The following is a 70,223-nucleotide window of genomic DNA, read 5'->3' as shown; positions in this document are numbered from 1 at the left end:
ACTATAGAGACTAAAATGACATTTAACTCTATGTTTAGAAACTCAACACTCTTCAGTCTCACTCACTTAGTCACTTTGCTTTCGGCTCCCAAAGAAGCATAAAACCACATAAAGCACTTCTTCACACAGTTCGCCACTATAATCTTTACCTTTTGCTTTATCAAAGCAACTTTCATTCAAACAAAAATAAACATTTTAAAAACCTCACGACGTCGTTTTTACCATTTATATGTTACCACCCCAGATGCTTTTTTTCGACTTTGATCAAATGAAGCAATGGTACCAGATAACGGGCCCCGATGTGATTCCAATTCCCTCCAAACTTTCTCTTTTCTTGGAACAATCAACACTCACTTTTCACCCACTCACTCTCAATTCCACACAAGAACAACAGCTTTTTTGTTTTATTTCTTTGTTTTTTCCATAATAATAAACCCCACGAGAAAAAGATTCAATCTTGTTTCACTTTTTTATTTATTTATTGTAGTCTTTTGTTGATTACAATGGGTTTTCAACCAGTCTTCCATCTGGGTTTCTTGTAATTTGTTTATTTTCACTTGGGTTTTGGTTAATTTGAAGTGGGTCTGTTGGTAAAAATTAAAAAAAAAAATAAAAAAAGATTCAATCTTGTTTCACATTTTGTTGATTACAATGGGTTTTCAAGCAATCTTCCATCTGGGTTTCTTGTAATTTGTTTGGTTTCACTTGGGTTTTGGTTAATTTGAAGTGGGTCTGTTGGTAAAAAAAAAAAGATTCAGTCTTGTTTCATATATTTTGTTTATTGCAGTCTTTTGTTGGTTGCATTGGGTTTTCAACCAGTCTTTCATCTGGGTTTCTTGAATTCTTGTAAGTTTAGGTAAATTTAAAGTGGGTCTGTTTGTAAAATTAAAAAAAAAAAGATTTTGGTTGGAAAAAATGGAGGAAAACCGAAAAAGGTTCAGTCTTTTGTTGATTACATTGAGTTTTCAACCAGTTTTCCATGTGGGTTTCTTGTAATTTGTTTAATCTCAGTTGGGTTTTGGTGAATTCGAAGTGGGTCTTTTTGTATTAAAAAAAAAAAAGAAAAAAGATTTTGGTTGGAGAAAATGGAGGAAGAAGGTTCAGCAGTGAGGTTAGTTCGTTGTCCTAAATGTGAGAATCTGCTTCCTGAGCTTCCTGAGTACTCTGTTTACCAGTGTGGAGGTTGTGGTGCTGTTCTTAGAGGTACTTTCTCTTTTAATTTCCAGTTTTTTTTTTTTTTTTTTTTTTTTTTTTTTTTTTTTTTTTTGGGGGGGGGGGGGGGGAGTTAAAATGTGTAAGAATTGTGTTGGTTGTTGAAAGAAAGTTGGAAGTTGCATATAAATGAGGATTTTGAGTTGGGAAAGTAGCACATTTGACTTGTGCAAAGTCAAAGGTGAAATTTGTTAGCACATGGATATGATTTAGATGTATGTTTATGATTTATCACTGTGCAAAATCACCCCTTGCTTGTTTTGGCTGTTTGTGTGTGTATAGTTTTATTTTGGTTCTTGCATTATTTACTGCTGATCATGGATTTGGTGATGTTACCTTGTTTTTTTCGATTATATGATCTATACGCGCTTTTAAAGACTGTTTATATCGTACATTACGGCTTAACGTACTTCACGTACGACAACGTGCGTGATTTGTTCTATAACATGCGTGATTAATGTTTTCAATATGCGTGATTATTGTGTTTCAACTTGCGTGATTTTGGATTTTTGAGTTATAACGTTCGTGATTTTAAAATGAACGTGCGTAATTACCTGGCGTACGTGATGTACGTTAACCTTCCTCTATAAATATATTTGTGATGATGCATGTTACGTTTTTTTAATATAATTCAGGAAAACAATCCACTCCAGCCAGTGAAAAAACACAATTAGATAGCGAGAATGGTACAAGGGTAGAACCGTCCACGAAAATAAAGGTTAGTTTAGAGTCTAGTTCTCTAGCCGAGAGAGAAACTGACGAATTCGAGGTTGGTAGCAGGCAGGGTAGAATCGTCCACGAAAAAGTTCCAAACGTAACCCCTAATTCCTCTGCAAGAAAAGAGAAACGTGGGATCGTAACGGATTCTGATCAAAGTAGGAGAAGAAGACTCGACTACAAATACGGCATGTCAAGTGAGTCTCAAGAACTTAGACAACCGTTTGGGCCTATTAGATCGCGGCCCGTTGGATTTCATAGGAATGCTAGTACAGTCGAAAAGGGTAGATTTGGTAATTTACCATATTCAAACGAAGCCCCTTCGAGTTCTCACTCAAGTAGTTTTAACAGTTTCGGTGACCACATTACTAACCATGGTAGCGGTTTACATGAACTCTCACGGGTTCAAGACTTAGAGAACGATAGAGCCGAACTTCTTAAGAAACTCGATGATTTACGCACCCAACTTAGCAGATCATGCAATGTAGCCGAAAACCCAAACGGAAGGTTAAACGGTCCGTATCCTTGGACACGTCAGCCTCCACCACCGCCACATCAGCCGCCACATCATCATTACCTACCTCCAACATACCATGACCCGTTTCTCGGTTACAGTCAACACGACACGCTTCTTCACCGCCCCTCGTGTTCTTGTTCACAATGTTACAACATGAATTGGCAGCCGATTCCTCCAAAGATCCGTCCTTTTTCGTCTTTTACCGGCCGAGAAACCAGCTACCAGTTACCCGAACCTCTAAGTTACGGTCCATGTCAGCTGCCACGTCACCATACAGGTTCTTTTGATTTCGGAAACGATGGTTTTGGTGCACGATATCCGAGAAGACGGATTATTCTAAGTCATGGCGGCGAACGCGTATCTCGGCCTGTATCAGGTGGGGCCCCGTTTATAAGCTGCTGTAACTGCTTCGAGTTGCTGAAAATTCCGAAAAAGGTTACACTGGTGGAAAAGAATAATCACGCAACGATAAAATGCGCAGTTTGTTCCGCTTTAATATCGTTGAGACTCGAGGATAACAAAATCGTTGCTTCGGCTGTCTCGCCTATCACACAACAAAAAGTCAACAAAAGAAAGTCAAACATAAGCTCTCAGAACTCGCTTGATTACGATAAATGCGATTATAATTTTCAGTTGACAGATACCGAACCGAATGTATCAACCAGTGGAGCTGAAAAGAGCGAAGATCAAAGCCCTGATAGCGTAATCCATAACCCATCGTCTCCCGTTCCAGTTTTAGAAAGTCGAAACGATGAGTTGACCAAAAGTCAAAGAGCCCATCAGGAAAAAGTGAGTGTTGATCACAAGAAGTCTTTAAAAGATGCATTGGTTGCAACTGAGATAGACGTGCCTTTAACCGAGTATTTAAATTGTGATGTTGTTAGTAAAGACGACGATCAGTTAAAGAATAGGAGAGTGGGGAACGAATCGTTTTTTGGCGGTCTGATAAAAAAGAGACTTAAAGATTTTTCGAGATCGAGTAGCGGTGTAGAAAAGGGACGATCGGATGTTTCCGTTAATGGTAAAGTTCTAACCGATCGTGCGGTTAAAAAGGCTGAGAAGTTAGCAGGGCCTATTCATCCTGGAGACTACTGGTTAGTATATACATTTTTGTATGACATATTTACTTTGACTTTTATGGTCAAACATAGGGGTGAAACGAGCCGAGCTACTCGTGAGCTACTCGAGCTCGGCTCGAAAAAAAGCTCGAACGAACCAAGCTTAAACGAGCTCGAGCTCGAGTCCAAGCCTAAAAACAAGCTCGTTTAGTAAACGAGCCCAAGCCCGAGCTTCACTTATCGAGCTCGAGCCGGCTCGCGAGCCTTAACGAGCTTTCTTTTTATATATTTTTTATTAATATATTAAACATATATTTAAATAATAATATTTACCATTTATATAAATCTAAAAAAATAACTAAATTATATGTATAACAATCATTATAATTAGTAAAAATTAATTAATAAATACTAAACGAGTCGAGCCCGAGCCGAGCTCGAGCTTGAAAAATTAACTTCAAGCCGAGCTCGAGCTCGAGCTTTCATATGTAAAACGAGCTCGAGCTCGAGCCTGGTCGAGCTCGGGCTCGGCTCGGCTCGTTTGCACCCCTAGTCAAACATGTTCCCTTTTCAGAATTAAATTCGGTAAGGATTTTCTTAATAAACTAACACCATCATTCTTTTGTTCTAGTTTATATGTTATAAAACGTATCTGACCTCGAAAGTCAAATTGAAACTCTTTGACTTTGAGTTCAAACCTGTTTTTTTTTTTTTTTTTTTTGTAATATTTACACCGCCGTTGTTCTGTTCAAAATAACATAATGTGTAGACGGTTACATTTTTTTGACCTTACACGAGATTGTCAGATTTTATACGAAAAAACCTGCCCTTTTGACCATAAAAGTCAAACCATAATGTTCTTCTTCAACCAGGTATGATTCGTTAGCTGGTTTCTGGGGTGTGATGAACCAGCCGTGCCTTGGCATTATCCCGGTAAGATCAGTGTAATCTTGACCTTTTCGGTTCAAACTCGTTCCATTTGATCTGTTTGACCTGAAAAGTCAATCTGATTGTTACCATTTTGCAGCCATTTATAGAGGAATTTGACCATCCAATGCCGAAATCATGTGCTGCTGGAAACACTCGAGTTTTTGTTAACGGTAGAGAACTTAACCAAAAAGATTTAGATCTTCTCGCTGGCAGAGGTCTACCAACAACAAAAGATAGATCTTATATCATTGACATTTCCGGAAAAGTTGTGGATGAAGACACGGGGGAAGAACTAGATGCTCTCGGCAAGCTCGCTCCAACGTAAAGTTTGACTTTTTATCGGTTTTCGTTGACCGTTGACTTTTCTTTAGTTTAACATAGTTGTTGTTTTTTTTTTTTTTTTTTTTTTTTTTTTTCATATGAACAGGGTTGAAAGAGTAAAGCATGGATTTGGCATGAAAGTCCCAAAAGTTGTTGCTAAATGAATCAAGTTCTTGGTGTTGATGCGGTTTTCGGTTTCTTCGCAAGTATATGGAGGTACAAGTGAACAAATGTTAGTATGTATGGTTACTATTTTTATGATATAAACTTATGATATATATTTTACATAAATGTTTATGTCTTGGGCATGTTGTCATGTCTTTGTTTCTTTTAGATCCATAAATTGAAAAGAGTAAATTATGTTTTTGGCCCTTGAGGTTATATCACTTTTACTATATTAGCCCAAAATAAGAATTTTTAACATATGCCCCCATGGTCTCTATAAGACCATGTGTAGTGGTAAGTTGGTATAATGCCCCCACCATGGGGCATTATCCGACACGTGGCATCCTAGTCAGCGTTGAGGCATTATAGCAAAATTGGCGTAGTGGGGCATTATGCCAATACTTTAAATACTTCATTAAATTTTAAAAAAAAATTCAATACTAGAAATAAAAAAATTCAAAAGTTATCATTTCCCAATTATCATTTCACATAATTTCTTAAAAAAGAATTCAAAAGTCATCTCCATCTTTAAAAACATATCTAAATTACAGGGACCAAAGTTGTCAAAACCAAACCTTTTAAACCCTATCTTCTTCTTCCTTTGTAAACGGCTGGACCAAAGTTGCAGATTTTTCCGGCAACAATTTCCGGCTAACCACACAGCCATTTCCGGCACATTCATCTCCTTCCGGCACAATTTCCAGGTGTCTTCATCCGATTGGATGGTGAAATGGATGCCCAGCGTTATAAATAAAACGCCAAACTCATTTTTTTTCAAAAAAAAAGCCCCAAAACGCCTAGCGTAGTGGGGGGCCGGGCGTTTTCCGGCGTTTTCGGGCGGTATCAAGGGGGGAACACGCCCCAGTACGCTTGGTCTAAGGCCATGTGTAGTCATAAAGCCCTTTTGTGGGCGTTATGCGACACGTGTCGTGCCATGTCACACAAGGGCTTTATGGGGCGTTATGTCATTAGAGCCCGTAGTCATAAAGCCCCTACCTCATCATTACTCAATTAACTAATTTTCGTTTTTTAATTAATTTCTAACTTTATAAAATTAAAAACTATTTCATTAAATAAAAAAAATATTGCAATAAAATAAAAAAAAACGTTAAAATAAAATAAATAAAAAAACTTTACACTAAAATAAAATTAACTCAAATTATAATAACCTATAAACAAGCTTCTTGCCTCAATAAAACCACAAAACCTAGCCCAGCCCAAAGCCCATAAAACCAAAACCCTAAAATTTCTAAACCTCATTTTCATACAAAAAGAAAACCTCCTTTCTTTCCAGCCGTTTCCAGACCTTCAATCCCAGCTCATACATGGCGAGTCTCCTGTTACATGAATTCTTTCATGGGTTTTAATCTTTTTTTCTGAATTTCATCATATCAGTAAGAAATGTGCTCAATTTAGTTGTATTTTTCTCCATTTTTTGCTGAAAAGCTTCTCCTCCATGGCGCCACGATATGGATGGCGCTGCCATCTTCTTTTGGCCTGATACCGCCCCTCGTCCCGGTGTGGACGGCGCCATTGGGCGCTATAATTGGTTTTTTGGGGCATATAACGCCCCACTACGTTTAGTCTAACTAACCATTTTGGCCCCCATGATCTCTAGACTTAGGGGCCAAAATGGTCTCTAGACTTAGGGGCCAAAATGGTTAGTTATAGAGACCATGGGAACAGATATGTTAAAAATTCTTATTTTGAACTAATATAGTAAAAGTGATATAATCACATGGGCCAAAAACGTAATTTACTCTATTGAAAATATGGGGTTGTTGGTAGAGAAAATGAGATGTGAGAAAGGGACTTACCAATATTATTTATTCGCGGTTGTGATTCTTGTGAATATAATTAATTTATACCTACTACAATAAATGGAGCATGGGGGAGGAGATAGGGTTTGGGTTTTGGGTTTGTGTGTGAATTGATCAAAATAACCTTTCGTTAAATAACTAACGGAAAAAAACTAACAACGTTGGTTTAAAGGACTCAAAGTATAGCAAAAACAAACGATAAGGACGCAAGTGTCCATTTCTTTTAAAATAAGGGCGTAAGTTGACCCTACCACAAAACGACAGAGACGTAAATTGTGGTTTACTTGAAAAATGTTACATTTATAGGAATACAAGGCCTGCTTATTTAATACTTAAAGTTTAATAATTTAAAATTAAATTAAATAATATGTATTTAGTTTTAAAGAAAGATGATTGGAATATGTTATTGGATACCTCTAATCCCCCAAAAAAATGGGATACCCCTCAACTCCCTCTTCGTAGTGTAAAAATACCCTTCAACTTCGCCTACGTAGTGTAAAATTTTTATCTTTTTATACAAAGGATACCTCTAATCCCCCCAAAAAAAATGGGATACCCCTAAATTTTTGGGCTAGCTCCGCTAATGGTATTTACAATAAAGAAAAGTTTAAAAAAAAGTTTTATTTTATTTTTTCTAAATTTTAATTATAAAATAAGAAATTGAGTTTTCTATTAACCTTTTAGCAGTTTTCCGTAAACACTTCCATTTTTTTAACTATTTATTTTTAAATACTAATTATGTGAACTAATAATATTGTAAAAAATGCATAAAAAAGCCAGAAATCTTTCCAACAGTTCAATTATTAATACAGAAGGAATATTTGCATTGGATGTAGCAGAGTGGGTCAAGATTTAGTCAGAAGCATGTGCGTTTTCCATTTAATTAATAGTTATTGTTATAATATTATAATTTTATTGTTATAATGTTATAGTTTTGGGTTTTTTTCTTTTTTTTTTTTAATTTCTGCCTCGTGTTTTCTTTTAAATAAAACCGTGATTAACTATAAACATTCGACATATTTGTTTTTGAGACATACAATGAAAGAACAAAGCATCATTTGAACTTGAGTAATAACAATGTACAAAAAGAAACTTCATGAAAAATGAATATAGGTGGCATATGGATACGCTAGGCCTAGCTGTAGATTTTTTAGGTCTTCCGTTATACAGTTGGTATGCATCAGAAATTGTCAAAAAATGCAAGGGAGCGATGTATGCATGAGTCACACGACGCAAGCGTAAGCCGTTGCCAACGTTCACTTTGGTGTTCTGGTTTATGTTAAGATGTCATATAGCACGAGTGTGTGTGATCTCACTTAATTTTACTAATAAACATTTAATTTAAGGTAAAAACTAAAAAGCATCAATAGATGATAAAGCTTAATCAAGTCTTGAAACGCGATTATTGAACAAGTTTTTGTTTAAATCTTTTAGCGTCAGCAATTGTTGTTTTAAAACGCGATACACTTCTATACTGATAGTTTTATTAATGCGCATGACTTTTATATAAAAGCTATTCTAATTTATATGTTGATGTCACATCCAATGTGAACTTTTAAGAAATTATAGACATATGAAATATTTTATTACAATAGCTTTAAAACGGGCGTTAGATTATACACCAAAATACACAGGTTATTAGCTACTGTTTTATTCGAGAAAATAACATCATTAATTTATTTAAGTCTATATAAAATAATAAAAATAATAATTGAATGAATGATAGAAGCTCTGGTGGTTGTCAGGTCACTGACTTGTGAGTGGCGAGTGCCATAATCGACGTTAAATCTAAAACTATTATAATGTTCTGTCGTATTAGCATAAAGTAATATTTCTCGATCGGAAAGGGTTGAATTCATCATGCATAACTACAATAGTGTAAAAACTAGAACCCCTTAAAAATTATGCCCAATTATACCCGTTACTTGCATTGAATCCAAACATAATAATCTATAGGGTTGTTATCAAAAACTCTTAAAAACATTTAGGGTTGGGTGACGTAAAAACCGGGGCCAAAATTATGATCAAAGGAAAAATGAATTAAAAAAAAGGATCTTGGTGTTGGAGCCCGACCTTGAACGGCCTCTACATTATCTTGAGATAGTTTTTTCCACTTTACTACAACATTTTTATGTACGGTAAACGGATACTAAATATATAATTTAATATATATATAAGCTTATAAAAATCTTTCAGGCCCTTTGAAAATTTGGGCCTCGGACAGCAGCACAGGTTGACTGGGCAATAACTGGCCTTGAGAATATTTAAAGTTTGATAAGTGCCCTCTCGTCAAGCCTTTTCCAGGGCTGATATTCTGGTCAGAGAGAGAGAGTGTGTGTTTTTTTAATATTTTTTAGCCAATCACCACCTAACACACCATCCACATTTTTTATTTAATTTCTTTATTTAGTTTATTCAAGTTAAAGCACAACATTCTTGTAAAAACGTAGTTTAGTTAAAACCTCATTGTCTACGTGACAATGATATAACACTTTTACACTTTTTAGTTAACCCACAACACTTAACTCTTACAATCCTATATGCAACCCGGACTAACAAATCCTATCCCATTCTCATCCCCACTCCTTAAGTCATTAATAGGGCTGACATAGCAAGTCAACCCGATCTGTTAAGACACAAACACGATAAGACACGAACACGAAACACATAAACACGATATGAAATCTTATCGTGTCAGATTTTCAAAACACGAACACAAACATGTTAATAAACAGGTTACACGAAACAACTTGTTAAGACACAAAAAAATTATCAACGTATCATACGACCTGTTTAAGACACGAACACGACTTGTTTAAGATACGAACACGACCGAATTGGGGAAGCTGCGAACCGAATTGGGAATAATGGTGTTTGTGAGAGAGATTTAAAACTTAGGATTTGGATTGTTGAAAAAAAACCCGCGTGTGTTTGTGTATAATTCATCCTAGGTCCCACGACTGATCACCTCATGTCCACACCCACATATAATATTTTTAAATTTTTAATTATTAACATGTACTTAACGGGTCTTAACAGGTTAACGAGTTTTAACCTGTTTAGACACGAAACCTGTTAAGGTCTTATCGTGTCGACCTGTTTTAGACACGAAACCTGTTAATGTCAAACACGAAACACAAAACACGAAACATGATAACTTCGTATAGGTTCGTGTCGTGTTATCATAATCGTGTCAGAATTACAACCCTAGTCATTTATTACATCACATCCTAAATTATTCCCTAAGACCATGTGTAGTGGGGCGTTTTCTTTAAAAAAAATTCAAAAAAAACGCCCTATAACGCCCATAGCACCATTACACTAGGCGTTATTTTTTAAAAAAATTTCAAAAAATTGGTTCTGGCGTTATGAGGAAAACGCTGTGGGCACTTTGACTATCCAATGTTTGCAGGTTCCAAGTTTGACTATTGGCAGGTTGCTTTTTCCTTTTTTTTTTTTTTTTTTTAATAATTCAAAGGGGCATTATAGGGCATTATACCCACTACACCACTTTTGCTATAATGCCCTCACTGCTGACTAGGACGCCACATGGCGTAAAACGCCCCATGGTGGCGGCATTATAACCCACTACCACTACACATGGTCTAATGAGGAATCTTTACAACATTACAATAATCACCATTACAAAAACAACAAACCAATTAAAGCCCTAATAATCTTCTACACAACTCACAAACACCCACCCGGCCACCCCCCTTTTCTTTTCTTTTTCATTTTCTCAATAATTCACTCCGATCACCAAAACCCATCTCGTCATTTGTCGGTGTGCGTACCCACTCTCACATTCTGATCCATTTCATTAACTTTCAACCTCTCATTTACAACCAATAACAATCCTATCGATTGAGACTGTAACCTTACAAAAGATGAAGCAAAATTGGTGGAGATCAGCTTCTTATTACAAGCAGAATCACTTCGTTTTCAAGTTGGGTCTTTCGATTTTGCTCCTGGGGTTTGGGTTCAGGCTTCTGTTTTCACAATCTTCCAATGTTATCCCTAATGAAACAGATAATAATAATAATAATAATATTAATATTAATAATAATAATATTAATGATAATATTGATATTGATACCCCTGTTTTGGACAACGATGTGAAGCCGAAACCTTTGGATTTTGTTGAATCCCCAAAAGATATCAGTCAATTTCAACCTGAAGGTACTTTTTTTTAGTTGGGTTTTTTTTTTATATTATGAAATTGTGTTAATTTTGGTTATTGATCTGTATTTACCTGTGTTACAGTTTGATAATTGTGTAAATTGTTGTAATTTGTTGCACATTTGTTATTTTTACTGTAAAAAGAGTTGATTTTTATGCATCTGGTTCAAGATTTGATGCTTGTTTAGTTGGGATTTTTTTTTTTTTGTATATTTTAAAATTGTGTTAATTTTTGGTTATTAATATGTATTTAGTCTATTTACCTGTGTTAATTGTTGTAATTTGTTGCACATTTGTTATTGTTACTGTAAAAAGAGTTGCTTTTTGTGCATCTTGCACAAGATTTGATGCTTGTTGTTGATTATATATATTATATATAATATACAAAAGATATGAATCAATTTCAACCTAAAGGTACCTTTTTAGTTGGGTATTTTTTTATATAGAAAATTACGAAAATAGCCAAAGATCAGGGTTGACTTACGAAAATAGCCACCTCATGCGTCCTTGGAGTGGAGTGGCGCATCACGGATTTAAATGCGCGGGATGTGTCTAGAAACAATGGGATGCGTCTTTGGAGCGAAACCCAATAGAAAAAGGACACGTGGCGGCATACTCCTCCAAGGGGTAAGACAGACTCTTCCAAGGGGTCAGGCAGACTCCTCCAATGAGTCAGGCAGACCCCTCCGAGTGTGAGATCCAAGGCGTCAAGCTTGACCCCTTGGAAGAGTCTGCCTGACCTTTTGGAAGAGTCTACCTGACCCCTTGGAAGAGTCTGCCTGACCCCTTGGAGGAGTCTGCCGCCACGTGTCCTTTTTCTATTGGGTTTCGCTCCAAAGACGCATCCCATTGTTTCCAGACGCATCCCGCGCATTTGAATCCGTGATGCGCCACTCCAAGGACGCATGAGGTGGCTATTTTCGTAATTCAACCCTGGTCTTGGCTATTTTCGTAATTTTCTCTTTTTTATATCATGAAGTTGAATTATTTTCACTTATTGATATGTATTTATCTGTGTTACAGTTTCATAATTGAGTAAATTGTTGTACATTTGTTATTTTTACTGTAAAAAAATTGATTTTTAATATTTTTTATGCATCTGGTTCAAGATTTGATGCTTGTTGTTGGTTATATTATGTACTGAAACTGAATGTATAATTATGCAAATTGTTGTGAAGATAATGAGTCAGGAAAGTGTGATATCACTGATGGTGAATGGATACCGAGTTCGAGCAGTCCGGCTTACACAAATAGTACTTGTAGATGGATTGAAAGTCATCAAGACTGTATGGGAAACGGGAGGCCTGACGCCGGGTATATGTACTGGAAATGGAGTCCGAAAGGTTGTGAATTACCTCGTTTTGATGCGAAAAAGTTTCTTGAAACGATGAGGGATAAATCATGGGCATTTGTTGGTGATTCGATAACTAGAAATCATCTTCAATCGTTCCTTTGTCTTTTATCTCAGGTAATGTTGCCCGCTTTTATGTTTTTCTGTGGTACGTTTAGGGCTGCAAATGAATCGAACGGAAACGAACAAGACCTTGTTCGTGTCCGTTTGTTAAGGAAATATATGTGTTCATGAACTGTTAATGAATTCTTACCGAACGAGATTTTATGTTTGTGTTTGTTTCTTAAGCAAATTAATATGTTCGTGTTCGTTTGTCGATTTTTGGCAATGACGCAAACGAACGTTCATGAACACAAACTAATGTTAATGAACAGAAACGGAAACAAACGAAAACAAACAAGTGTTCATGAATAGAATATACAGAATATATAAGACACTGATACTTATTAAATATTTTATTTGTCGGAATTTTGAAGTATTTAAATAAAAGAGTAAACTGCCATTTTGGTCTCTGAGGTTTGGTCACTTTTGCCACTTTAGTCCAAAACTCAAACCTTTTGCATCTGGGTCCCTGTGGTTTCAGTTTTATTGCCATTTTGGTCCAAAAATGAAATCAAGTCATACTTGTCTTATAAAATCCTGCAATTTTGTCATTTTCCTCAGGGGCAAATCAGGTCATATTTGTCTTATAAAATATGGTATTTATTTATAAAAAAGAAATGATCATTTTGCCCTTGCAGAAAACGACAAAATAACAGGATTTTATAAGACAAATATGAGCTGATTTCATTTTTGGACCAAAATGGCAATAAAACTGAAACCACAGGGACCCAGATGCAAAAAGTTTGAGTTTTGGACTAAAGTGGCAAAATTGACCAAACCACAGGGACCAAAATGGCAGTTTACTCTAAATAAAATATAAAACTAAAAACACTAATGAACTATAGAACACAAATGAACGTAAACAAACACGTTACCGAACGTTCATAAACATAAATGAACGAACGCGGCCTCTGTTCATGTTCGTTCATTTGACTAAACGAAAGAAATTTCTTGTCAGTGTTCGTTCATTTATTAGACGAACGAACACAATCGAACTTCCCCCCGAACGGTTCACGAACAGTTTTCGAACTTCTCGCTGAACGGTTCACGAACAGTCTTTGAATGATAAATTTCAAAACTTTTAAGTTATTTTTCTTTTGTCTTCTTTAGGTAGAAGATGCGGTTGAACTTTACCATGATAAAGATTACAAGGACCGAAAATGGCATTTTCCGTCCTACAATCTTACAGTTTCGGTTATATGGTCACCTTTTCTCGCAAAAGCCGACATTTTCGAAGACATAGACGGCGTTTCATCTTCCGAGATTCAACTCCACATCGATATTCTCGACAAAACTTGGACCGAACTATTCGACACATGGGATTACGTCCTGTTTTCCTCTGGTAAATGGTTCATCAAATCAGCAATCTACTACGAAAACAATTCCGTTTTAGGATGTCACGGCTGCACCGGAAAGAACTACACCGATCTCGGTTTCAATTTCGCATACCGAAAAATCTTAAAGAATCTTTTCGACTTCATTTTAAAGTCCAACCGTAAAAGCATGGTCATCTACCGAACGTCAACCCCAGATCACTTCGAAAACGGAACATGGTCAACCGGCGGGAGTTGCGACAGAACGGTTCCCGCTAAAGAAGGCGACTTCGAGATGAGTGAGTTGAACAGACTTCTTAGAGAGATTGAGTTACCGGAAGTTTCAAAAGCCGAAGAGCGAGCTTCCGAAAAGGGGATGAAGTTGAAGCTTCTCGACGTGATGCCTCTCTCGTTGGTGAGACCAGACGGTCATCCGGGCCCGTATAGACATTTTTACCCTTTTGCGGAAGATAAGAACGCGAAAGTTCAGTATGATTGTTTGCATTGGTGTTTGCCTGGACCGATTGACAGCTGGAATGATATGCTGATGAACTTAGTGGTAAACGGTTGAGGCGATGGCTTGTGAATAGTGTTTTAAGAACTTCATTGGTATATATATATATGTCTCCTGAAAGCGTATGTATGTTGTTTCGACCATTGTTTAGGGTCTAGACGACGGACTAGACGTTTGTTTTCCGGGATGTGATATTGTGATGTTGTGAACTTTTTGTTGCTGGTTTTTGGTAGGGAAAGATCTAAGATCAGTTGGATCAAGTATTTGTAAGTTTTGTTTGTTTATTATGCTTTCGGCATCGGTTCGCTCAGGAGGAACAGTCTTGTTTATTATGTTTTCAGTTTTTCTTCTTTATGAGATGCAACAAGTGTTTTAACAGACACTTTTAGAGTGAAATTTTTTATATTTTTTTCTGGTGTATAAACAGAAATTTTTTATGTTTTTTCTGGCATATAAACAGAAATTTTATATGTTTTTTCTGGCATATAAACTTCATTTATGTCAGGAGTCAGGGCTAGAGGTGTACAAAAAAACTGGTTTTAGAACCGAAACCGGAAAAAAAACCGAAACCGGTTTTTTTTTAACCGGTTTTTTTATAACCGGTTTTTTTAACCGTCGGTTTTTATACCGGTTACTATTCTTGACTTAAAAAACTGGTTATTAAAAAACCGTTTTTTTTTTGGGAAAAACCGGTCCCAGCCGGTTATACCGGTTATTGTTTTGGACCTCAAAAACCGGTTAGTAACCGGAACCGGTTATAAAAAAAACCGGTTTTTATTTTGGGTGAAAAAACAGAAACCGGTTTTTGAAAAAAAACGATTTGTACACCTCTAGTCAGGGCCTTTCTATTTTTGATAGAAAAAGTTTGGGAATTTCTGATATGGAGTCACAAAAAGCAATTTGGGGCAGACCATTGAAGAAGGTGTTGAAGTCACTTTCTTTTGTTAGCTATTTAACTACTGTAGGAAATTCCTACTTCTGGATAAGAGAAATATTGGTTTTAAGACTATTTAGTTGATTAACTAACAAGTGAAAAAGTTTTTGTCACGTCAGTGACTGACGTATAGACGGTGGGGCTTTCACTGACTAAACCACTAAAAGTGTGTACTTAGTTTAATGCCCCTTGGCGCACCCTTTTCTTAAATCCATCACCATCTCCAACGTTCACTCCTCCTTCGTTAACAGCTCATGTGAAACCCAATATGGCAATATCATCGACAGATATACTTTTCACACCAACAGGAAACGGATTGGAGCATGTGAGATAGCTTGAGTGTGCTTATAGTACACCACTTCATTTTTATGAGCGCACACGAGCTGTCTGCATCAATACAAGTTTGTAATCTCCAACTGAGTTTATATACAACTCGAGCTAGTTTGTGACTCACAGTGGCGGAGCTTTTCATGGGCCAGGAGTAGAGGTGTACAAACCCGTTTCTTTTTCCTTTTTTCAAATCGAACCGTTTCTTTTTTTTTTTGGTGGGCAAACTGTTTTTGTTTTCAAACCGGTTCCCAGGGTTCAAACCTCAAACTGGTTAAACCAATTTCGGTTCGGTTATAAACCGGTTTTTCTTCAACTGGTTTGGTTTTTAAACCGGTTTTAAAGATCAAGAATACGCACTAGTTACAAACCGCCGAGTCGAATCAGGTTGAAACTGGTTTATATTATATTATATTATATTATATTATATTATATTATATTATATTATATTATATTATATTATATTATATTATATTATATTATATTATATTATATTATATTATATTATATTATATTATATTATATTATATTATATTATATTATATTATATTATATTATATTATATTATATTATATTATATTATATTATATTATATTATATTATATTATATTATATTATATTATATTATATTATATTATATATAGAGTAAGTATAATGTACAAAAGGCCTTATCCTACATTATCGTACGCGACAAAGGATATAACGTGCATAATTACATTTTTGAGCAAAATAACGTGCGTTATTTTTGGTTCCATGCGTGATTTTCCCAAAAAAACTAACCCCCATGCGTGATTACATGTCCAAAGCGTGATTATTCCCCTGATCGGACGGTTGGAAGCGTAGCGTACGTGAAGTATGATAAGCCCTTTTGTATGTTAACCTACCCCTATATATATATATATATATAGGTAAAGGATCCTGTAAAAAAGACATAAATTGTGAGAAATGTGAGAAAGATTCTCAGCCATTAGATCATTCCATATTAATTTTATTAGATCAAGGTTATATTAGTAATTATACAAACAAACCTAATTAAGGTTCAAATCTTTTGTAACCGATTGTTATGAGTTTTTTAAGGAAATTCGATTTTTGAATTTTTTTATCAGATCATCTAAATCTTTAAATCATCTCGATCTCGTAATCATTATAAATTCGCTTGCAATTTCTTATTTTTGATCACGCATACATACTGAATTACGCATACAATCGTTAATCTGAGTCATATTTCTTTCTTCATGGAGAACGACGATCAAGGTATTTATGTATCTTTTTATTCGCAGATTATTTATGTAATTGTAATCAATATTCAATTACAATCATCTGTTTAATTGTAGTTGTCAATTTTTCAATCATCTGTTTTTTGTTTTATTGGAACTCTGATGAACACCAGTTATAACTCTCTATGTCGTGTTTTTTATACGTGCATGGTGTTTTTTTCCATTGGATGTTCCTTACAGGGGTTTTATAAATACATGGTGTGTTTTTCATATAATTAGAGGCTCTTTATGTTGTGTTTTTTATACGTGCATGGTGTTTTTATGTATGTTATCGAAGTTGAAGCTGGTATGTGTTATTTATTTAGGTTGATGATGAGTCATGGTGTTTTTTTTTCCATTGGATGTTCCTTACAGGGGTTTTATAAATACATGGTGTGTTTTTCATATAATTAGAGGCTCTCTACGTTGTGTGTTTTATACATGCATGGTGTTTTTATGTATGTTATCGAAGTTGAAGCTGGTATGTGTTATTTATTTAGGTTGATGATGAGTCATGGTGTTTTTTTCCATTGGATCTTCCTTACAGGGGTTTTATAAATACATGGTGTGTTTTCATATAAATAGAGGCTGGTTTGATATAACAGTTGTTTGTGGTGTTGTTTTAAACAAATTTTGTTGTGTTGTGTTTTTTACTGTAGAAAAATTTAGTTGACGATGAGTAATGGTGTTTTTATATAAGTTAGGGTGTTTTTTATACGTACATGGTGTTCTTTTGTATTAGTAGAGGGTGTTTTTCATAACAGTGTTAATGTGGTGTTATTTTCATACGTATTATGTTGTATTGTTTTTTTACTGTAGAATTTTTTTCGCAGGATTTCAAACATATCAGCCGGTTGGGAAACTACATCTGTCACCAAACTCCGGTAAGAAGACTTATTTACCGGAGGTAGATGAATCGATTAAGCCGAGGGATAAGATGACCTTTGACACAGTGAACAACGCATTCCTCTTTTATCAGAAGTATGCAATGGCTTCAGGCTTCACTGCCAGGAAGTCTACTCAATACACACATAATGGTGTTATAAAATCTAAATGGTTTGTTTGCTCAAAGGAGGGGACTAAACCTTTTAATGCGATCGATACATCTAAAAAGATTGACACCTCAAATAATGGGTCAAAGAGGAAATCTGTTCGACGTGTTCCTTCTATAAGGACTGGGTGCAAAGCACGTATGTGTATAAAGTTAATGCCTTCGAATCTATACGAGGTATCTTCTTTCATTGAGGCACATAATCATTTTTTTGTTGCTGAGGAAGATAGGCATCTACTCCCCTCTAACCGAGGTATGAACTATATGCAAGAGCAAGCCGTTAACGCGTTGAGTGCCTTGAACATTGGCCCTGTGAAAGCGTTTAATATCATGAGGACATTGTATGGTGGGTTTGACAAGGTTGGGGCAACCAAAAACGATTATAAAAATTTCAAGCGAGACCTGAACAGTTATATATCGGAGTTTGATGCTGATATGATGATTAAACGGCTTTTGAGGAAGAAAGAGTACATGCCTAACTTTTCAATGGAGTATATAACAGACGAGAATGGAGTTTTAAGGGGTTTGTTTTGGGCAGATGAAGATGCCAAAAGGAATTTTTCTGTGTTTGGTGATGTTGTTTCATTTGATGCCACATATCGTCGTAACAAGTAAGTTTCGTAATTATTATATTTATTTTGGGTTTTACAGCTTATTTTTTCTTAAGTATGTGTAATTCATTTTTATGGTGTTATTCAAACCATTTGTGGTGTTATTTGGAAATATAAAGTGTTATTCAGTAAACTGTGGTGTTATTTGGAAATATAAAGTGTTATTCAGTAAACTGTGGTGTTATTTAGAAATATAAAGTGTTATTCAGTAAACTGTGGTGTTGTTTGGAAATATAAAGTTTGTTCCGTATTTGTTTTTTAGGTACAACATGATGTTTGTTCCATTTACCGGCATCGACAATCACAATCGCAATGTTACTCTTGGTGCTGCTATAATAGGAAATGAAACTACTGAAACTTACAGTTGGTTGCTAAATGTGTTTCGTCAAGCATTTGGCCGTGCCCCTCCGGTGATTGTCACCGACCAAGACCCAGCCATGAAGAAGGCTATCGAAGATACATGGCCCGAGAGTAGACACATGCTATGCATGTGGCATATCATGGACAAGCTTTCTGCTAAGGTGTTTAGTTGTTCGTCCTTTTAACCTTTCTTACTACTTTTTAAATACTTTTTGGTGTGTGTGGTGTTATGTTTTTATTCAATGGTGTTTTAGGTTGGTGCATCAATCTGCAATAATACAGATTTCAAAAAGAGGTTGTGTGCCATTGTGTGGACCGATTCAATTATACCAGTTAAGTTTGAAAGTGAGTGGGCTACCATAATGAACGATTTTAACTTGGTTGATCATGAGTGGCTGCAGTCACTTTACCAAATCAGGGATACTTGGATACCAGCTTATTATCGTGAGGAGGTCATGTCCGGGCTTATGCGTACCTCTTCTCGTTCCGAGAGCGAGAACCATTTCTTTGGACAGTTCTGTAACCCGGGTTGCACACTTGTCGAATTTCTCGGGCATTTTGATTCTGCTATTGAAGCTCAGAGACACGAGCACAGGAAGAATGACCATGACACCAGAAATACAAACGCTGAAATATGGGCTGAAGACTTTGTTTTGGAGGATCAAGCGTCTATGATATACACACGCACTATATTTTTTGACCAGCAGTTGGGGATACAAAACGGTATTCACAGATGTGCTATCGGAAAGTGGGAAGACATTGGTGACTTTGTCAAATTTTTTGTGAAGGACTGGGAACAACCATGCACTACTTTCTTCGAGGTATACACATGATGTTTTGTAGTGTTATTCTTGAAATTTGTATATATCTTGGTGATTTCCAGTAGCATATGGTGTTTTATAGTGTTATTTAAGACAACTTTATGTCTTTTGAATGGTTTTTTACAGGTTATGATGCGGGAGGCCGACATGACTGTGTATTGTACATGCAAAAGATTTGAACAGTTTGGGTTGTTGTGCTCACACATCTTTTGTGTGCTAAGGATGCTTGACATTAGGGAGTTTCCACAACGCTATATATTACGACCTTGGACTCGGGAGGCTGTTCCAAATAGTGCCCCTGGTGCTATTCTAGGTATCAATGAGACTGAGGATCGTTATAATGAAGTTAACCGTGTTGTACGTGAGATCACATATTCTATAGAGTCCGTTATTAATAAGCTTGTCACCAACTTTGATGCGCTATGCTCGTTCAGGGATCATGTTGTTAATTATTTCAAAACTGCTGATGAGTCTGTTGTCAATGCTCCACCTAAGAGCCGTCGTGAAAGGTTTGCAGAAATTACTGGTAACACAAAACCATCAGAAGCAACCGTTCGTGTTCCCATTGGAACAAGATTCAAAGGTATGGGTAAGCCTAAACGGATGAAGTCCAAACGTGAAATTGCAGTAAGTCAGTTGGGTAAAAAGAGCCGTCAATGTCAAAACTGTTTTAGATACGGTCATAACAGACGTTCTTGCAAAAACCCTACCCGGACTAAAGAACAAGCTATGGCCGAGGATCACGGTGAAGAAGCTGATGAAGTCGACGAGGAGGAAGATGAATGGGAGGAAGTTGAAGAAGATATGGATGAACAAGATGAGGATGCATTAGACGAGGAGGATGGAGAAGAGGAGTAGTAAGTTATTTAGAGATGTCAAAAAATTTCGTTATTTTTAACGTACTTCCTTCTTGTTTCGTACATTGTTACGTTTTTTATCGTTTACCGGATTCGCATACACTCATGGATTTATTTTGTTTGCTTATGGTCGAATTTTAATATTACCAGTCACAATGGTTTATATATTGTTTCTGTTAAATTCGTTTGTTTTGTTTTAACCAATTCTGTTATTTTTTTGTTCAGTGTGTTTTATTATGTATTTTTGAAATTTGAATAGTGTTATTTGTCCTCACTAAGATATTTATTCTAAACTGGTGGTTTTTGTGTTTTTTTCATGTAGTTATTTTGTTGTTAATGGTGTTATTTGTTAATTACAGTTGAGTAGTGTTATTTATCTGTATAGAATTTATTTTTTTTATTTTTGTAGAACTGTTGCGTTTTGTGTGGTTCATGGTGTTATTATTGTGCAGGTTGCTTATTTATGTATGTGTAGCGTTATTGTGTTTTTTACTTGACTATAGTGCAGGTTGCAAAGGAGTTGGTATATTTTTTTACATATTTAGCATGATCATCATTTACTTTGTAAAAAACTATCTGGCCAACGCGCGTTCTATGTGTAAAAACTGTTTGTCCTCACTCAGATTTTTATTCAAAACTGGTGGTTTTATGTGCTTTGAAAAGAGTTATTTTTGTTGTTAATGGAGTTATTTGTTAATGCAAGTTGACTAGTGTTATTTGTCTGTATAGAAATAATTTTTTGAATTTTGAAGAACCATGGTGTTTTTAGTTGTTCAGGGTGTTATTATTATTATTGTTCAGGGTGTTATTTTTGGTGTTATTTGTTAATTCCAGTTTCCAGGGTTTTATTTTTGGTGTTATTTGTTAATTCCAGTTCTATGTGTAAAAGCTGTTTGTCCTCACTCAGATATTTATTCTAAACCTGTGGTTTTATGTGTTTTTAAAAGAATTATTTTTGTTGTTAATGGTGTTATTTGTTAACACAAGTTGACTAGTGTTATTTTGTCTGTATAGAAATAATTTTTTTAATTTTGTAGAACCATGGTGTTTTTAGTTGTGCAGGGTGTTATTATTGGTGTTCATATGTTCAGGTTGCTTTACTTATGTAAGTGTAGCGTTATTGTGTTATTTACATGACTATAGTGTCTTAATTGTGCAGGTTGCAAAGGAGTTGGTATTTTTATTTACATATTTAGCATGATCATCATTTACTTTGTAAAAAACTATCTGCCCAATACGCGTTCTTATTTGTGCCGGAAATCGTAATATTAATTGATTAAAACACGGAACTTTGTCATAGTAAAACTTACATAAAAGATCACAACTTTGTCAAAACGCTAACACATCATATAATCTATATTTCCCAAAATGTTTGTCAAGTAACAAAAAGATTAACTTGTTCTGCTGTCCACTTACACTTCAGCTCCCAACCTTTCAGCAATCCGATCAAACGCATTCTCTGCCATTCTCAACCTATCATCCTCGTCCAAAAGTGCATAATCTTGTACTTCCTTTTCCACAACTCCCCGTTCCGTGTTCACGTCGCTTAGGAGCATTTTTGAGAGGTACTTCTTACGCAGATCCTCGATTTCGCGTGCTTGATCAGGCAAAACCACGTTGTTAACGTCCCTCTCATTCGATAAACCACACCTCCAATGTCCAACGTGTGTTCCTATTCAATACCAAACCATCAGAATTGTTCATATTTCGTGTAAATTTATTTTAATTAATTTTTTAATAAACAGAAATATAAACGCGATTACCATTGTAAGTTTCCATATGCCGCATAAGGAAAATACCACAGTCGATACCATTGTAAAGTGTTTGCCATGGCAACTCTAGTCGAATTGGTTGTGTATTCCTTAGCTGTGCAGCGATTCTTGGATGCATTGGTCTTAGATACCGACAAAATGTACTTATCTGCAGTTACAAATTATCGATGTTAACAAATTAATTTTTTTTTTGTTACGGTAGCTGTATAAGTATAAACATTCACAAACATACCATTTTCTCCACATTTCCATGATATCTCTCTAATCCTGCAGCACCTTCTACGTTGTCAATAATATAGACATCTTTTGTTTTCAAGTTGAAAAACAGCAGATAGTAATGCCGCCCGGTCAACATGGGTATAAACACCATCTCAAAGTTGCCTTTAAATACTTTTGGTCCCGTTGAATCAAGCACAGCATTCATGTTGTTTGTAAATTCTGCTAATCGTTTATCTTCAGACAACGCGAAATCTTTTTCCAGCTGTGGTGTTATTCAGGCAAACAAAAAATGAAATTATGGTGTTAAGTTAAGAATTCATAATAACATAGATATCTTATTTAAATCCTTTTCCAGCTGTGGTGTTTTCCAGGTAAACAAACAAACAATCTGTGTTATTTACATAAACATGGTGTTAAGTAAATACATGCTGCTATTTAACTATAATCACAATTAAGTTAAGAATTCATAATAACATAATTCTGTTATTTAAACCCTTTTCCAGCTGTGGTGTTTTCCAGGTAAACAAACAAACAATCTGTGTATTTTACATAAACATCGTGTTAAGTTAATACATGCTGCTATTTAACTATAATCACAATTAAGTGTTATTCAGTAAACTGTGGTGTTATTTAGATACATAAAGTGTTATTCAGTAAACTGTGGTGTTATTTGGAAAAATAAAGTGTTATTCAGTAAACTGTGGTGTTATTTAGAAATATAAAGTGTTATTAACTACCGATGTTTCGGTATAAGTAACTGTGGTGTTATTTAGAATTCACAATAACATAATTATGTTATTTAAACCCTTTTCCAGCTGTGGTGTTTTCCAGGTAAACAAACAAACAATCTGTGTATTTTACATAAACATGGTGTTAAGTTAATACATGCTGCTATTTAACTATAATCACATGATACAGTCTGCAGAAATTAAACTTACCAGCATTCCTGCGTTGCAGAATAACCTCCTATCTGTCCCCATCCTCATATTTTTTTCTTCATGGTTCAACAACGCGGCCTAGGCACTGATGACATTCACGTGCACAGTTACACCAGGCATCATCGATTCAAAAGCCCCCCTCATAACTGACACGTTACCGTTGTCGCTGAACAAAACTTCCCTACAAACCAAAACACCGTCGACACGAATGTATAATTCAATATATGTTCAAAACTAATAACGTATAATACACCACATAAATACGTTTTTTAAGGTCCAATTTGGATACTTACCATACGTTTCCTACTGCAGAAAATATACATCGAGCAAGTGCTTCTTCAGCCTTCTCACGAACGGTTCTCAACATAACAGGTCGTTGCACGTACGGTGACTGCAGTGCCGCCGGAAGCTTGATTGTTCGTTTCGGCCTCGGCGATCTTTGACGCTGAACAGGATCCGTTACTTCTTGACGTTTTTCATCCGTTGCTGCATCGGCCAGTCTTGCTGAAAAGTTCACCGTTTCAACTCCTGAAACGTTGAACTTTGTCTCTGGTGTTATTTCACTTTGAACCCTTTCAACGACTTTGTCCAGTTCTGCGACAAACGAAGCCGTCATTGGTGAAAAGGGAGAAGTGTGTGGTGTTATATGATCTATTTTTTTCTCGTTCATAGGAGTGTTATACCCGTCTAATGATACACTACCTTTTTGCGGTTCAACTGGTTCAACTGCCACAGCCACGTCATCCTTTTCTGCCTCAACGTTTTGATCTCCCTTTTCCAGTTCATCTCCATCCTTTTTTTCCTCATCGTCAACGACAAGCATCAATTTCATTAACTCCTTCCAAACCAAACCTTTCTGTTTCAGCAGATCACTATTCGGGAACATCAGACATGATTCTGTTATGGTGTTATTGATCTTGTTAACGCATAGCTCAAATTCTCTAAACAAGTTATCCAACAAATTCGCTCGAACCTGTACGAAACCCCGGTTTAAAGTGTTATCATTAGAAATAACACATACTTTCAAGTATAGTACAAATTTTAAGATGTTTACCAGCTCAAAATCGTCATGAACGGATGTTCCTGATGCTGATGGAGTGTCCCCATGCTGAGAGACCATCGGAGTGTGGACTCCGCCATCTGGACCTACAAATAATGCACATGTTTGGGTGTCAGTCTGTGACAGTAGGTAATCAGCATAGTGTCTGTATATACCCAAGTGCGCATCATCATCTTCGAACAGCACATTGTCCATTCCCTTTTTATGTCCTTGTTTTTGCTTCTTGATTTTTTTTTCTATCACCATCAACCCCTTCTGCTCGTTTGTGTTTTTTATCTTCCCTTTTATTTGTCTTCTTAATTTGTTCAGTATCCATCCTTTCTATAGCACCCTCGAGATTGTCAAGAAGATCGTCATCAACAAGTTCAATTATATTTGAACTGTGTGATGAAGGTATCTTTTTTAACACAATTCCGTAAGCAATCTGCGACAACATTTTGCAGTACGTTTTATTCTCAGAATCAGTTTCAAAATAATTGTGAACCAGATAGCAATATTGATGTTATTCAGTTATATAGTGTTATTAAGTAAATTAGGGTGTTATGCAAGATATATAGTGTTATAAAGTTTCATGGTGTTATTCAAACCATTCGTGGTGTTATTTGGAAATATAACGTGTTATTCAGTAAACTGTGGTGTTATTTGGAAATATAAAGTGTTATTCAGTAAAATGTGGTGTTATTTAGATACATAAAGTGTTATTCAGTAAACTGTGGTGTTATTTGGAAAAATAAAGTGTTATTCAGTGAACTGTGGTGTTACTTAGAAATATAAAGTGTTATTAACTAACGATGTTTCACAATAATTTTTTAATACTAAAAGTTAACTACTTACCGCAAGTAATAACATAGGCCCTCTAAAAGCATCATCGCCACCATGCCACGCTGTTTTCGTTCTTTTGAGACACGAGATCATGTACGCACACCAATTGAAGCTTTTGATATCCACGTCCGGCTGAATATTTGAAATGAATCGCACATTGACGGAGTTGTTCGTCGTGGTTTCTCCAAGGAGTGAGAAGTAAAGAACCAAGAAGTTCAGTACAAACAGTCTTCCGTTATCAGACTGGAAATCCAATATGTAATTCATCAGCTGAACCGGGGACAAGCGGGTGATATCCATATGCTTAAACTGATCTCTGAACGCTTGGACAACAACATCCTTCCTTTTGCTCGCTTTCTTTTTTTTCAGCAAGATCCGTTGGACCCATAGGCAGTCCGAAAACACTCCTAACAAGCTCCGACGATATGTTTACAGTGCGCCCGCCGTCCACGTTTAAAATATCATTGTCTGGATCGTAATTTGTAACCAACCAATTTGCCAAAGCAGTAGGCACACCTGTCACCTTGTAATGAAAAATCGAACCAAACCCAATTTCGCCCACTTTCTTACGTTGTTCCTCATTTAGGCCGGATGCTAGTGTTATCAGATTGTCGATACCTACTTTTGGCCTGATACGGGCACCCGTGAATGGCTTATATGGCTGTCTCACTTGTTGATGCATTCCACGAGACGTTCCTCTTTTGGCAGCCGATTTCCGTCGTTTACCCGGTGATGGGGTGTCGACAAAATCGTCATCCGGGTCTCGCACCAGATCTACAACAATTTTTAATATAAATTTTAGTAAATAACTACTTCAAAATATTAACGCTTCAACATAATACCTTTTTCAGATGTTATATTGATGGATGGGTGTACGACAAGTTGACTATCATTAACATCCTGGGCTGCAAACAAAAAACATTGTAAAAAACATAACTCTTATTGTTTTTGATTTCTCTATAATTTAAACTACATTTCGATTACCTTTGTCGTCCTTATTTGACGTTTCCGAGTCACTACATACCAATGGTCTTTCAATTGTGTTTTTGAAACGTGATTTGTACATTTTGCCCCTAAGCCGATGGCTTGACCTGACTGTAGAAATAATTAAAAACTATATTTAAAATACTACATCACCAAATGGCTTAACCTGACCATATATAACACTCTTATTTATAGATCAGCATGATAAATAACACCCTTCGTATATATATAACACCATACCTATTTATAACACCATTCAAAACAATGACACTCTTATTATAGATCAGCATGATAAATAACACCCTTCATATAATTCTACAAGATAATTAACACCCAATATGAAGTTGCAGTATAAATAACACCATACCTATTTATCGCACCCTTCAAACAATGACACTCTATTAAATAACACCATTAATATAAATCTACAAGATAAATAACACCCCATATGAAGTTGTAGTATAAATAACACCATACCTATTTATCACTCCATTCAAAACAATGACACTCTATTAAATAACACCATTCATATAAGGAATAATGGAATTTAATAATCCCAACTTTCACCAGTTGGCCGGCAATGGACCCAACTTCAAAAATAACACCATACCTATTTCTAACACCATTCAGCATTTATAACACCATTTAAGATTTATAACACCATTTAACACAAACTATTTCTAACACCATTCAAAAACACCTGATGAAGACTCCATACAGCATTTATAACACCATTTAAGATTTATAACACCATTTAACACAAACTATCTGACCAAATACCAAAACCTAAGCAACCTAAACACACTAAACCAATATAACACCCAATAAAAAACACCATATGATAAAAAACACCCACACCTGATAAAGACTCCATACAACATTTATAACACCATTTAAGATTTATAACACCATTTAACACAAACTATCTGACCAAATACCAAAACATAAGCCACCTAAACACACTAAACCAATATAACACCCAATAAAAAACACCATATGATAAAAAACACCCAACCAAGTGTTATAACACTATTATTGTGTTATAACACCATTATAACACCATTATTAAATTGACCACTAAGGTTTTTGTTCATGATAAAAAACACCATTAACACATTAGAAGACAATCCCAAACTAAAAAACCTTAACTGATGAACTACATAACACCATGGAAATACACCCTTATTCAATGAAACCCTAGTATTAAACAATACAGTCGAACCTTTTTTGAAATCAGAGGTTGATTTCTTAATCTTTGGTTTTATAATCCCCCGATTTGTAGTGTCTTCTACTGTTAAATGATCAAACTTCTTCTTCGTCCTTCGTTCCATTGCATCAAACGACGGCTTTCGCTTCATTCGATGGTAGACGATTTCGATTTTAGGGCTCATTGAATCTACTAAATCTTATAATCTTTGGTGGGAAGATATCGCCCCTGTTTATTCGAGCGTAAAAATCATGAATGAGAGAGAAATCAGGTATAATAGATACGGTTTTTGATTTGAAAGTATATGAAAGCCCTATTTTACCCCTATCAAATCAAATCAGTATTTAAAAAACACTATTTTAATTACAATATTGCCACTCTAATCTTAACCATTAGATCAATGATCTAATGGTTTATATTCTTTCCTATCTTTCTCACAAAAACTACCTTTTTTACAATAACCTTACCCTATATATATATATATATATATATAATAATAACTAACAATGAAGAGCCTTATAAACAGTGTAAGTTTTCAGGTCATTCATAACCTATCTGCAGGTGATCTGCACTTGCATTGCATCCCACCTCTAAAATTACAATATTTAAAACTTTCAATTTAGAAGTCCATTCCATTTATAAATTTCGAAACAAAACTGCTATGGCATTACCTTATATATTAAAATTACCTTTTACCTTATATATTAAAATTAGAAAGAAATGAACAGTAACTTCATTGTATGTTAAAAAATAGAAATTACCCTATATATTACATTACCCTATATAATACAATAGAAACAAATCAACAGTAACTTCATAATAAGTGATGAATAAATGGTATAGGGACTGGTACCGGTATCAAATTTACCAAACTATCAAATTTACCAAACTGGGTGTATTTTTTATACCGGTATTCACCAGTTTACCCTCAAATACTGGCGTCGTGCCAGTACCGACCGGTACCGAACCGTACCGTAACCGGTATATTCGGTACCTGTACCCACTTTTGGGGATTTCAGTGACGGTATTTTCGGTACCGGTTGGTACCGAGCTCATCAAATCCTGTAGCAACGTAGCAATGCAAGTAATTGCACCGTTTAGATTACATTTCATACACACAGTAAGTAAAATGTATTTCGTTTGAATGAGTATTTATATACACAACAACTTATTTTGCTTTCTTTTTTGTCTTTTTCTGTAATTAATGAATTGTAGCATGCAAAATTTACTTGGATATTTAGATTATTGATGAGCAAAACGTATCAAATCCTGTAATCAAACCGGTATCGTATCGGTTCCAAATTTACTATACCAAATCATTTTCGTACCAATTTGGTACCCACCTTTTGGCGTTTTCAGAATCGTTACTTTCGGTTCGACACCGGTCAAGCACCATACCTTTATTCAATGATTTTTACTTTCAAATACCATACCGTATTGTACCGCGTATTTTCGGTGCCGGTACCTAATTTCGAGATTTTCCTGATCGGTACTTTCGATGCTGTTACCAGTACCGAGCTCATCCATATTTTAACGTGTTAACGCCGTAATAACTGAACTGAAAACAACCGAATTTTCAACATGTAGGACGTATGGGTCCTATTATTATATATTATGTTATTTAAAATTGTTTTTTAGGACGGAGTGACTATCCTTACCACGTCATTTTTATTTATGTTTTGATATTCAATATCTCCTTGCCGTCGCTGACACGCGTTTTGTAGTCTTTGGGTCCCGCCGCAACGCGCGAACAGGAAATCAACTAGTTTCTTTAATTTCACCATTACTATTTTTTATTATACATTTAACTAAATTAACTATTAGCTAATTAAGTTAAGTTGCAAATAGTCTTTCTTTTATACAATAAGTAACAATTTATGTAATTATTATTATTATTGTTTTTTATCGATATAAAACACATCTCGATATCCGTTTGGTCGTAGCACGACTTTATTGTTTAGGTATCAATGCCGTAATGAGTCGAACCGATATCGACTAGATTCCTGATATTAACGTTATTTTTATCATTGCGTCTATGTTTCCATTTAAAATTTGTTAATAATTGGATTGCCATATCGAGTGACAGTACCAAACCGAGGCCATAATGAACCGAACCAATATCGGCCGGTTTTTTGCCATTAATATTATTTTAACCACGACGTTTGTGTTTCCATTTAAATGCTATTAAAAATCGGGTTGCCCTGCCGCGAAGCGCGGATGGTGTAACCCACTAGTTACAACACAAAATTTGCAATTCCATCGCAGCTTTAGACATAGAATGAAATAAAATAAAGTGACAACAATTTGAGATATTTAAGTGATATTAGCCAATATGGTATTCAAACCGCGTTGAGAGTTTAAACAACATATGTCGGCCCTTTTGCGTTTAATTTTTTTTAACTGATATTAAACTCAAATTTAATTCCCATATATACGCTCTTTAAAGTAGAACTGTCAAATCGTGTCTTATCGGGTTTAACAGGTCTCTGACGACGCGTATAACACAAGTATTAAATATGAATACAACTCGTTTAACTACTTGATATCTCATGTCTATAATACACTTTTATGTTTTACGTACCAAGAAAAAGAAATGATGGATCCTAACTTCATAATTACATTTATTTTTAAAAAAGTAATAATAAACACATTGTATACTTTTTCAGTAAACAGGTATAATCGTGTCTTATCAGCCCTAATATGAAGTTACCCACCAGTGTTAACGGTAAAATTTTCAAACTTCAAATCTATATTTCAATTCCATTTCTTTCACAAAATATTTTTGAATTCACAAATATAGCCGTTAGAAACGCACCACCATAACTCACACCTTTTTTCTATAAAACCCTCAATACAATCAATCACTACAAACTACCATTCAATCCAACAAAAACCCCTTTGAATCCTCAAATCAAGCACACAAATGGCCGAAGTAGCACCAGCAGATCTCGTTGCGATTCCGACAAAGAAGAGAACCCGAAAGCCACTGAACCCGAAAACCTGTTCACCCAACGAATCCAACATTGTAGCCGGAGCAGCAATCTCTCAGCCACAAATCTTTCCAGAGAACTCGATCGATAAAGAAAACTCCCAGACCCTTTCGCAACACAAATCTTCAAAGATCAAGAAATCAACCAAAGGAAAGAAGCAAACACAACCCGATCCTGCAACGTTTGTGTTCGAGAAGGAGCTGAAAGAAATGCAAGAGAAGCTTGAGAAGATGACACTTGAGAAGCAACAAGCAGAGGAGCTTTTGAAGTTGAAGGATCAAGAACTTGAGGCACATAATAAAGAGCAAGAAAAGATGAAAATGGAGCTTAAAAAGTTGCAGAAATTGAAAGAATTTAAACCCACTATGGTAAGAAACTATAACTATCCCTTTTGATTTAATCTTTTTATGTTTTTATAATATATGATTTTAATATTCTTCAAAATATTAAATTTAGAGTAAACTTCCGTTTTGCTCCCTGTGGTTTGGTCACTTTAACGGTTTTGCCCCAAACCTTTAAAAATAGCCATTTTACTCCCTCCCTGATGTTTTAGTTTTGTTGCCAGTTTGCTCCCTGCGGGGAGCAAAATGGAAAAACAAACAATTTGAATGGAGTTAGAGGCGGGGAGCAAACTAGCAAAAAAACCGAAACATCAAGGAGTAAAATGGCTATTTTTAAAGGTTTGGCGCAAAACCATTAAAGTGACCAAACCATAGGGAGCAAAACGGAAGTTTACTCTTAAATTTATGTAAAGGTGGAACTTTGGCAGATTCTTGAATCTTGATTATTGGTTTTTTGGGTGTTTATGATTTATAAAAGTTCTTGTTTATGAAATTAGGGTTTGCTATGAAAGTTCAAATTTTTAGTGTTTAAGACACAATTAGACCTGTTTATTTATGATTTTTCACTTTATTAAAACTAATTAAAATTAGAAGGTTAGGATCCATCATTTCTCCTTATTGGTACATAAAACATACAACCGTGTTATACACATCGGATATAAAGTAGTTAAATGAGTCGTATTCATGTTTAGAATTTGTGGTGTTCGCGTCATCAGATACCTGTTAAACCCACTAAGGGGGTGTTTGGCCTAGTTTTTATTTTTTGGCTTATGCTTATATTTTAAAATAGCTTATAGCTTATTTTCTATTATTTGATAAGCTTTTTCTAAGTGTTTGGATTAGCTTATAGCTTATTTATATCATTTGCCCTTACACAAAGAAGGCTTCTTCAAATAAGCTAAAAAACCATCATCAAATAAGCTTATTCAAATTAGCTTATATAAGCTAATAAGCATAACCTTAAAAAGCTAAACCAAACACCAAATTAAGCTTATCTTGTAAAAAAAGCTATAAGCTTTGTTAAAAAAGCTAGGCCAAACACCCCTAAGACGCGATTTGCCAACCCTAACTATTGTAGAAGCTTAAAATGTTAGGGTTTTTATTATTAAATAATATTATCAGCCTAGGGTTACGAGCCCACGGGCTCATTAGGTTAGTTAGGGTTTTGTTACGATGTCTATATATTGTAACAAAACCCTAACTAACCTAATGAGCCCGTGGGCTCGTAACCTTAGTCTGATAATATTATCTAATATTTATTTCTCTTCCATATCTCTAATAACTAGTGCTGTAAACGAGTCGAGCAGAGAGCGAGCCGGCTCGAGCTCGAAATTAAACGAGGCAGCTCGGCTTGGCTTGAGCTCGATTTCGAAGTTACAAAATGAACTAGCTCGGCTCAGGTCGTATAAAATCGAGTTTTGTTAGGTAGTTTTTTTCTAGCGAGCTGCGAGCCGTGAGGTTTTTGAACAACTCTGTTAATAATCTTGTTCTTGATTATTTCAGACAATTCCCATTTTTCAATCTTCAAAAGACAAAGATCAATCAAAGAAGAAGAAGAGTGGACAAGAAACTAAAAAACCTGCAACACCATACATCATGTGGTGCAAGGACCATTGGACTGAGGTCAAGAAAGAAAATCCTGAAGCAGAATTCAGTGAAATAGCCAACATTTTAGGGGCAAAATGGAAGACATTAACCCCTGAAGAAAAGAAGCCTTATGAGGAGAAGTATCAAACCGAAAAATCGGTTTATTTAAAAATTGTGGGTACTGAGAAAAGAGAAAATGAAGCTATGAAGCTACTGGAAGAAGAACAGAAGCAGAAAACTGCTATGGAGTTACTTGAACAGTATATGCAATTCAAACAAGAAGCCGAAAAAGACGGCGATAACAAAAAGAACAAGTAATTATCAATTTTTACTATGATCTTTATTTTAAAATCGTCAATTTCGACGCTAATGATTCTTTTTTTTGAATGTAGGAAGGAGAAAGATCCATTAAAGCCGAAGCGTCCAGAATCCGCGTATTTCTTGTTTATGAACGAAAGACGAGCTGCATTAATAGCTGAAAGCAAAAGTGTGGTTGAGGTAATTTGATTTAAAAGATCAAAAAAAAAAAAAAAAAAAAAAAAAAACTTGATGTTCTTTTTGTGAAAAGGAATGAATGTGGTTTGTGTTTTGGTGGTGGCAGATTGCTAAGATCACAGGGGAAGAATGGAAGAACATGACAGAGAAGCAAAAGGCGCGTTACGGAAAGGTAGCAAAACAAAAGAACGAAAAGTATGCACGAGAAATGGAGATCTACAAGCGGACTAAAGAAACGGAAGCTGAGATCGCCAAGAAGGAAGAAGATGAGGTTTTGAAAGTCTTGAAGCAGGAAGCGTTACAATTGCTTAAAAAGAAAGAGAAAACCGAAACCATCATTAAGGTTTGTGTTACTAGTTTTACGTTGTTACTGTTTCCAGTGGCGGATCTAGGGGTGCTTTGGGGGTACCCCTCGGTTTAGAAAAAAAATGAAAAAATAGTGAAAATTTCATATGATTCAGAAAAAAATAGTGAGAATTAGTGAAAATCTAGCAAAAGGAACCCGGTGAAAAAAATCTTGGATCCGCCACTGACTGTTTCATTGTTTTTTAGGATTATATTAATTTTGGTTTCGTCGTTGCGTGTGTAGAAAACAAAAGAAAAGAAGAGCAAGAAAAAGAGCAAAAAGATTGACGATCCTAACAAGCCGAAGCGCCCAGCGTCTTCTTTCCTCCTTTTCAGGTAATTTCATTGAAAGAGAAAACCGAAACCATCATTTTAAGATTTGAATAAAAGCTCATTTTTTTATTATTTTTATTAATTATGGTGTTTTGCGTTAAGCAGCAAAGAAGCGAGGAAGGATTTGTCGAAAGAGAGGCTGGATATTAGCAATGCGCAACTCACTGCTCTTGTTTCGGTGAAGTGGAAGGTATACATTCGTTTTTCACGAGTTTGTTCGTGGACTGTTAATATTTATGTACGTTTCATTTTCTCGAGCGTTTAATTAACCAACTGCGCGTGCAGGAATTGAGTGAAGAAGAAAGACAGAGATGGAATAGAGAGGCGGCAGAAGCGATGGAAGCTTACAAGAAGGAGATGGAGGAGTATAACAAGAAGAACAAAGTGGAGACCCCTAACATTGATGATGATCATCACTAATTTTGGCTTTTGATGTTCAACTGGTTCTGTTGAACATCTTTTATCCTGTCTTTGTTCAAGTAGTTGATTGTCATGTCTCAAGCTTTAGTCACAAATCAAAGTATTTGAATGAAATATTGCTATGAATGAAAAAGTGATAATTACAATGGAGTATGTTTGAAACTTATGTGTGCTAGAAAGAAATGAGAAAAGAGAAAAACTTATGAATGAGCAGAAACTTAGGCCATGCTAATAGGGGTGTTAATCGAATCGAATATCGAATTTTTCGAATAATTTTTATTTTTCCTTGAATTCGAATTCGATTAAAACTTACCGAATTCGATTCGAATTCGTATTCGAATAAAAAACCCAATTCGTATTCGATTAAAAATTCGAATTCGAATCGACTTCGAATAAATTCGATTTAATTCAGATTCTTTAAAAACATGTAAAAAAAACTTTCAAAATGAAACATAAATTTTAAAGCAGCCATAAAGCACATTAAAAAGTTTCAAATAAAGTATCACAAGTCTAAAATTCAAAACGAAAAGTCGGGAATAACCACTACACATTAGAGCAGGCGGGGTGGTCCGTGATGGCCACTCCATCACTCGTTAAAAAATAATGCACACCGCCGCCGCCTAACGTATCACGCGTTGAATTTGTAACGCGTTCTTTGTATAACGCGTTGAAAACAAGTTTGATGAAAGTTTGAATTAAAGCAAGTTTGTCGTTTTATGCAATGGAATTAATATCAAGTTTGAAGAAAAGTGCAAATTAGCCCCTCAACTTTTGTTAGCTATTTTTGAATAGCTTTCCTTTAATTGCAATTCAGGTCCCTCATCTTTATATAAATTTTAATTGCCCATCTCGACGAACCGTCGGTTCTTTAGGTTTGAAGTTTCATGAGTCGGACGAGGAGTAGAGTTTTTTTAGTATTTTTTTTTTAAATTGTAGCCTAAAAGATTTCTAGTATGTTAAATTGAACTAGTATGTTTTAATTTTAATGAAATTTATAATTTTAGTGTTTTATTGTTAATTTCTAATTTTAAAATAAAAATTAAAAAAATTTGAGAGTGATAGAATTCCATCACTAGTGATACCACCCCCTACATTTCTATCACTATTATTGGGTGATAATATGTCATGATTTGATTGGATAGTGGGAGTGATAGATTTCTATCACTAGTGACCACCCCTCCTCCCCTTACAAGTTAATATTTTTACGCTTAGAAATCTATTGATAGAATTGTTTCTTAGGTTTTAGTTATGGGCCATGTAGTGGGTTTGGTAATGGGTAATTTTAATACTTAGAAAAAAATTTGAAAATAATTTATAGTATAGCCTAATAAAAGTTATATATGTATTATATAAAAATAATAAATAAAAATGTATATTTTTTTTTTCAAATTTCGAATCGAATTTGAAATTATAAATTCGTATTCGATTTACTTGACTAGAATTGAATCGAATTCGAACCCGAATTCTTATAATCAAAACGAATTCTTGATAATCGAATCGAATTTAAACGAATTTCGAATTTTTCGAATTCGAAACGAATTTTGCACACCCCTACATGCTAATACCCAGAACAAACCAGTTGACCACACCAAAAACAGTCAGCATGCCCCAAACAAATGTAACAACACCTGTTCCTGCTGCCACCGTAAGCAAAACGAGCACTCATTTACCAACAAAATGAAAGAAATGGCTAATTCGGCTTACAAGAAGGTGGCTGACCAGATCCACCACCATGATCAACACAGCAACGGGCATCACCCCAACTCTGGTCCAAAACCGGTTGGTCAAAAACAAAAAGAATCAAACATGAGCAACTGCATACCTAAAATCGGTGATCATAAAAAGAGGGACAAAAATTCAGGAAAGAAGGGAAACGACTGTAAATGTAAAGATGGCAGCAGCAGTAGCGACAGTGAAAGTGATAACGATGCTCATGCAAAACGTATCTACAGTGATACACTAAATTCAATAAATCTCCGGGCTGTTTGTTTACCTCTTAATGAGGCTCTTAATGGTTCAGAGCTCTGCTCTTACTGGTTCAACACTTAATGATTCAGACTGTTTGTGTCGCGAGCAGATGTCTGAATGGTTCAGACATTTACCTCTGAATGGTTAAGCATTATACAGAATCCGAGTTGTTAAGACCTCTAATCTAAATTGGTCAGACATTTGCCTCTGAATGGTTAAGCATTATACCGGCTCTTAATGGTTCGGACCTCTCTTACTGGTTCAGCACTTAGGGACTGTTTGTTTACTTCTTAATGAGGCTCTTAATAGTTCAGACCTCTTACTGGTTCAGCATTTAATGGTTCAGACTGTTTCGCGAGCAAATGTCTGAATGGTTAAGCATTATACAAAGTCTGAATGATTAAGACCTCTAATCTGAATTGGTTCGACATTTGCCTCTGAACGGTTAAGCATTACACTTAACCATTCAGAAGTTGCCAAATAGCCCCTCACTTATTTCTTGCTAGCTATTGACAAAAAAGCCCTACAATAGTCAGTCATATGAGCTACAAATCAAGAACAAAGACTGCATTTCATACAGGAATAAAAGTAACAAAGACAGATAGAAAAGTAACAAAACTAACTGACACGAATTATAGTCTCCCCTAGACGATTATGATTATAATGAATACATGATATGAAATATACAGAAAATATCACTCATGTACAATTACGCCACGCCCGTCAATCACCTTTTCACCTGTAATTTCTGAAACAAACATTGCAACAGCTTCAACGGCACGTCCTTCAGCTTCTTCATGAGTCATTCCAGTTAACTCAAGATTCTTCTTTGCGATTTGGAATGAATGATCACCGTTTTCAATGACGTGCAAAGCGTTTATAGCTTTTAATTTCTTCCTAACTGTTTCCAACGATTGCAGTGGACAGTAACCATCATTGCCACCCTACATCAGATTTGAATAAAATTTAAAACTATGACAATGAATTAACAAGTTTTAAGGACATTAAACATAGAGTGAATTTCAAGGATTGTCCTTTATCTTTATACCCATTTTCAGACGCTGTCCTTTATGTTCAAAATTGACAAGTTTTGTCCTTTATGTTTTCATATCATACACGTTTTGTCCTTTAGGCCTAACCCAGTTAGTTTTTTCAGTTAAATTTGGCATGTGCTTTGCACATGAGGGCATTTTTGTCAATTCAAAGGTTGCAGAAGCTTTGAGCTGTAAATCTGCCGTTGAACTTACCTTTGAATTGACAAAAATGTCCTCATGTGCAAAGTATACGACCAAATTTTACTGAAAAAACTGAGTTAGGCCTAAAGGACAAAACGTGTATGATATGAAAACATAAAGAACAAAACTCGTCAATTTTGAACATAAAGGGCAGCGCCTGAAAATGGGTATAAAGATAAAGGACAATCCTTGAAATTCACTCTTAAAACATAAGTGAAAAGCCGTTTAAGCTTTTCATTGTTTTACCTGTACAAACATAATAGGAACTGTAAGTTGCAATAAGGGTTCGTCTCGAATGACTCCATTTGTCGCCTGCAACGTTATCTATTGTGTCAAATACCACTTTACAAGTGTCATCGAGCATTTTTTCAGACGTTTTACATTTTTCTTTAGTGTCCTCGTCTTTTTAGAACTCGAACAAAATAAAAAATAATGTACTTAAACAATTACAACATTACATATTGACATTGTTGTGTCCAGTAATTCAGCATTTTGTTCATTTTCATGTTCGATCAAGTATCAACTATGCGGTAACAGAAACATGGTAGACCATCATAAGTAACAGAAACATGGTAGACCATCATAAAATATAACGCAATATTAGAAAAGGTTCCTGATAATTTTTTTTTTGAGTAAAATGCAATTTTCGTCGTTGAGGTTTGGCCAGTTTTGCAACTTTCGTCCAAAGGTTTGTTTTTTCGCATCTAGACCCAAAAGGTTTGAAATCTTGCTATTTTCATCCGGCTCTTTAACTCCATCCATTTTTCTCTGTTAAGTCAGGGGTATTTCCGTCTTTTATGTTGGGAAAAATTACAAGTTTTGTCCTTTATCTTTATACCACTTTTCAGGCAGTGTCCTTTTTAACAAATGTTGACAGGCGGTGTCCTTTACTAAGTATTTTGTTGCAAGTTTAGTCCTTTACACCCAACCCAGTTAAAAAAACATGTTAATTGTTGGGTGTAAAGGACTAAACTTGCAACAAAATACCTAGGTAAAGGACTAAACTTGCAACAAAATACCTAGTAAAGGACACCGCCTGTCAACAATTAACAGGGTTTTTTAACTGGGTTGGGTGTAAAGGACTAAACTTGCAACAAAATACCTAGTAAAGGACACCGCCTGTCAACATTCGTTAGAAAGGACACCGCCTGAAAAGTGATATAAAGATAAAGGACAAAACTTGTAATTTTTCCTTTATGTTAACTTAAAGGGCAATTTGGTCTTTTTCAAGGTATTCAGTCTTTTTACATAAAGTGAAAAAGACAGAATTGCCCTGCATGTTAGCAAAAAAAAAGACGGAAATACCCCTGACTTAACACAGAAAATGGGATGGAGTTAACGAGACGGATGAAAATGGCAAGATTTCAAACCTTTTAGATCCAGATGCGGAAAAACAAACCTTTGGACGAAAGTCGCAAAACTGGCCAAACCTCAAGGACGAAAAATTGATTTTACTCGAAGATTTTAAAGGCCAACAAAGGGGACCAGAAATTCAAATTCACTAAAAACGAACATATAGAAGAAACAAAATCCAAGCAAACAAATACAGGATCGTGTTAGCAAACAAACCTTTAGTGGGTATCCCAAGCAAACCACAGCCGATACATCGATATCAGTCTCTGCAGCTACCATACAACTGATTCTGCCATAATTAAAAGCGTCTTTTTAGCGACAGTTTTTGTACGTGATCATTACGAACCGCAACTATTTCGCCGTTACCTTGAACCCAATGATTTTCCAGCCAAAATCAAAGGATGTCCGGGGTACTTGGCAGCAGCATTTCTTACGATATCCGAGTGAAACCCGACAAGTTTTTCGGGCTTTGGTGCGGCCTTTCTTCTACCATTGATGTCTGCCAGACACCGCTAGTTACACTTGCACTGAGCGAGAGTTTTAGATAAAACATATGTATGAAAACTCACATGGGTAGTCAAAAGTTACGACTTCGACAGCGTTTAAAGCGTTCGCCAGCAAGTTCTTCCATCTGCATAAAACTCAAGCCTGGTGTTCAATAGAAATCTTGCTGTAAGCAAAAATAAAGATATGTGCATACGTCTTTTTGCCCATTCGGTTTGTGCTACTCTAGTTTTTATTTCAAATTGCAAAAAAAAAAAAAAAAAAAAAAAAAAAAATGGGCTATTAGTATAATAGCTTGGATTATTTTGGGTTTAAGTGCTATTTTCAACGGGTCAGAATGGCCCCTTCTGAAAATCAGAAAAACACTTTGCGGGTCAGACTGGGGGAAACAAAAAAGAGAAACGGGTCATTCCTAGGTTTTTCTGTGCGGAAAAAAGAGCATCGCTTCCCGTCGACTTCCTCCAATCACATCATTTTCTACACATTAACTGATCAACATCTTCGATATTCGCCAAACAGCAGACAATCTCGAACCACAACCACCATTGGAACCATCACAGTCTCTGATCCATCGATAGACTTAGCACCAATCACTTACTGGCTATAGCATTCAGAACAAGGTAACATTTCAAATTGCATTAGCGCACCTGAAATTCAGTTTCCGACTTTCCGTTACTTTATCTAATTCATAAATCATGACTAAACCTTATAGCCTTTTAGAGTTCATGTGCAGAACAATGTCAGTTGATTTTTCCCTAACAGCTCATATTACTGGTCTAAAGATCTATGTAATCTAACTCGGATACTGCTTCACCTTCCTTTCTTACATCGTTGACAACTTTGGGATGTACAGTTTTTGTTATTTGTTGTTAGAACTTAGAAACAGGTTACAGGTGCTGCAAGTATGCAGGAAAACTTTGACAGTTTTTTTAAGTCGACCCGTATCCGTTCTGACCCAAACCCATTCTAACCGAACCAATATAAGGGGCTATTTGTTTACCTCTTAATAAGATTCTTAATGGTTCAGACCTCTTACTGGTTCAACACTTAATGGTTCAGACTGTTTGTTTCATGAGCAGATGTCTGAATAGTTCAGACATTTGCCTCTGAATGGTTAAGATTTATACAAAGTCTGAATGGTTAAGACCTCTAATCTGAATTGGTCAACCATTTGCCTCTGAACGGTTAAGCATTATACATGCTCTTACTGGTTTAGACCTTTTACTGATTCAACACTTAATGATTTAGACCTCCTACTGGTTCAGCACTTAACCATTCAGATGTTGCCAAACAGCCCCTAACCCTTTTTAATCAGCCCGTTCTGACCCGACATCCAACCCGCCCTGCCCCGCCCGACCGTTTTTCCAGGTCTAATGAAAACAGAACATTTTTAGGAAATTTAATCAATAAGCCCTAATACCAAAAACAAAAACAAAAAAAATCTAACTTTATTATCAAACCAGCCAGTAATCTTACTATTCGTGGCACATTATACAGAAAGTAAACAAGATATCTAATTTCAATAACTTCCAGAGTTTAAGAGTCCTATGTGAATAAATTTAGGCCTTTTAGGGTAAAAATTGGGGAAAGTGAAGGGTAAAAAAGGAAACCTAATCATCCACTCGGAGGTAGAAGGAGCACCGGCTCCATGAGCAAAAACAACGACCGGAGAATGACGATTAATACCCCTGACCGCCGACAAAGGTTCAGGTCTTTTGATCAACGGAGCATATAGTTGTATAGCTTGTTCGTATTCACTTTCCGGCGTTCGTGACCGCTTCGAACTCATTTTGGTGATCGGAATCAGAGATTGAGTTCAATAACTTGTTCAGGATTCGTTTTGTTTAGGTAGATTTATGAAACCCTAAGTTGTTGTTGTTGTTGTTGGCTGAGTTTCTCGCGCCAAATGACATCGGCTGGCGCGGGGGATTGTGAGTTTGTGACTCGTTGGAGTTTTACTTGGGCTTATAGATTATTATGTAGGCTTTTGTCACTCGTTAGCTCGGCCCAGTTTTTTTTTTTTTTTTTTTTTTTATGCTTTTTGTTATGAGATAGGTTCAATATCATAAAAATTATTTAAAATACCTTCAGTTATGCTATCACTGGTTGTAATACACATATATGCACATAATAATGTTAATTAAGTGTGGGTGAGCAAAAAACTGAATGAGAAATCAAAATTTGAAAAAAGAAACTAGTGGAACATACGATTTTGACGATTCTCTCTCTCTTTCTAATTAAACATATAACTAAAAACCGCAAAGAGTTTTGTTGAAGGTTTATTATATATTCTTATGTTCCCATTAAAGTCAATGAGAACATCTTGCAATTTCAGCCATTGGATGAAGGTGAGATTAAATTTTTTTTTTTTTTTTTTTTTTTTTTTTGAATGGCTAATGTTACTCTTCCAAACTCCTATATTTACAACTAAATCACCCTTGCTTGGGATTGAACCCAAGACTTTCCACTAAAAGGCAAAAGCCTTTACCAAGTGAGCTAGCCCCACTTGGCGTGAGATTAAATCCCAACCCTTATAATTCCTAAAAAGAAGGGGAGGTTTTTTTAGGGTTATTTTGACTTCTCACCCCACGTTTCTACTGATACGCTGCAGTTAACAAAAACGACATCTAACCGTCTACCCCTCCCACTCAAATCCAACAATGTCGGCAATTTTCACCAGAGTAAGTTTGCAATTTGCAATTCACAAACATATAACCCTAATAGTTTTTTTTTGAAGGTTTGTGTCTCTACTTTGAAGTAGTCGGCGACTTCTCTCTGTATTTCGCTAGTGATTCTTGCATTGTCGCTGATTAGCTTTTGTATGTACACCGATAGACGCGGAATTTGCATTCGTGTGCCACAGTGGAAGCAATGATGTTCTCTTAAGCTTCAGCCTTCATGTGGAATTCTTTTTTATTTTTTCTGTTTAGGTTATATGCGAGATTCTAAATGTGACTGTATATGGGTTTGTTCAGGCTGTGGTGATGAAAAAGTTTTCCTATGAGTTTGAATTTGACTATGATGATGGGGTTAGACACATCTTAGTCTGGATTTTGGTTTGTTTTTTGAGAATATGTTATGAGGTTTTAATTTTTTTTAACTCTGATGTTAAAACGGTTTCAGGATATTGATTGTTATAAACCTTCTAGAAGGGGAGGTTGAGGATGGTTCCAAGAGGTTAGAGCAGTTGTAGTGTTATAACTCCACTACCGCCATAAAAGTAGAAGAGAAATAGCAAGAACGAGAGCCAACTCTTCAAGACTTAGCGACTTTAAGGTACAATTTAATTACATATACAGTCAATTAGGCATAAATCTTGCTATTGTCCTTGTATGCCTGTTATTTTTGCCGTCGCATCATCTTTGTCATTGTTTAGCGACATAAGTTACAAATTAATACAGCTATTGTTTATGTTGTCAAGTTTTTTATGGTGATTAACTACCAAAATTGGGTCTTTTGTTTATGACTTATTTTTTTTCGAAAGCATGTCAATCGAAATTGCAAAAAAACAATCATTCTGGCTCAGTTACAACCATTGTTATGCGCAATTTGGGCAATTGCTTTGGCAAAGAGGAGATAATGGAAAACTCTCCAACAGAAGATGAGTCATCCACTACCCTGTAAGTCCTATGTTTGATTTTTTTTTTCAATTGAAGTTTTCAATTTCTCCCATTATTGATTGATGGACTGGTGTTGTGTGTTAAGGATGAGTGTGGAGGAAAAATTTAGGATTGTGAAGAGTGTTGGTGAAGAGTGTAAGTAGGAAGATGAACTCTTGAATCTTGTAATCAAGAAGCCCCAACCCACTTGCTATGAAGCCTTCAAACATTCTTGCAGAATGCATATAGCACGTGTATATTTGCCTATTATTCACCATATCTTTTGTTTAAACTAATTATAACATGTTGTGTATTCATAACTATATCCAATTTGATGTTAGGTAGTGATGGATCTTCCTCCTTATAAAATTAACCCTAAGAGAATGAAAGGTTTGCATCAGTAAGTTGATTTTACTCTAATTTTGCCCTGACCCTCTTAATATTTTATCTCACTTTTGGTCATATTATATATTACTAGCTTAAATAATCAGAATTTTTCACACACGCAAACAACTCATTTCTATATATTACAACTTTAAACAGTAAAATCACATTCAAACACTATATGGTATCTACTATATTATGTTTTGTACAGCTGATTATTAGATTCTAATTGTTAAATATCACATAATCACTTCCATTTTCCAAAACACACACGCAAAACAGTGTAATTCTTTTTAATCAAGCATGTGTTTGTGATCCTATCCAGATCTGTTGAAATGGGAGAGTAGTTTAGGCGATTATTAGCAAAACCTCAACAAGAATTTCCAGAAAGTGTGATGGAAATTAGAGAAAAGGATAATTTAATGTGGTGGAACTAACTCGCAAGTCTTTATTCCCTGCAACTGCGTATGATCTTTGTATCAAGCTGAAGGAAAAAGAAATTCTTGCAAAACTGACTCATAATGCTAATATTGGGTTGAACTCCTCTTTCCATCAGGTATATATATGACTTTCTCACTAGTCATTATATACTATTCGACCCGTTTATGAGTAAATGCGTTGGTGGGGTCGGATTGGCTTCTAACGGGTCAAATGGGATAAAATGACATTTGTGAGTAAATGAGTTGGTTGGGTCGGATTGGCTTCTAACGGGTCAAAATTCAAATGGGTAAAATATGACATTTATGAGTAAATGAGTTGGTGGGGTCGGGTTGGCTTCTAACGGGTCAAATGGGTAAAAAAATGACATTTATAAGTAAATGAGTTGATTAGGTCGGATTGGCTTCTAACGGGTCAAAACTCAAATGGGTAAAATATGACATTTATGCCTAAATGAGCTGGCAGATTGGCTTCTAATGGGTCAATTGTGTACAAAATGAAGTTGGTTAAAATAGAGAACGATTGAGGTTTACTGGATAAGAGAAGTTGAAAATGAGCTAAGACGTAATTTTGTAGTATTTGTCAAACATAAACCTCTGGAGTCTAACTTTGAAAGATGACATGTTTGAGATATGTAGTTTACATTTTGTAACATTTTCGGGGTCTAACAATAACTTGCATAAAAGATTTTGTTAAATTAAAAAAAAAGGTATTTTTATCCTTTTAATCTTATAAATGACATTATCTTCATCAAAACGACACTTTTATCCCTGAATTACTTTTGACTTGATTTGTTTTGGACCGACTTTAAATTTTCTTAATGAGGATAGAAATGTTATACATAGTGCATACCTGAATAACATTATCCTTTTAATACACGGATATGGAAAGTTTCAAGCATCGCAACGTCCTTGGGCGAGTTTTGCCTCATTTGACCCATTTACGTTTAGTCAATATTTAAACTTTACCTGTCTGGCCCATTTGAAATAAATCATTATTATTTTCTATTCAGGTCCTGCTCAAGCTCAAAATTTAAGGGATTCACTTGCAAAAGCAAAATCTGATATTGTAGTGAAGGTGTTCTTTTTATCCTGCATTTTTTGTGCTATAGTAATAGTACTACTTAAAGAACAAATCAATAGGTTGACACCAACTGGATGTATGTGGTAATGACCTTTACAGTGTAAATGCTAATTATTGAGTGGTCTTTACACCACTATTAATACAAGAGATTACTATGACTAGCAAGATGGTATATCATACTTATTATCTTTTATTCTTGTAAAAGATATTAAACATTTAAGTTTGTATTACCTTTGAATGTTGCATGTGCAGCCTCACAAGGTGCTCATGCTTCATGCTTCTGCTTATGAAAGTAGAATCCATCAAGATGGAATGTTAAGTACATATGAAATATCTTTTGAAGATATTAATTAGACACTCACACGAATGATTATCATTGCTTGTGTTTTTTTTTAATGAAGTCAAGTCGGTTATTTTTTTACTCATAAGTCGAAAGAGTTGTGCTTTTATCTTAAACGGATACTATTTTGGTTTAGAATGCAAAGAAAGATAGTTTGGGCTTATGACATTAAACTACCCGGCCACCGGGCGGGTATAGAACTAGTTTATAAGGGTTAAGTTAAATAAGAAGTGTACAAAGACACAATGGATCACATAAGATGACACAATGTCGAGCAAAATATAACACAATGCCAAAAAACATAATACAATGTCGAGAAAAAAGACAAAATAAGTTGCAACAAAGACACAATGACACAAATATAGAAAAGACATAATGATAAATAAAAGACACAATGATAATAAACAAAAATTTTAAAATCTACAACCTATAAATTCAAAAGTGAAAAAACTAAAATCTCACATCGTAGAGTTCAATGAGACAGATCTAATGCCGCTTGAATGAGGTCAATCCAAGTCCATTTGATACCCTTTGTACGACTTCTTATTTTTAGGAGCCTTTATATTTGATCTTAAACCTTGTTTATAAAGTATGCATAACATATGTTGCTTGTTTGTTGTGTAACATTTATTTGAACGGCAAAGAATTTCACGTGTAAACCCATCCTGCGTTGGGCTATGTCCAAGGTCGACTTCTCGACCGCCATGAGACCGTGCCCCCTTGATGCGTGAGAACCGGATAGAATCCGCAATTCGTAAACTCTAGCCCTCGTCAGGTTCGAACCAGAGATTAAAGCCCCAATACATCTCTTCACCCAGATGTCCATCGAAAATGGCCCAAACATAATCGAACTTGTGTCTCCAAATAATAAGAAAAAAAAAACACCCTCTTTTGTAATGTTACACCTAGACTCAGTTTTAGCCCATAATTGAACAAAGCAACTCATGTTTATCACGAGAACTAGATAACAAAAAGAAAAAAAAATTGATGCGCAAATGATGAAGTCCAAAAGTCTCCACAACACACACATATATAAAGATAACTCAGCATGCTCATATAAAGATAACTCGGCCCATGCTCATAAATTTTTGGCATCCATTCATTTCGACTGACTGATCATCAAACAATATTATCTTATGCTATACAAATGTCGCGACTAGCGCCACATGTCTCTAGGTAGAACTAGATCTTAAAGAAAAACAATAATGCTTGAATTAACCAACCACATAAACAATATAATGTCAAGCAAGCTCTTGGTTCTTCTCAACTATCCTCACTTCTTTTGCAGATCTAAGCACATTGGCCTGAAAACATTACAAAAACTCAAGCCATCATCATCTTCAACAGTTGTGGCAGATCCAGCCCTGTTTTGTGGGTTCACAGAAACCCACTCGGTTTGGAAAAAATTAGTAAGAACTTTGTATGTTTTGGAAAAAATAGTGAAAATCTACCAAAACGAACCAACTGAAAGAACTTCCTGGATCCGCCACTAACAGCCAAAAGTGTGCATGTGAGAGAGAGAGAGAGAGAGAGAGAGAGAGAGAGAGTACCTGAGCATCAGTGATTTGAGTAGCAAAAGCATCAACAATGAACAAAGACAAAGTCTTGCTGTAGGTTCCAGGCTCAAGTTTCTTAGCCAACAAGTCATCATGCTTCTTGCTCAAGTATATTTCCACCTTTCTTGCCCCTCTCTTTGTCCTGCAATATACAATATTACACACACATATATAATTATAACACCAATGACGAAAGCAGTGGCGAAACTTGAGATTTCCGACCGGGGGTCGAAAACGTATATACCAAAAATTTCTATAAAATCGGGGGGTCAAAAACGTATATACCCAAAAATTTCTATACGAAAACTACATACTCTCCACTAGCGAGCGAAAAGTCGGGGGGTCGGCCGCCCCCTCCCGCCCCTACAAAGCTACGCCAAAGTGAGGTTGAATGTGAAGGTGGTGGTGAAATTACAAAACTGACCTATCAGATTGAAGGCGATCAAATTCAGGATCATAGTTCATGAACACATAATGCAGATGTTTTGTTCTGTCATCCATTCTTGAGTTGTTGGCAGCTTTGAGTGGTCATAAGATCCATTGCTCATTGCCATCTTATAATACATCACCAAACCAAATCACTTTGACTATGTCAAACCTTGATGGATCTATAATTTTCTTTATAAAAGAAGATAAGTTTTTTTATTATATATTTAACTAGATGACATGGATGAAAAATGAACATTTTTTAGGGATATTCGATTTAAAAAATCTCAACTTTCACCAATTGACCGATTATATTTCTAACTTTCAATTTGTACCACACCACTCCAAACTTTCAACTTATTGGCCGACAGTACTCCCAGATTAACTGAACCCTAACCCAATTAGTTTTTTTGCTGATCTGACACTTGTGTGGTGACGTGGAATTTTTTGATGATGTGGCATCTGACTTAGCTTTTTGATGATGTGGCACTAGTTTGGTGACGTGGTAGTTGATATGATATAGTATAGAGGTACATTAACAAAAACATGTTGAAAACCATAATTTTCTCTATATATACGATACTTATTGTTTCAGTTTTAGTTGTGATAAGTACATTAACAAACATACATTAACATTAACAAAAAACATGTATGTTACTTATTGTTTCAATTTTAAACACGTATATGCATATGTATATACATTAACATTAACAAAAACATGTTCAAAAGTCAAAACCATAATTTTCTCTATATATACCTATATGTACAAATTCAAAAATAAAAAACCGGAGAGATTGTTTTGCAAAAACAAAAAAAAATGACTGGGGAAAATAAATGTTACATGTTAGTTCTCACGGTTCTCAATTACCCAAGTGATTCTTACATAGTCGTAATTCTATATATACATTGAAAATGTCCCGGATACATTGAATCATTGAAGATGGGCCCAAAGTTATTCCATAATACGCGAATTTAGATCGATGCACAATTATGTGGTGTACAAGAAAAAGATTGTTAATGATCAAGTATAGTATTGTTATTTCTTTCGTAAATATAAAAGTATGTTGTCAATGGTTGGTCGAACTTGAGGTAGCCTATGTATACATGCTAAGGCAATGTCTAAAACCTTGAATACATGCTTACTATCTTTCCCTTCAAAAGGAAACTCAAAAAACCCTAATTTATTATCATAAACTCGTTCTTTTCTTTCGAAAACCCTGTGCGACGAGTATAAGGCGTTAGGTCCTCCAAGCATGTCCAAAAGTATCAATCCAAAGTGGTATATGTCGTGTTTTTGTGACAATACTTCGATACTGGTATTTTCTGGTGGTAGTGGTGATGATGGTGACGAGGGACCAATTTCAGGTATGTTAGTTGCAAGTTGGGTAAAACCGTAATTAGCAAGACGTATGCTAAAATCAGCACATATCATGATGTTGGAGGCTTTTAGGTTGCCATGGACATTGGTGACTATGTGTTTGTCTTGTGGAGGTTGTGAATGAATGAAAGCAATGGCTTTTGCTATTTGTAAGATTATAATGAACCTTTGCTTCCAGTTTAGAGGTGTGTGACCATGTCTCCTTGCGCCTGTAAAATCATGGCGAACGCATGGAATTTTGTTAGATGTGCGCACAAGAAAGATCGATACTTATTTATAATAGAAAGCGTCAAAGAAAAACCGAAAGGTAGTTTATATTACTGAAATTATAAACAAAAACTAACATTTGTTTATGGTAGATTTTAATAATCCGACGTTAGGGTTGTGTTAATCAGGGTCCATTGGAGGCCAATATGTTAATAGTTGTAACTGTTAATGGTTATTTTTGAAATTGAGACTGTTTGCGCCCAATGACGAATAGTTGGGATTATTAAAATTCAATATTCCTTTGTTTATTTGTTTTCCGTTCGCAAACTACCTTTCAATGATGTTTGTGAACAAAAGCAAATAAACGAATGGTAGTTGATATATCAGTAATGTATAAATGTAATCGAAAAGACTATAAAAATAACATACCAAGAAGCAAATCTTGAAGACTACCCATGGGGTAATAGTCGCAAACAACAAACTTGAACCTTTTCGAGTAAAGATAAGCATTTAGTGGAACAAGATAGTCACATTGTTGAACGATTGATGCTAGTCGTGCTAAACGTCGCCCAAACTCCTTCCTCCCAACACGAACCATCCTGAACCTCTTCAACACGCAACACTTGCCATCTAAAAAAACCACTTTTTCGGTCACTCCCAATGCACTCTCTCCTAATACACCAACCGACGCCCTCATCACATCCTTCATGGTCCACTGTAACCCACTATCTCCTACGTCATAAACATCATCGCGACATGTCTTCAACGGCATATCATCCACACATCCGATAAAGATGTCATCATATTCACATAGAGACAACGATGATCGTTGGTTTTCTTCACCATACCTAACCAACAATATAAACAAAACTTTTTGAATATTTCAAATGTTAATTAAAGAAAACTAAAAAGGAATTAATATTGGATTACCACCTCATGACACTATGATGTCTAGATTTTGTGGTGTTTAAGGCTCTTGACAACATTGTAGTTGAAAGAAAATGAGACGTTGGTGTGAATATGTGGAGCCTTTTTGATAAAACTAGAGATGTTTTAATTGGTTTAAACAAGGTTCGTAAACTACGAGGTGATCCCTAGATCATGTCGAAGGAGAAAATGATGGGTTTGTCTGTTATTTACTTGTTGTCCAAAGATGGGAATATTTAATTGAATTCTAATTTGGTTAATTTTTTAACACCAACTTTTATTAAGAAAAAATCCAGTGGGCAGTTGGGCATATAAAGCATACAAACAAGAACTTGAAGTAAAAACAAAATACAACAATAGAGAGCTGGACAAAAGGACTAACGCTCCCGCTTGCTTGCATATAATGTATGTATGTGTGGGCTATCAGGAATCAAAAGTGAAAGTGCACTAATTTTAACGTTATTTTATTAATTTCGTGAATATAACGTAAAAATCGAGGGATGGTTAATTATGCATCATGTGGTGGCGTTGATAAGTGATAACCAAAAGAAAAGGGAATACATGCACTAATCGGCTTTTGTCCCAATTGTTAAGTGTTATGTGTCTTATGTCCAAGGTTTGATGCAAAACTACTATCGAGCCGGGGGTCTTATTGGAAGCGGTCTCTCTATTCCTACAGAGTAGAGATAACACTGTCTATATTTTACCCTACTCAAATCTTACCTTAACTTTGCTATTGATAAAATTTACTGAGTACGGTGTCGATGATGACAAAAACCAATAGCCTCTCTAAAGCAACCCATTGGACAATAGTCAGATTACAACCTTTATATCTATAATTTCTAGATAATAGATTCATAGGGCATGTTTGGCTTAACTTATTGCTGACTTTTTCAAAAGTCCTTTTGGCAAAAATAAGTCAGAAAATCCTGAGTTTTGCCTTCAAAAAAGGACTTTTGCCTTTAAAACCTTTAAAATGGAAAGCCAAACACTTCTAAAAGGACTTTTGCCTCTTCAAAAGTCATTTTTTCTTCAAAATAAGGAACCCCAAACACCCACATAGCGTTAATATCCCGCCTTCCATATACTTTTTTTTCTCTAGGTTTTAAAATGTATCAAAGAACAACTTATATAAAACAAAAGCAAACCTTTATATTTAGAGACACAAATCTAAGCCTATATGATTTGTTGTCAGTATAGCAATACCGTTACGAAATAGACCAATACAAACAAAATTCCCTCGCGAAACGCGGGGAATTTTACTAGTTTGTATTGCAAGAAGAATTGGGTTGAAACTCACTTTTTTGTTGCTAAACATGACCATGTCCAAGGTTTTGCTTCCTGTGGTTTGGTCACTTTAACGGTTTTGCCCCAAACCTTTAAAAATAGCCATTTTACTCCCTGATGTTTTGGTTTTGTTGCCAGTTTGCTCCATGCGGGGAGCAAAATGGAAAAACAACCAATTGGGATGGAGTTAGAGGCGGGGAGCAAACTGACAAAAAAACCGAAACATCAGGGAGTAAAATGGCTATTTTTAAAGGTTTGGAACAAAACCGTTAAAGTGACCAAACAACAGGGAGCAAAACGGAAGTTTACTCGGTGATTAATAATCAAACCGTTAACCAAAACTGAACTGCAAACTGATAAAACCGAACCGAAAACTGATAAAACCAAATCGAAAACTGATAAAACCTAATAGAAAACTGATAAAAAAACCAAACCAAAATTAAACGAAACTTGAAAACTGATAAAACCTAATAGAAAACTGATAAAAAAACCAAACCAAAATTAAACGAAACTAAATTAATTGAAAATCGGTTAACGGATATTTTTTTAACCGAATTAATCAATTTTAAATAGGTTGCGTAAGAAAGGTGCGAAAGAGACCCGTACTGAAAAGTCATCAACACAACAAACTATTTTTTCCATGAATCTAACGGCCAACACTTCTCCTCCCCAAACAAATATCTAACACGTGGACGGTCGATCCGTAATTCTCGTATTCGCACCTTCTTTATCGTCCATCTTCCATTACACACCCCTTATTTTCTTCCTCTCAAACACACAGTAACACACACACACACAGTAACAATGGTGAACCAGATCACCGCCTTCACAATCTTCACCTTCCTCTTACTCACCGGTTCCACCGCTCTTATCACCTCAGATCCGGTCAACCAGCCCGGTTCAGACACCGGTTCAGATGCCGTTTTCCCGGTTCTCCCAACTGATAACCCTGTATCACAACCAGATAAAACCGCCGCTAACGAACGGTTGCCGGAAGTTAAATCGACCGAAACCTTCAACGTCAGGCAGATTAAACCGGCAAATCCGGTCCAACGTCAGTTTTTTGATAGATCTACTCGGATTCCACTCAGGTTTGTAAACCGTCATCCATGCCGTAAGTTTAAGAAGATGTTTATGGTTCCGAACAAGAGATCGTACGGAAACGACATGATTTTGTCGGATAAAACGGTTAAAACAGTTAGTCTTGATGTGGAAACGATTGGTGATCGGGTTCCGGTGAAGTGGCTGGAGTTTAAGCATAAGTATGGTCATCGTCATCACCACTATCATCATGATAAAGATGGGAAATTTGAGATGAAGGATCATAAAGAGAAGAAGAGAGAACATAAAGGCGGGTTCATGAGGCGTGTTCGTAAGTTTTTGAAGCATACTTTTGATTGATTGGTTGATGAATGTGTGGATGTTTGTCTGGTTTTAGTATTTAATGAATTTATAGGATGTAAGATGGTATTCTAGTATTTATGTAATATGTTTAAGCATGTTTGAATCATGACAGATTCTGTTTTTCTTGCATCCATGAGAGATGTTTGATCTGTATCATATTAAGCGAAATAAAAGTTTAAAGTATTTGGCATTAATTCATGTATCTATCATATTAATGTTTTTTTAATCTTTTCAGAACCGGAGCGGACGTTAAACCGGTCTTGTTGCTGGTTCAATGGTCCGACCGGTTGGACCGGACCTGAAGTAAGAACCGAAAGGTATCGTAAATATTATAAGAATTATTTCGGTTTCCCGGTCCAACCGTCAACTCCGGTTCAATGCATTTCCGGCCCGATACCATGACCCGGTCCGGTTACTGGTAGGGCTGTTCACGAACCGAACCAATCGGACCTTTGCTTGTGCTCGGTTCGTTTACAAACCGATCCGAACCGAAGCGCGCGTTTTTTCAATCGAGCCAAAGTCGAGCGAGCGTCTTTCGATACAAGCATTTTTCGAACGAATGTTGAGCGAGTATCAAGCGTCGCAGAATAAACAAGGAAAATGACGATAGGAGTGCTAATTATTAGAATAAAGTGCAGTTTTCGTCCCAGACGTTCGTCCAATAGAATACAAGTAAAAACTTAACAAATAACAAGAAATATAAAAACACTCAACTAGAATAAATAGCTTAGTGTTTCTTCACCCATCTTTATGTAACATTTTCTTTTTAATTTCACAAAACATACAACCTAACGGTTTCGTAGATTAATAAATTAATAAATTTAAATTCGTTCTGTAAGTACGGGTGTTCTTCAGGTTTTTTTTCTCGGGTTTTGGGTTTTTGGCCAGGAAAAGTTGACCGATAACCAAACCATTTAAAGCTCGGGTTGATCGGGTTCGGGTTATTCGGTTTCGGGCTTGTTCAGTTTTCGGGTTTAGATGTAATATTAAAAAAATGTTTTTTTTTGCAATATATAATTAAAATTCATCATTAAACTTAAAAAATATTACCAAAATTAAGACAATATTTGATAATATGACACATAATGTTTTAGATACCAAAAAATCTAAACCAAAGCACATCTACCGAAAAAAGACATTAAATGTTTGGGGTTTTTTTCGGGTTTCAGATTTCGGGTTTTTGGTTGGGAAAAAGTGACCCGATAACCAACCCGTTTAAGGTTCGGGTCGGTCGGGTTCGGGTTTTTCGGGTATTCTCTACTTCGGGTTCGGGTGGCTTCGACTTCTAGTCGGGTTTCGGGTTTCAGATAAAAATGAACAGTCCTATCCGTAAGGAAGAAGGGGTGAAGGGGACCTGGAGGGAAAAGTCTTCTACAAACTCTTTTTCCATGTTCCCACGACAAAATCCAACGACACACAATTCATGTTCCCTATGTATCACGTTGACCGTTGATCCATTCTTCTCATAGCCGTATGTATTCATCTTTTTTCATTATATACGACTTCCATTTCTTTCTCTCAGACACACAAATTCTGAAAGCAGCCTTGGTTACAATGGTGATAAAGATCACCACATTCACCATCTTAACGGTTCTATTATTCGCCGTCTCCACCATCGCGTTAGATCCAGTCATCCTGCCCGGTTCAGATGTCCTTATCACCACTGCTGACAATCGGTTGCCAGAATCTGAAAACACTCAAACATTTGACGTTAGCACGATCGATCCATCGCGGAGTCAGATAAGCTCCAGATCACATCCGATCAAGCTTCACTCTTTAGATAAAACTACCCGGCGTCCATGCCGCAAGTTTAAGAAGATGTTCATGAGCCCTGCCAAGATATTCTATGGAAACGACATGATCTTATCGGACAAAACCACGAGTGTCGATGTGAAAGCAATAAGTGATCGGGTTCCAACGAAGTGGATGGAGTTTAAGCACAAGTACGGTCATCGCCATCACCAAGACAAAGATGAGAAACTCGAGACAAAGAATGAGTTCGACGGGGAGAGGCAGAACGGTATGACAGCCCCCCATAAGGAGAAAAAGAGCGAACATAAAGGCGGTTTCATGAGGCGCGTTCGCAAGTTTTTGAAGCACACTTTTAATTAATAAGGTAAAGGATCAAATAAAAATAATATTAACGTACGAAACGTACACATTGAGGGAAAAAGCAAAAAGGGGCGGTGTCATTTTGGTAATTATCAGCAACTTCAAAATTACTGGGGAAAAAGCAAAAAGTGTCTTGTAGAGTAATTTTAAGCATCTGTAGAGTAATTTTGGGAAATGTAGGGTAATTATCAAATTACTCTATTAGAGTAATTTTGACTTCTGTAGAGTAATTTTGTTAACATTTAGTTATGGGGTTTAGCTTTATGCTTTAGTTTTTAGCTTTTAGTTGGGGGTTTAGGTTTTTTTTTTTTTTTTTTTGGGTGGGGGGGGGGGGGGGGGGGGGTTAGTGTAATTTTGATAATTACCCTACAGTTTTGATAATTACCCTACACGACCAAAATTACTCTACATGAACTTTTACAAAATTACTCTACAAAAGCTCAAAATTACTCTACTAGAGTAATTTTGAAGTTGCTGATAATTACCAAAATGCCACCGCCACTTTTTTTGACTTTCTTTCAATTCGTACGTTTCGTACGTTTATTTTATTTTCACGGGAACTTAACTCTAATTAATAAACGTATGCAGGTACGTTTGGTTCGAGTATTTCATGAATCCATAGAAAGTAATATGCTATTTATGTTTAGCCTGTGATGTTTCATCTGTATCATATTAAGGCGAATAAAACTTAAAACATTTGGTCAACCGTCAACGTCTCTAATTTGGGCATGAACCGCCATGGATAAGATTCGAACATGGTGACGGTCTAACTTGTATCGCACCACCACGAACATAAGAGCACTTCCATGGAACATATCGTGGACGAGGATAGCCAAACAGATTGATATTAGATAGACAGACGTCAGTGAACGGCGAGTTCTTCAAACCGATTATTAAACCAGCCTGCTGGACCTTTTTGCCCCTCACATTTCGTATCCTCACTTGCTTAAGAACCGGTAAGGTGTTCGGGTTGTAGTTTTCGTCAGGATGGTCACCAACATCCGCAGCGATCTTGATTCCTTTACGGACATTCACCATGTAAACGTCGGATATGGTGATGTTTTTGATGATTCCGCCCCTACCGATGTTTGTTTTTAGGTGGATTCCAACTCCCATGTTTTTTAGAGTTATATGCTCTGCCAATACGTTGTATACGCTGCCGGATGTTTCGCTTCCGACGGCTATTCCTGCGAATGGAGACGATCCGGTGATGCGGCGGATTGTAATGTCGGTGCTAGGACGACCGTATTTTATCCCGTACTCATCCCACCCGCTTTTTACCGCCACTAGGTCATCTCCTGTGGAAATGAAGGAGTCTTCTATGCAAACATGGGAGCTTGAATCTGTAACAATGAAAACAAATGAGTGATTTTGACAAAATTTATTGATCGTGTAAAAAAATAATAATAATAATAATAATAATAATAATAATAATAATAATAATAATAATAATAAAAATAATAATAATAATAATAATAATAATAATAATAATAATAATAATAATAATAATAATAATAATAATAATAATGAGTAAAATGCCATATTCGTCCACGAGGTTTAGTCAGTTTTGCGACTTTCATCCAAAGGTTTGTTTTTCCGCATTTGTATCCAAAAGGTTTGAAATCTTGCCATTTTCATCTGGCTCGTTAACTCCACCCATTTTTCTTTCTTAGTCAGGGGTATTTCCGTCTTTTTTGCAGACTTAAAGGCTAATTCGGTCTATTTCACTTTATGTAAAAAGACCGAATTTCCCTTAAGTTAGCAAAAAAGACGGAAATACCCTGACTTAACGAAGAAAAATGGATGGAGTTAACGAGGCGGATGAAAACGGCAAGATTTCAAACTTTTTGGATCCAGATGCGAAAATACAAACCTTTGGATGAACGTCGCAAAACCGACCAAACCTCAAGGATGAAAATGGCGTTTTACTCTTCCATAATATCGAATACCTGGATCAATTCCGTCGGTGTTTGGAGAGTCATGTGGAGCCAATATGGTGACATGCCTGATAACAACATGGCTGTTTTCATATAAACACATAATGTTAAAAGATTATGTTAGTAGGATGCACACATACACATCTAAATGAAGTTTTGTCAATAAACATTAGAGTAAATTACAAAAATCGTCCTTTATGTATGTCATTTATTGCAAACTGTGTCTTTTGTCTTTAATAATTACAGAAAACGTACTCGATGTTTGCAAAGCCTTGCAAGTTATGTCCTTTAGCCCTAACTCAGTTAATTTTTGTGGTTAAATCTGACCAAATGGACCCCACATGAGAGTAAAATGACCAAAATACCCCTCATGTGGGGTCTTTATGGTCAGATCTAACCACAAAAAATTAACTGAGTTAGGGTTAAAGGACATAACTTGCAAGGGTGTGCAAACATCGAGTACGTTTTCTGGAATTATTGAAGATAAAGGACACAGTTTGCAATAAGTGACATACATAAAGGACGATTTTTGTAATTTACTCTAAACATTATAGTGTCAAAAGTACCTGCAGTATACAGGATGAATGTTCCAAAAAGGGGAGTTTTTAAAAATCACATTAGATATAATGATGCGTTTAGAATCCTTTAACTCGATAAGGTTTGGTCTAGTGAATCGCAAGGTTCGCTTTCTCCACATGTTCCACCACACCCCGCCTTGGCCGTCAATTGTTCCGTTCTCACCTAGCGAAACAGTTCATCCTCAATCTCGTCAGGTCAAAGTCAAAGATGCAAGTTACATTGTGCTTGAAGTATGGAAATCCGTTCTTACATACCGGTTATAATGACATCATGTAGTCCTTCTCCATGGATAAAGCTCATGTATCTTCCTCCGGGCCGCTCTCGCCCTCTTCCATACGAAGGTAGAGGCGCAATCAAAGGCCAGTTTCCAGTTCTCTACAAAATTGAGTGCTCAAGTTTTAATTAGCGTGTGGCGATCCATTGCGTTTTGATCCCAAAAGCCAATGCGTGAAGCGCATGCATCACGTATGAGAGACTTACGTTATTAAAAATGCTAAAAAAATATTTATCTATAAATATTTTAACTTGTTTACTATTAATTATTAAACACTAAAATATAAGATATTCTTCTCACCTCTAGTCAGATTTGTTCATTTCAAATTAGGGTTGTCCAAAAAGCTCGCGGCTCAGAGCTTGCTCGATATGGCTCAGTTTGAAAGTGAGCTGAGCTCGGTTAGAAAGTGAGCCTAGCTTTGCACAGCTCGTAACGAGCCAAATTGTCTTGGTTTGGCTCGCTTGTTAGCTCGGATATTTTACTTTTAATATGCTTTTTTTTAATATACATATAATATATTATAGAAATTTGGTTATTGTTTGCAGGTATTTCGGAGTGCAGTTAGATATCTATAACATATCTGAGGGTTGTTTAGGAAGCTAATGAACTTATATCATATTTCGTTGAGATTTGAAACTTATTATGTATTTGATTAAACTTGACTTTGGCTTGTAATCTAGTAGGTTGAACTTATTTTGAATATGTCATTTGAATTAATTAACGATATCTTAGACTATTGAATTTTGAAAGCCATGTTTTAATGTTTATTTAAAATTCGAGCCAAACCAAGCCGACCTCGAGCTAAGATTTTCAGCTCGGTTTCAAATCCGAGCCGGCTCGCTTTATAATCGAGCTTGCCCTGGCTCGGCTCAGATCTGCTCGAGAATATCCCTAATTCAAATCTCTAACGCATCGCTCAATCGACGGTTAGATTTGTTTAATCAGATTTGAAAAACTTAAATCCATTAAAAACGCTGTCAAATTTATTCAAATACTAGTAAACTGCATACAGGGGCGGACCCAAGCATAAGCTTGGGTGGGCGGGCGCCCCCCTTAAAAACAAATTTTTAGTGTATTTTATAGGCAAAAAACCCGATCGCACCCCTTGAAAGTTTGGTTGAACCCCTCGTTCGCACCCCCAAGAAAGAATTTCTGGGTCCGCCACTGACTGCATAACGCGTCACATCAAGTGACGCGCACACTTTAAAGCAACATGTGTTCAACAATGACAATTACATCGAAATTAGAAACAAGACATACCTGTGTAGCTTTAATAACAGCACCTCTAGCCAAATAGAGAGTCATCCTACTAGTAAGATTAAAACTCTCTGTTAAATAAACACCAGGAGGTATATACAACAACGTTCCACCTCTCCTCCTCAAATGCTTAATCCTGTAAATCGCCTCTTCGAAAGCTTTCGTGTTCAACCTTCTTCCATCTCCTACTCCACCGAAATCCGTTATCGATATCTTATCGTTCCGGTACACCATTGGCACTATTCCGGAACACGTGACCGCTTCAGCAGCCACCATACAGCAGTTCAGGACGATTATTGCAGATGTTAGGTAAACCAACGTTTCGCGAACACATCGACGACTCATTTTCTAAAATTAAGTTAAAATGTTACGAGTGATGTAACTTGACAAGTATGAATGAAAAATTACTAGAGAACAAAAAATAAATGTTACGAGTGATTAAACGGTATTTTTTTTTTGTTCTACCTAAATTAATGCATGCATGCAAATCAATGATAATGTGTAAACTGAAACGATATTTGTGGTAGGGGTGTGCATGGATCGATTCGGTTTTTGGTTTTTTAAAACCGGTCGGTTTCAGGTTTTTTTGGTTTTTACACCGGTTCGATTTTTCGGTTATTTCAGTCTTTGAAACAAAATTATGTAAGATTTAAAAATAAAAGTATAATTTAAAATATAAGAATCTTTCTTATATGTTTACATTTAACTTATTATAAGGTAACCTTTTAAATTAATATTGTTTAAATAAATCTAACATTTATATATTAAATTTTGTTTTTTCTTGTAGGTAATAAATTTAACTTATTATAGATAACCTTTAAATTAATATTGTTTAAATAAATCTAACATTTTATATATTAAATTTTGTTTTTATTTGTAGGTAATAAATTTAACTTATTATAGATAACCTTTTAAATTAATATTGTTTAAATAAATCTAACATTTTATGTATTTAATTTTGTTTTTTCTTATAGGTAATAAATAAATCATTTCAATTATAAATACATATGTAATGTTATTATAAACACTTAGCATTCAAAAATAAAATTAAAAAATTTCTATTAGCATTGGCTTAAATACTAAAACAATTTAAACTTAAACATAAAAATATATGGATTACGCCTACTATTAGAACTTATCGGTTCGGTTTTTTTCTTTATTAAAAATGGTTATGCGAAAACCGAACCGAAATTTTTGGTTATTAAAAATCCGAAAACCGAACTGTCGGTTTTTGTTTAGTTTCGGTTAGTTCGGTTACGGTTCTATTATTTCGGTTTTCTGCTCACCCATAATTTGTGGAACTGATTTAGATTAAGGGGATGTTTGGTAACTTCTGAATGGTTAAGTGTTGAACCACTAATATGTCTCAACCATTAAGAGCCAATATAATGTTTAACCGTTCAGAGGCAAATGTCTAACCATTTCAGATTAGAAGTCTTAACCATTCAGACTCAATATAATGCTTAACAATTCAGAGGCAAATGTTCATACATTTGCTCACAAAACAAACAGTCTGAACCATTAAGAGCCTCGTTAAAAGGTAAACAAACAGCCCCAAACAAATGAATAATATTGTAATGATATGACTGATTGTGTGTGAAGTGTAATGTGTTTAAAGGAGAAATGCACAGAATAATAATAAGTAATAAGTTGATAATATGTTTTGGTATAACAAACATTTAGGATGAAGAGAATCTAACCATAGGAAGATGAAGTTTTTGAAGCAGGCAGGATGCAGATAGATGCTGTGAGATGTGAGAAGGTGGAATTTGGTGGTTGTGGAAGAAGAGATGAGATGAGAGTGGAGGTATCATACAGTTGGTCTCTCTGCACATGCATTTGTCATCTTCTTTTTTTGGAGAGATATAGAGACAGAGTGTGAGTGAGAGAGGACACGTAACTACATGCTATTCATGCCCAAATCTCATATAACCACCTTATTGTTATCTTGCGTTATTGGATTTTATCAACTCTAACTATTGATCATTGGCTGCTGGCACCTCCAACTATCACTTTAACGTCTGTCACCCCTAATTTAACACTAAATGTGTTTTGTCACCACGCCGTTAATTGATCACTAACTTTTGATCCTGATACCAACCATACTTTTGGGAGTGTCCTAAGACAGGTCCGGCCCTGAGAATTCGTGTATCATGTTCGAGCTTGAAAAAACGTGCCCTTAAGCCTTAACGAAATTAGGTATTGAGCTCACTAAAAGTCTAAACCTAATGCCAATGTGCTAATAACTAATCTAAACCATAAGAATAGTTTTGTAAGTGGGCCTATGTTGGTGTTTGTACGTGTATACTCTATTAAAAAAATATTTAACATATACATATCGAGTGTTTTTTAATAAAATAACGTGTCATTCGAAATATCGGGTCCTGGCCGGTGGTCCTTCCCGCCCACCCCAAGGGCCGACCATGTCCTAAGATCCCTAAAACCTTTCTAAGGGGAGGGGGTGGTTCACTAGTGATAGAATTTATCACTCACAAGCACCAATCAAGTTCCGCCATGTCATCAACCATTTTTTCATCACTCACAACCTTTTTTAGTGGGGGTGGTCATCACTCACCACCACACCCAACAATTTTCCCCTAACCAACAATTACCCTCACAAAAAAAGTATAACGTCCGTGAAGAAAATAACGGAAATCAGTTTTCGTGGAACATCAACGCGTTATAGTTTGTACCAGGGGTGGGAAATAACGAGTTATCAAATTTCCGTGATAATATCACGGGACCGCCCCGTCAGTCCTAAGATCCCTATGACACCCCTAAAAGTATAGTAACAAGATTAAAAGCAGTTAACGACGTGGTGACAGAACACACTAAGTGTTAGGTTGGGGGTGACGGACGTCAAAGTGATAGTTGGGGGTGACAGCGGCCAATTACCGATAGTTCGGGGTGATAAAATCCAATAACCCTTTACTTTTTTAATAAATATTTTTTATTATAAATAAATTAGTTAAATACATGTGAATTAATTAATTATTTAATTAATATGATAAATTAATTACATGTGTACTGAATATTACATTTTTGGAAAAGGTATAAAGCTTAAAGATTTAACTTTTTGAAAATTATTAAATAAATAGACATGGTAAAAGTTTAATACATATGTTAATTAAATAAATGAATATTGGTATTTTAACATGTATAAAAATAAAATGGGGCCTACAATACCAGTAGTCCTCGTAAACCTCAGCCCCATAACCACCCATGAACAATGTCGCACAAATGGACAACTTCTGGGCTAACGTTTGTGTGAATTAACGTCTTCGAAACAGATAATTTTCAGTTTGTCTCCTATTAAAATTCATATCTGCTAAATAAATCTAACGTATGTTCATGGTGAGACTATGTGTTATGAGAGTTCCAAAGGGGTTTCAAGGTGAAAAAATTGTGCCACGTGATGAGGGAAAGCTTTATAATACAGAACAAGGTTGGAGAACTTGTTAGTCAGCCGGTGAGGTGGAGACTAGCGGCTACTCAGGATTAATCGGATCGGGTTTTTTATATGTAATTTTCAGTTTTATATATACATATACACATTTTTATAAGTAAATATTTTAAGTAGATAGGTTTTAACTCTTCCTCAACTCAATTTTTCTAAGTATACTAGATTAATTGTTGGAATTCACATGGTTTGGTTGAAAACTAGCTAATTTACAGGTTTTGGCTTGAATATACATGTTTTTTTTCCAGAATCTGGTCGGAATCGCGGATTTTTGGTTGGCCGACTAACGATTAATGGACTGATTAACAAAAAAATTACTCAGTTACCGGCCGGCTAGCGATTAATCGCCGACTAATCGCGATTTTTACAACACTGTACACAACCACCTGTAACATGTTAGAATCAAAGCTAATATCTCAACTCGGCCACCCTTTCCAAACCCTGTAATGGTCAACACGCCCATGGCGCCTCCACCCCTTTCAGCCACCGTTCAACGACCAACCAACTTCCCTCTTCCCTTCGAACGCCATCCCCACCATGCACCTACTCCACGCCCTATATGGGGCCCACCTTTTGTGGGTTTCACGCCCCTAACGAAGCCCCATAACACAACCTTACAAAGAGTCTAGTTTTCACTTCTTTATTTAGACGAGTATTTTGTATTATAAATCGTTGATTTTGATTTTTCAGATATCTCAGTTTTGGATTTGCTCTGGTCTGGTCCGGTTTCAACCAGACAAGTACCCTACTGCCCTACATAAGTCATACCAACATAACGAAATAGTAACTGAACAGTTTTTACAAAAAAGAATCTGCAAAACTTCCTATTCTATTTATTTGTATTCACACAAAAAAACGGCTTAACAACAAGTACAAAGACAAAGAACACGACAATGAGTGTCAAACATGATGTTCGAAAACAGAAACATGATTTACGAAACACACCCCATCAATTTAGCAAGAAAGTCTCTAATGCTATATGCACAAACACGGACTTTGACCAGTCTACAACTAACTTGTACTTCCACTAGAATCACACGCCAACTATGGGTTCTGTTCTGTCCTGCACAGCCAAACGCTCCGATACATCAGCTAACGACTTAAGGTTGCATTTAATGAGAGCCTCCACAAAGTAGCACGTCTCATCTTTCGTGTTGCCATCTGGCACGTCCACCACGAACGATTCAATCACCAAAGTCCCTGGCCTCCCGTCGATAATCTCTGGATGAAGTGTCATAATTGACGAGTAGTTCTGTATGTGTTAAGATCATGAATAATAAAACCAATTACAAAGATAGTCCATAAGGAAAGCATATAAAAACGTGTTAGAGTTAAATGCCATTTTAGTCCCTGTGGTTTGGTCCATTTTGCCAGTTTAGTCCAAATGTTTCATTTTTAACCTGTGGGTCCAAAAAGGTTTCACAGTTGCCATTTTAGTCCACTTGGTTAACTTCATCCATTTTTTCTGTTATCGAGAAGGCCAATTCGGTCATTTTGTATGTAATTCTGTTAACTAAAAGGGCAATTCAGCCATATAAAATGACCGAATTAGCCTTCTCGTTAACAGAAAAAATGGATGAAGTTAACCCAGTGGACTAAAATGGCAACTGTGAAACCTTTTTAGACCCACAGGTTAAAAATGAAACCTTTGGATTAAACTGGCAAAATAGCGCAAACCACAGGGACTAAAATGGCATTTAACTCAACGTGTTAATTGTATTAGACATACCCGAAGCCTGTGGTCACCGCCGACTATTTTTATGCCCAAGATATGTTCCTCTTCGTCGAGAAGCTCTAACCTCTCCATACTCGTGGTAGCTGGAAGCCCAGATCGAACACATACTTCTCTCACACTCCCGATTCCAAGGTTACCTTGCACGTAACACCCGCTCACAAAGGGTTTGTACTTTTGTGGTTGATCAAACCTCCTCACCAAAGACCATACCTTCAAAAATATTTAGAAAATATCTGGATCAGTAATCATCAAACTGTAAGATCATCACCAAATTTTAAATTTCAGCACCAAATCATTATCCAGTCTTAAAAAATAGATATGTTGTCCCTTGTATGTTGGTCACTTTATGATTTTTTTTTACTTCGTTTTTAGAATGGTTAACTCAGACACCCTCTAATTCTACTATTAAATCTACACCTTTATCTATATGGAACTCGAACCCTCAACCACTTGGAGAGAAACACAATTATATACACATCTTGATACCGCCAGACTACAAGCCTTTTGGTTATTTTAACTATAAGAACACGACTATGTGTATTGGCTTAACTAAAAAGTGAAAAAAGTGACTATCACTTAGGCAGGCAGAGGGGCTCTCACTAACCTTTCCCTCAAAAGTGTATATTGGTTTAACTAGAAAAAGTAGGTGATGTGGCTTGATGTGATTGAATTATAAAAAATAGGATTTTTCACTCTCTTTCACAAGCCCCACCCTCGTGCCCGTTACCACCATCACGCGCATTGGCGGAGAATAATGGTGGCCCGGGGTGGCCCGGCCCCCACCGATTTTTAACGCGTAGTGTAAGTTTACCCCAAATTTTTGTTTGTAGTGTAAAATATTGGATTTTTAAGAATCCGGCCCCACCGATTTGGATTTTGAGAGTCCGACCCCACCAGTTCAAGCTTCGTCACTGATCACACGCAAGTACATGTTGTCCCACTGATGCCCCATAAGGACGGTATTTGGCGCTTGATCAGGCTGAGGTGGATGTGGGTGCCAGCCTGGCAGCCCACTACGAATGGTCTAATAATGTAGTATAAAGGTAGTAGATCTTACTAGAGCCGATTTATATGCTACAATAATAAATGCTAAATTAAATTAAGCCAACTAACGTTCTATCTCATTATAATGCAGTGACCTTTTGAAACATAATTTTTTTTTTTTTTTTTTTTTGAACGGCGATTTTATTATCAAAGCTTAAGCAAGTTGCTCAAGCGGGGAAATACAAAATACAGAAGTAAAATAAAGAAACGAGACCCCTATGTGTTTGCTACATTCGGGACAGCAAACACACTTACAGTGGAAACTTGTTAAAACTGAAACCTCGCCATTTCGCCCAATCCAGTTTAATGGACATTTTGTCCATGAGGGGGACATTTTGGATATGTCTGTCTTTTAGTCCATGAGGGGGACCAAATGGGTAGCTTTATTGTCACAGACGCACCTCCATAAATATCCCGTGTGTACAACCTCTGAATCCTAAACAATTTTGGCATATTCCGGCCACTCCCAAATTACTTAGATTTTTCTAGTACCTGGAAACAGCCAGAGCTTCATGAATGCTTCATTAACTGTGCCGTACAAGTGCCTAATGCATTTTGGTTGTGATTATACCGAATTGATACCATACCGTTTGGTACCGATACTATAATTTAGTTAAAATCAAAACCAATACCGTGCAATATATGTTCGGTCAGTACCAGCATCGTATGGTACCGTTAAAATTTCCAGAACCCGTACCGTACTCATAGTACCGTTACAAAAACTGAGCTAAATTCAAAACAGAATACTGTACCATATATGTTCGGTCAGTACCTTTATTCGGTCAAAAATAACTGTAAGGTAGATTTTTGTAACCTAATTAGATTTGCTTCAAAATAACATGTTTAACAACACAGAAAATACGATCATAGAAGTAATACTCCGCATCAAATCAAATAGATATAGTGAATTGATGCGAACTGCATTATGTTCTTACTAAAAACATATTAGCCTTTTGTTATGATTTCTAATAATGATTCTACTCGAAACACAGAAGAGATCGATGCATCTTAACAGCACAAACGCCTATTGAATCCACACACAACTAACGAGTATGTTGTTACTAAACACATATTCGCCTTATGTTACCATTTCTAATAACTTTACTACTCAAAACAATGAACAGATCGATGCATCTTAACCTCACAAACACCGATTAAATGATTAGTAAACCTAGCTATTAAAAGTTCTTCGTTATCAGTAATACAAAACGTACTAAATCTACAACATCTCCGATTATATTATAATAATATACACTTCAAGTTAACCTAATCACGCATTAATATCACTAAAAGTGCAGAAAACTTCAGCTCAGATCCACAACTGAACAAATTATATAGCTAAATGATGAATAATATACATATAAAGAGAGATTTGAGATCTTACAAGATGAACAGGCGCTTTGATATGTTTAACGAGAGATGAAGTGCACTGATTGGCTCTAACTTCATGCTTATGGTGTCTCCTAATGTGGCTGTACTCCGACGAATCTGTAGCGTCATCGTGTCCGTTCATCACCATCGGTAGTTATGGATAAGAGTAACGATCGTCGAACAATCTGTGACTGAATTTGATCGGTGCGATAGATTTAGTGTTGAAAGTCCGGTGGATTCGTTGAGGAATTCGAGAGAGAATAATCACATCAGCAGCAGCAGCAATTGGGGTTTTCGTTGGTTCTTTCTCATCCACATCTGGTTTCTCTCACTTCACCATTTTCATGTGATATTAAATTAGTTGTAGTATGTGTATGGCCCCTGTACTACTCCAAATTGTCTGATTAGTCCCTGCTTGCTTGCTGATAATTTTTTTCTTTTAACATTGTATAAGCTCCATTAACAAAGGGATTGCTTACAACTTGTGCAAGCTCCCTTAGAGGTGGCGGGGTGGGAACGTTATACTATCACGGAAAGAAGTTCAACGCGTGATGGGCCACCGCCGGGAAAAGTTCAACGCGTTATATTTCCACTAAATCCGATTTTCGTTATTTTTATCACGCGTTATTGTTTGGTATTGTGAGTGTAATTGTTGGTTGAGGGAAATTGTTGGGTGTGGTGGTGAGTGATGACCACCCCCACTAAAAAAGGTTGTGAGTGATGAAAAAATGGTCGATGACATGGCGGAACTTGATTGGTGCTTGTGAGTGATAGATTCTATCACTAGTGAACCACCCCCCCTCCCCTAAGTCTCTTGGTTAATTTTAGTGGTGTGTATGGGTAGGTTTGGTTCGGTTTTTACATTAATTATAACCATAACCACTAGCTTTGGTTATGGAATTCCTTAACTATAACCATAACCGAACTTCGGTTTACATGGTTTGGTTTTGGTTATTTCGGCGATCTAACCAATCAAGGTTTGAAATAAATAGGGATGTACATGGTTTGGACTTGGCTTTGTCCTTTTTTTGTATGATAATCGAGACTGCACTTTTTGGTTAAACTACCTATGTGAGATTCTATTTAATAAGGTAACTCTACCATGACACCTTAATTTCTCATCAATATAAAGGGTATCTACATCAAGATTATTTTGCTACTGACATACTTTTATCTTAGTAAAGCTCTTCTATATGGTTAATGTAAGACATAAATCCATTATACAAACTTAACATTACAAGCCCGGTTCGGTTTTGGTTATACTGGTTAACCAAAGCTTTAAAACCGTGACCATAACCGATTGGTCGGTTAAACAAACTTTCATAACCATTGGTTATCGGTTAATAGCTGTTCGGTTATGTCGGTTAATTTTTTCACCTCTATTTAATTTATCGTAAAGGATCTCAATTGCACATTATAAAGCGAAAGCAATGTAGGTTAAGATTTTTCTTAACCAAACAGGGGCATTTTATTCATCAGCCGAACGGACCCACTCTAACAAGACTGTAAAGTTTAAGATATTGTTCAATTTAGATGGAAAAAAATGGTATACATAAATGCAAGGAATACTATGTACAATGCATGGGTGTGTGTTTGCACAATTGCAAGGAATACGATCTACAATATGTGAGTGGATATGGGTACACCGGAAAGGGGTGATCGTTATAGGATTGGTCAGTATTTCGCTCCTAACGCATTGGTAGCAGCTGAAAATAAATACATGGTGAGACTTTTGGAGAGAGAGGGAGGGGTTAGGTGCAATGACAGACGAGGAAATATTTTTAAGGGGTGCGAACAAGGGATTTAACCAAATTTTCAAATGTTTCGATCGAGATTTTGCCCTATAAAATACACTAAAAGGTTGTTTTTCAAGGGATGAATAACACATAGTTGAACTCGTTTAAAAATATGTAGTATAATTTGTTGTAAATAACACATAGTTGAACATAAGATACATTATGATTAAGGGCGTATTTGGATAATAGGATAACCTTGTATTGTACATTATTATCTAATCTCTAGTGGTGATACTTTTGATAAAATGTTGATGTGGTGTTTTATATAGGAGAATTAAATACAAACTATTTTAAACTTTTTCTCCATCAAAAAGTTTCTTCATTGTTTTGTTTATTAGTTTTTTAAAATTTTCTTTTTAAATTAATAATATATTACTCATTACAACATAATAATTTTAAGCTTTCAACTAGTATAACATTAAAATATTTTTAAAATTGTTTTTATGTCATTCGGTTTTGTGGCCGGTTCAAAAGGTCCGACAAGTAAACAAAAAGTTCGGTCGATCCAGTAACTTGTTTAGTTTTCGGAACATCAATCGAGATTGATTTGATGTTAGGATGCCGCTATGCAAGAACCAAGTTTAGAAGCATGGACTTATCCCATATGGAATATTAGGCCTATAGAATAGAGCCTTAGAAGAATGAGCCGTGTTTACATTAATTTATGTATATAATCGTTATCTCTTCTAGTTGTAGACCTTTGCATCGAAACTAATAGAAACCTTCATGTGGTTGTCCTTAAATGTAGTTTGATTACATTGATCAAGCAAACCACGAAATCATATGTTATTCTTTTCTTGTAGGTTTTATTTATGTTATCTTGTTCAAGTGAGCGTTTGAGTAATATCAATACACATGGTGATTAGAATGTCAAATTTGTTACAAAATAAGTTAATAACTATGTAACTACTTATAACTTATGTGTTTGGCTTAAATGATAATCCTAAGAAACAAACTTTGCTCGAAGCGCTCGGGTCAAAACAATGGAGAAAGATAGTTTATTCGGTAGCTATGGCAACGACTTGGAGATTATGGCATGTGCACAATCTCAAAGTTTTCGAAGGACAGTTTTTTCTGGTTTCAAGATTAAAGAAGATGTTTTTATTTGGTTGAGTCACAGGTTAAATATACCTACCCTGGCACCCTGCATGGGATAAATTGGTAGATTTTGATATTGTCGAGCTATCGTATTCTACTTTTTCATTGTCCTTTTGTTTATTTCCCAGCACCTTGCTGAGCTCTTTATATTTATATATAATCCGATGTTAAGAAAGAAAAAATCGAAAGGAACAACAATTTCTGACCTACAAAACAAAACAAAGGGTGAGAAATGAACAAAGCTAATAAATAGAGGGGTGAAGTTATGGTTAGCTGAGGATATTATAAAAACAAAGCGATCTGATTGGCTAAAAGGAGAAGTTAAAAGCAGAGTTGGATTTTTGTGGCAAATACGTTGCATTTGACCCCTTCTCTCTCTTTCCACTTTAAGGTTTTCCTTTTACTTTTTCGTCTTTAATTCAGTGTTAGCGACCGCACGGTAAGGTTCTAGACCCTTTTTTTGTCTTTATTCTCCTCTTCAGTTCTTGATCCTTGTGTCTTTTTTGTCTTTTCTCCCGTAGATATTTTGCAGGACACTATTCTTGCCCCCATTTCTTTTTTTTAATTATTATTTTAATTTTTTAATTAACATCGTTTCCACCTTTGTTACGCTTCGTAAACATGCCAGTGTGTAAGCACATGCTACACTTCGAATTTTTTAAAAATATACGTCAGAATTTTGTATATTTAATGGGCAAATGTGTTGTTAAAGTATCATTTAAAATTTCAAAATTATAAAAAAAAATCACTAAAGTATCATATTAGAGGAGACATGTTTCCAGAACTTGTATAGTTGTGTTTGTAATTGTAATACTAGTATTATTGACTATTGTGATGGTCCTGATATGTTGGTCCAGTGGTTAAATTGTCTGGTCTTTATAGTGAAGACGCAGGTTCGATTCCTGTTTGTGTCATTTTCGAGGGACATTTGGATGAAGGGACGAATCGGTGGTTTAATCTCGGGTTTGAACCTAACGGGGGACGAGGGTTTACGGATTCCATTCGATTCCCGTGCATCAAGGGGCACGATCTCATGATGGACATAGCCTCAAACAGAGCGGATTTACACATAAGATTTTTTGCCACTAAAGAAAAAAACTATTCTGATAATAGTTCAAACTAAAAGTGACGTGTTGGTGATAGAATAAAGATTTAAGATATTGATAAAATGAAATAAAAGTATTATGGGTAATTTAGCATCACACTTACATAACTAATCTTGAATTATCTCCAACTTTATTTTCTTCTAAACCTTTTACATATATTGTTCATTCCCTCGAACCTAATTTGTATGTATCAAATGCATATTTATGGTAATGTATTTCATATGTGCATATTGTGCTTTTTCTATACCATGTGTTTCTTTTTGTCATGGAGATATAAATTATATAGTAATTATTATATCATTGATGATATACATGTGTAAGTAGTTAATGTACATGCGGCCGAAATTTATGTCATCGGGATTTTTAGACTAGTCGGTGTAGAGGTGTATGAAAAGTCAAGTGGCACTGTGGCAGCCACGTCAGCAGAGTAGGATTT

The 70,223-nt window shown here is 35.8% G+C and overlaps 8 protein-coding genes and 2 long non-coding RNA genes across 16 annotated transcripts; 6 read left to right on the top strand and 4 right to left on the bottom strand.

Annotated features, from left to right (window-relative positions):
* The first annotated feature begins 149 nt into the window (after positions 1-149).
* On the top strand, positions 150-5,126 carry LOC110926541. Its single transcript, XM_022170324.2, has 5 exons — positions 150-1,203; positions 1,848-3,540; positions 4,377-4,437; positions 4,532-4,755; positions 4,862-5,126. The coding sequence occupies exons 1-5, from the start codon at positions 1,086-1,088 to the stop codon at positions 4,917-4,919; spliced, it is 2,154 nt and encodes a 717-aa protein (XP_022026016.1). The 5' UTR covers positions 150-1,085; the 3' UTR covers positions 4,920-5,126.
* Positions 5,127-10,419: 5,293 nt separating this feature from the next.
* LOC110926042 (protein trichome birefringence-like 23) lies at positions 10,420-14,595 on the top strand. Its single transcript, XM_022169802.2, has 3 exons — positions 10,420-10,919; positions 12,098-12,387; positions 13,483-14,595. The coding sequence occupies exons 1-3, from the start codon at positions 10,628-10,630 to the stop codon at positions 14,254-14,256; spliced, it is 1,356 nt and encodes a 451-aa protein (XP_022025494.1). The 5' UTR covers positions 10,420-10,627; the 3' UTR covers positions 14,257-14,595.
* Positions 14,596-16,695: 2,100 nt separating this feature from the next.
* Positions 16,696-20,417, top strand: LOC110921487 (protein FAR1-RELATED SEQUENCE 5-like). The gene is made up of 5 exons (XM_022165817.2): positions 16,696-16,714; positions 17,550-18,378; positions 18,641-18,899; positions 18,993-19,559; positions 19,686-20,417. The coding sequence occupies exons 1-5, from the start codon at positions 16,696-16,698 to the stop codon at positions 20,415-20,417; spliced, it is 2,406 nt and encodes an 801-aa protein (XP_022021509.2).
* Positions 20,418-30,276: 9,859 nt separating this feature from the next.
* On the top strand, positions 30,277-34,093 carry LOC110922142 (high mobility group B protein 6). The gene is made up of 7 exons (XM_022166461.2): positions 30,277-30,776; positions 32,253-32,650; positions 32,729-32,834; positions 32,938-33,174; positions 33,421-33,512; positions 33,615-33,699; positions 33,795-34,093. The coding sequence occupies exons 1-7, from the start codon at positions 30,342-30,344 to the stop codon at positions 33,927-33,929; spliced, it is 1,488 nt and encodes a 495-aa protein (XP_022022153.1). The 5' UTR covers positions 30,277-30,341; the 3' UTR covers positions 33,930-34,093.
* Positions 34,094-36,438: 2,345 nt separating this feature from the next.
* Positions 36,439-40,934, bottom strand: LOC110921097 (KAT8 regulatory NSL complex subunit 3). Its single transcript, XM_022165366.2, has 6 exons — positions 40,600-40,934; positions 39,055-39,116; positions 38,852-38,984; positions 38,702-38,774; positions 37,379-37,444; positions 36,439-36,841 (listed from the first exon to the last, which is right to left on the bottom strand). Exons 1-6 carry the CDS (start codon positions 40,776-40,778, stop codon positions 36,593-36,595), a joined length of 762 nt encoding a protein of 253 aa, XP_022021058.1. The 5' UTR covers positions 40,779-40,934; the 3' UTR covers positions 36,439-36,592.
* Positions 40,935-41,541: 607 nt separating this feature from the next.
* Positions 41,542-44,658, top strand: LOC110923102. 7 transcript variants are annotated; one of them, XR_002583741.2, is made up of 8 exons: positions 41,575-41,889; positions 41,965-42,018; positions 42,113-42,265; positions 42,474-42,609; positions 42,695-42,842; positions 42,934-42,988; positions 43,298-43,528; positions 44,423-44,658. It is a non-coding gene; the product is annotated as an uncharacterized LOC110923102 (long non-coding RNA). The 7 variants fall into 7 exon arrangements; XR_004886062.1 differs by having other exon boundaries at positions 41,542-41,670; positions 41,727-42,018; positions 42,113-42,609; XR_004886065.1 differs by having other exon boundaries at positions 41,543-41,670; positions 42,113-42,609.
* A 3,175-nt stretch (positions 44,659-47,833) lies between these two features.
* On the bottom strand, positions 47,834-49,338 carry LOC110921494 (probable inactive receptor kinase At5g58300). The gene is made up of 3 exons (XM_022165822.2): positions 49,331-49,338; positions 48,830-49,248; positions 47,834-48,402 (listed from the first exon to the last, which is right to left on the bottom strand). Exons 1-3 carry the CDS (start codon positions 49,336-49,338, stop codon positions 47,852-47,854), a joined length of 978 nt encoding a protein of 325 aa, XP_022021514.1. The 3' UTR covers positions 47,834-47,851.
* A 4,133-nt stretch (positions 49,339-53,471) lies between these two features.
* Positions 53,472-54,835, top strand: LOC110920601. Its single transcript, XR_002581794.2, has 2 exons — positions 53,472-54,134; positions 54,719-54,835. It is a non-coding gene; the product is annotated as an uncharacterized LOC110920601 (long non-coding RNA).
* Positions 54,724-60,084, bottom strand: LOC110920600 (probable polygalacturonase). Its single transcript, XM_022164772.2, has 6 exons — positions 59,878-60,084; positions 58,181-58,525; positions 56,901-57,021; positions 56,634-56,808; positions 56,080-56,150; positions 54,724-55,473 (listed from the first exon to the last, which is right to left on the bottom strand). Exons 1-6 carry the CDS (start codon positions 60,010-60,012, stop codon positions 54,848-54,850), a joined length of 1,473 nt encoding a protein of 490 aa, XP_022020464.1. The 5' UTR covers positions 60,013-60,084; the 3' UTR covers positions 54,724-54,847.
* A 2,366-nt stretch (positions 60,085-62,450) lies between these two features.
* Positions 62,451-66,119, bottom strand: LOC110926532 (abscisic acid receptor PYL8). Its single transcript, XM_022170317.2, has 3 exons — positions 65,801-66,119; positions 63,367-63,582; positions 62,451-62,889 (listed from the first exon to the last, which is right to left on the bottom strand). The coding sequence occupies exons 1-3, from the start codon at positions 65,933-65,935 to the stop codon at positions 62,671-62,673; spliced, it is 570 nt and encodes a 189-aa protein (XP_022026009.1). The 5' UTR covers positions 65,936-66,119; the 3' UTR covers positions 62,451-62,670.
* Between the last annotated feature and the right edge of the window lie 4,104 nt (positions 66,120-70,223).

The sequence above is a fragment of the Helianthus annuus genome, chromosome 17, assembly GCF_002127325.2.
Source record: "Helianthus annuus cultivar XRQ/B chromosome 17, HanXRQr2.0-SUNRISE, whole genome shotgun sequence".
NCBI lineage: Eukaryota > Viridiplantae > Streptophyta > Magnoliopsida > Asterales > Asteraceae > Helianthus > Helianthus annuus.
The sequence above is the reverse complement of the archived record's forward strand: the minus strand, read 5'-3'. Positions and strand labels throughout refer to the sequence as shown.

Excerpts from the sequence above, each read along its gene's own strand:
- LOC110926541 (XM_022170324.2), top strand. The coding sequence starts at position 1,086 with ATGGAGGAAGAAGGTTCAGCAGTGAGGTTAGTTCGTTGTCCTAAATGT. Across the intron at positions 1,204-1,847 it reads TTGTGGTGCTGTTCTTAGAG|GAAAACAATCCACTCCAGCC; the intron begins GTACTTTCTCTT and ends AATATAATTCAG. Across the intron at positions 4,756-4,861 it reads CTCGGCAAGCTCGCTCCAAC|GGTTGAAAGAGTAAAGCATG; the intron begins GTAAAGTTTGAC and ends TCATATGAACAG.
- LOC110926042 (XM_022169802.2), top strand. The coding sequence starts at position 10,628 with ATGAAGCAAAATTGGTGGAGATCAGCTTCTTATTACAAGCAGAATCAC. Across the intron at positions 10,920-12,097 it reads CAGTCAATTTCAACCTGAAG|ATAATGAGTCAGGAAAGTGT; the intron begins GTACTTTTTTTT and ends ATTGTTGTGAAG. Across the intron at positions 12,388-13,482 it reads TCCTTTGTCTTTTATCTCAG|GTAGAAGATGCGGTTGAACT; the intron begins GTAATGTTGCCC and ends TGTCTTCTTTAG.
- LOC110921487 (XM_022165817.2), top strand. Across the intron at positions 18,379-18,640 it reads GCCACATATCGTCGTAACAA|GTACAACATGATGTTTGTTC; the intron begins GTAAGTTTCGTA and ends TTTGTTTTTTAG. Across the intron at positions 19,560-19,685 it reads CATGCACTACTTTCTTCGAG|GTTATGATGCGGGAGGCCGA; the intron begins GTATACACATGA and ends GGTTTTTTACAG.
- LOC110922142 (XM_022166461.2), top strand. The coding sequence starts at position 30,342 with ATGGCCGAAGTAGCACCAGCAGATCTCGTTGCGATTCCGACAAAGAAG. Across the intron at positions 32,835-32,937 it reads AAAGCAAAAGTGTGGTTGAG|ATTGCTAAGATCACAGGGGA; the intron begins GTAATTTGATTT and ends TGGTGGTGGCAG. Across the intron at positions 33,513-33,614 it reads TCTTCTTTCCTCCTTTTCAG|CAAAGAAGCGAGGAAGGATT; the intron begins GTAATTTCATTG and ends TGCGTTAAGCAG.
- LOC110921097 (XM_022165366.2), bottom strand. The coding sequence starts at position 40,778 with ATGAGTTCGAAGCGGTCACGAACGCCGGAAAGTGAATACGAACAAGCT. Across the intron at positions 38,985-39,054 it reads CGTAACTTTTGACTACCCAT|ACATCAATGGTAGAAGAAAG; the intron begins GTGAGTTTTCAT and ends GGTGTCTGGCAG. Across the intron at positions 38,775-38,851 it reads GGAAAATCATTGGGTTCAAG|AATCAGTTGTATGGTAGCTG; the intron begins GTAACGGCGAAA and ends TAATTATGGCAG.
- LOC110921494 (XM_022165822.2), bottom strand. Across the intron at positions 48,403-48,829 it reads TCTTCAAGATTTGCTTCTTG|GCGCAAGGAGACATGGTCAC; the intron begins GTATGTTATTTT and ends ATGATTTTACAG.
- LOC110920600 (XM_022164772.2), bottom strand. The coding sequence starts at position 60,012 with ATGTGCAGAGAGACCAACTGTATGATACCTCCACTCTCATCTCATCTC. Across the intron at positions 56,809-56,900 it reads ACATGATGTCATTATAACCG|GTGAGAACGGAACAATTGAC; the intron begins GTATGTAAGAAC and ends CTGTTTCGCTAG. Across the intron at positions 55,474-56,079 it reads CACCGACGGAATTGATCCAG|ATTCAAGCTCCCATGTTTGC; the intron begins GTATTCGATATT and ends TCATTGTTACAG.
- LOC110926532 (XM_022170317.2), bottom strand. The coding sequence starts at position 65,935 with ATGGTGATGAACGGACACGATGACGCTACAGATTCGTCGGAGTACAGC. Across the intron at positions 63,583-65,800 it reads TCAAAGCGCCTGTTCATCTT|GTATGGTCTTTGGTGAGGAG; the intron begins GTAAGATCTCAA and ends ATATTTTTGAAG. Across the intron at positions 62,890-63,366 it reads GCGGTGACCACAGGCTTCGG|AACTACTCGTCAATTATGAC; the intron begins GTATGTCTAATA and ends TAACACATACAG.